Source organism: Vicia villosa, unplaced genomic scaffold (genome assembly GCF_029867415.1).
Source record: "Vicia villosa cultivar HV-30 ecotype Madison, WI unplaced genomic scaffold, Vvil1.0 ctg.001041F_1_1, whole genome shotgun sequence".
Classification (NCBI taxonomy): Eukaryota; Viridiplantae; Streptophyta; class Magnoliopsida; order Fabales; family Fabaceae; genus Vicia; species Vicia villosa.
In genome coordinates, this window is record NW_026705454.1 from 12,500 (window position 1) to 84,588 (window position 72,089).

The following is a 72,089-nucleotide window of genomic DNA, read 5'->3' on the forward strand; positions in this document are numbered from 1 at the left end:
TAAATTGAAATGGCGGATTTGGAGTGGATTACTGAGACATAGGTATGTGAAGTCGGAAATCAAGGTGGTGGTTAGCGATAAGAAAGTGTTAACAAAAAGAGACTCTATTTGGTGGCAGGACTTTTGGTACTTTGGGGAAATGATTTTTCACGTATAGCTAGCTGTATTTTCTGCAGATGCAAAAACGGTAGCAGAACAGCGTTTTGGTCAGGATCGTGGCTGGGTCACCATCCTCTAAAGTATCGTGGGAATTGCCGCAGCAAACCCGAATGGTGGCCGGACCATAATAAAGGAAACCGTTTTTTTTATAGCAAAAATAATTCAGCAGGGCTATGTTAATCTTAATTAAATATATTCTGAACCGAGTCAATTCATCTAATTCTTATGAAAAAATATTTAAGGTTTTAATTAAATAAAAAGTGAAATATATTATAAAATTTTGAGTTTGGTGATCTCATAAGCCATAAGAAAGCAAACCTAACTTTCCCATGCTACTCCGTTTCCATTTCCTCGCCGCCGCATATGACGTCTTCACATCAACCCATTCCGAAGGACGATAAAGTCTGCGGCTTGCCGGATTCAACTCCGCCCGATAGAATCAGCGGCTTGCCGGATTCAATTCTCTGTCATGTACTCTCTTTTCTGTCAACCAAACAAGCTGCAACCACAAGTGTGCTCTCAAAGAGATGGAAACCTCTATGGCTCTCAATCTTCACCCTCGATTTCGACGACACAGCCTTCAAATTTTCACCCTCGAGAGTTCTCTCTGCTATGCACTCGGCATTGCACCAGCGAGACATCGCACTACCAATCCATTCGTTTCGCTTCATATATCATCAATATTCTTTTTGCTACCAAAATGATATCAATCTATTTATTGAGTTCGTCCGAGATAGAGGAGTACAAAATTTCACTCTCAACCTAATCGTTCCAGTTTGCGGTCCACCATCAATTGAATTACCTCGTAGCATTCTCAATTGCGAGACACTAGAAGTTCTTAAGCTGAAGGGCATTAAGATTGGAGATATTTCTCATATGCAGGATTTACCTCTACCCAAGCTTAAAACTCTCCATTTGAAAGACGTACTTTTTGAATGTAATCAACAACTCTACAATCTTTTATTACGATGCCCGCTTCTACACGATTTTGAATCAAAACACAGTATCAATATCGAAGACAATAAAAACCTTCATCTCCTAGAAACTTACGAGGCCTTACCGAATTTGATCAAAGCTAAGTTAAATGATGATCTTATAAGATGTCCGTTGAGTATGCTTCGTAACACAATCATTTTGTGTGTAGATATGGTAAGAATATCTCGATCTGTTAAATAAAATTGTGATTTAACACTATAAGTTTTTAATATTCGGTTACGTGAAAATCTTGTAGAGTAAGCGCTTATGTTTCTTCGGCAATCTTGTCTTGTTACGTTCTATTCCCACGTTTCAAAGATTGACTCGCTTGGAGCTTAACTTTAAAGATATCGATTGGTTCGACAGATGCATCTGGTTGTTAGCAATACTCAAACATTCTCCCAAACTACAAAATCTTATCATTAAGGTTTTCTTAATCTTTGTAATTATTTTGGGTTAGTTTTTTCTAGTTAAATCAATTCAATGTACTTTAATTTTTGAAAAAATATGATTGCTTGACAGGATACTGGAGTTCTAGAAGAGAGGAATGGCATATGCTGGAAGGATCCACAAATTGCTCCAGAATGTCTTTCATCAGAACTTAAAACTTTTTGCTTTAGTGGTTACAGAGGCACCGGCTGGGATTTCAAATTTGCAAAATATATAATAGAGAATTCAAAAGTACTCAACACTTTGACAATTCACAGTAAATGTTCCATAGGTAAGAATAAGGAGCAAATGTTAGATGATTTATCTTCATGCACAAGGGCCTCTACAACATGCAAACTTTTATTTGATTGATTTTCAAGGCTACGCCATATCAGCAATAGATCCGACATATGCAACGGATGTGATGGTTTGAAAGACTTAAACTTTGTTTCAAATTTTCCTCTATATCCAGTTTCTCGTTTTCATGTAATTAGGGGATTCTTGATGCTCTTCACTTTATTTTTTAATTTTCTTATTGGTCATTGTTTTAAATTTGGGATTATATCAGTTTTTGTTTATTTGTTATTGTTTCTCAAGTTTGCCAATGGTGTATTTTCTCTCTCACAAGCAAGGTTCTCATCTTATCCATTCATGTGAATCAAATTTGACAAGACATCATCTTACATAAGCCTTAAATTTGAATCATAGCAGCTTATTAATGTTGGTCAACAATCACAATAGTGCTCCAAGATTCTGTTGCAAGAATTTGATTTCCATGACAGTAGGAATTATCTGTTGCCTGAGATTTATGTAGTGTAGGCACAAAGTTTAGTGTCATGTGATTATACATAGTTTATATTTAAATTTAAGCCTTGAAAAGAGAAATGGAGTAGAAACGGTGATGCATCAAAGTGAATAGCCTAGACAACTTATAACTAAAGTGTAAACTTTTATATAACAATTGATATGATAAAGATAGGATAAAATAGCATTTGAATGCCCTCTCCATCATGCATTGGAACCTCATTGATAACTTTTTATAATCTATGATGGAAATTCATTACATTTTTGCAGTTTGTGAAATGTTTGTGAAATGCTTTTTATTGGAAAATAATATTTTAGTAACACATTCGTTTTTTATCCTTTTGTGCAAGTATTCATAAAATAGAATATTGGGAACCAAATTTAAATGAAGTTGGTTTGATAAAGCAAGCCAAGTTATTTTCTTGACCATCAATGAACATGGTGACTTGAAGTTGGTTTGAACTTGTTCTGTTTTGAGTTTTAAGCATGTTAAACACGCTGTCATGGAAGTGGCTGAAGCTGAAGGTGAAGTATACTGGTTTTTTTCTTACTCAAGTTCTCAATGGTGGTCTAATACGTCAGCGTGTATTGGATTTTTTTGGTTATCTAAGAATGCCTTGCCTTAGCTGGTAGTTGAGGTCTAGTTGGAGTTGGTAGAAGGTGTTAAATTTGGAGTTTAGTTTGCTTTGTTGGTTGATATTACAGGATTGTTTAATTGGGAATTGTCGCCTTTGCTTTTGTGCTTCTATAATTGCTTTTGCGGCATATTTCGTGTGTCTTGTGGCATGGTGATTGGTGAGTGGGTGCTATGTTGGTGTCGTTTTTGTTTTTTCAGCTTGTTGCTGCAGTTATGATTTCTTAGTATTTTGTCAGCTTGTTTTTATTAGTCCATGCCAAGGAGGGGGAGCTTCCTACCATGGTTTTAAATCGCGGATTTGGTTGTGATTGCGGTCACTGTTGCAGTTATTGCGGTTGTTTCGATGCGGATCGCGGTCATTGTAACGTGAGCTTATATTTATGAACATAAAATATTATATTTTATTATCTATTTTCGGTTTCACATGTCTTCTATTTCGTCTCTAAATTTTCATATATATCTCATTAACAATTCGTCATCATTTTGAATATCATTAATCTTTTAAAAATAAATCTTAAATCTACTATATATGAAGACCAAATAATTTTTGCGAGCATTGCATAATCTCCTGCAGCCTAATGCAGCCGATGCGGTGTTATATATGATGCTGCCATTGTGGTGTTATGATGCCGTTTTTATTGTGTTTTACAATAACACCGCAATTGCAGCCTGATACAGATGCAGACACTATCGCAACCATAATATTGCAGCTGCATCACGTGATGCGGTCTGCAATTTAAAACCATGCTTCCAGCGATGGTATTCGGTATTAGGTGTGATTGTGTATCGAAAATTTCTTTAGCCACCTCCCTATGGGGGTCACCCCCAGCGAAAAACCCAAATTACCCCTGCTTCGGAAATGAACTTCCGAAGCTTTGATTTTTTTAAAAAAATTTCCACAATTCGGAAGTGCATCTCCGTGTCATACCCCAATTTTTGACCCATAAATTTTGTTCCACTAGATCATTTGCATATCATTCATTCATTCACTAAGGCATGATTTCAAATGAACGACATTTGTGCAATTCAAGGTTTCACTGTGGTGTTGAGGCTTTTTCACCAAATAAGACAGATTCATCTGGTTTTTTCTCTTGAGCAGTGGCCCACGTGAATTAGGGTTTTGAATTATGGTTATTAGGTGTTTCTTCTTCATCAAGCTACCAGGCTATCCTTCTCTTCTCAGCATCAGGGTGCAAGATTTCTGAATTAGAGTGTTTAGGGTTACACCAAGACAACTGAGGATCATTGAATTGAGGCGTTGACCATTGTACTTACGCTTGACTACGGTTTTCAACTGAGAAATGTTAAAGGGCCTATCTATCTATCAAGATTAGGTTATCTATGTGGTTTAAGCTGGGTATATCAATGGAGCGTGATTCAAGTGTTGGTTCTAGTGAAAAGAAATTAGGGTTTTCTATTTCACCAATACGTTGATCCCAATTTATCAATTCAAGAATCATTTTTGGTCATGATTATTGGTTTAGGGTGAAGTCATGTTTCTTTGAGCTTGAGAATTCAAGATTAAATACCAATCTCGCATAAGAGCGGCAAATGTTTGATTCAATGATTCGGGAAATAAAGATTGTATGCTTTTGACAATATTATAAATTAACTTATAAGATAATTTCTTTGAGTTATATAGGATACTTGTCATCTAAATACAAAGTCCATGAATCAAAACATGAAGCCATATTCCTTCAAAATCATGAGGTTTCATTCCATCCAATTTCCAATAGCTTTGCATCTTACAAAGAAAAAGAAAAATCTCATATTTGATCAAGAATGAATTGTATTCAATTGCAATTATATCTTACAAAAAGGAAGAAGTTTCATTCAAAATTTCATTTGAAAAATCACAAGAATTGCAAGACTTTTTGCTAAGATTCTTAATCATTTGAAATAGTCTTTTTTTATTATTGAGAGATTACACTTGAATTGCAAAAGCTGTTACATAAAAGATAAAACCAGTCCATAAACTTAAACTCTAAAGACCCTAAGTTATTTGCTTGCAAAGCCCAATTTGTTGCTGCTGAAACTATGCCCAAAGCCTTCTGTCCAAAACCAGCCAAAGACTTGCAAGAAACCTGCTGCCTGCTGTGTGCACCCAGCCAAGAGTTACCCGAATTGACCAAAAAAAAGGCTGTAACAGAAAGAGTAAAGTCAGAATGCCATATCAAAGAAAAGGTTTGCAGCAAGACAACAAAATTTGCATTAAATTGGGGAGAAAAAAGAAAGCAGTGGAGAATCAGAGAAAGCATTGCATAGAATTACCAAAGCCAGAAGTTTATTCAAATCTCTATTCCCCCAATTCTTGAAAGCTGACCTAATATAAATACTGATAAACCCTAGAGGAAAAGGGGATCGGCAGCCACCACAGAAGAAGAACTCAGAAAAAAAAACATTCAACTCACTAAAAGCTCTCCATTCTCACTAAAAATCAGTAGATTTTTCACACTGAAACTCTATTTGATTGAGCTTAAACCCCAGCACTCAGCCAACTATACAGGGCTAGAAGAAGAATCATTCAGAAACAATACACACCAGAAGAAGGTAAAAAAAATTTATCTGAAATACCTCATTATTGTTGTTCTGATGTAAGCATATAAACTAAGCATGATGGTAGATTCAGAGTTGACTATAGGATAAAGTTTCTCGTTGTTGTTGTTTGCTTATGCATTTCTTGCTGTCATTTCTTCCCAATACCATGGTTGAGGTCTTTTTGTGTTCACTGATGAAAAGCCTTAAGGAGATGCTAGCTAGCTAGAACTCCATGGTGCTGAGGTGATGTTGCATAATCTTTAGTTATGATACTTCCGTTTTGTACTGCTATTTGCCTTAAACTACCTCATCTTGTTTTTCCTACATAAGCCATATTCGGTTTGTACAAATGTTAATATTCAGAAACTTAAACCAGACAATATGATTTGGATTTTTTTTTTCAGTTTACCAGTAGTATTTGATTGATAGAGAAAGGTCGATGTTGTTTGTGCGCTGCTTTGTTTAAATGTTGACAGTCTGCAGCTTAACCATCGACCATTAAATCCCTGCATAAATAAAACTGAACATAAGTTGTTTTTTTTTATTTAAAAAAAACATTAGAAAAACTCGATATTACTTCTTGCAGAACGATAATCGGAATGATCCAAACATGATGGTGAATATTGGAGTTCACATAGTCTGTAAAGGAGACCGAATGAGAATCACTAACCTTGTACATAATCTCTGCGTCTTGTGTTCGCGCTCCGTTTGTTTGAATATATCGGTTGGGAACGATTTAGACTCTCTATCCGGTTGCTCATATGTCCGATTTTTCATCTGATGTTGATAAGATTGCTTGTTCACACGAGAAGAACTGATTTAACTTCTTAAACTCGTAACAAAATCGTTGGAATGTAGGACATATGAGAGAAACATGAGAAATTGCAAGAGCTAAACTTTAGAGAGGCCGCGAGCTTGAGAGAACAGAGACGAGTGTGAGGATCGCGTTTTTTTTTTTTGTTTTTTTTTGTTCTGAAACGTGAGGTTTTGAGAGAAGATGTTGTCGTTTGTTTTGATCTCACGCGTGAACAGAACGTGAGAAAGGGGTAGCCGTTCTTCCTTTTTTTTCTTTTTAGGGTTTCTCAACCCAATTGCAAATTCTGCAAGGTGGGTGGATCCGGATCATACCCGGTTCGATCCAGTTCCTTTAAGGTTTCCTTCCCTTCTCTTCATTACTAGTTCTTGGGCCTTGCACCACTAAATCAATGGATAAACCCCCTGGGCCATATTTTCTTTTTAGTTTTAATTATAATAGGTAATTTATTGAATATTGATAAAACAAAAGCACAGTTTTTTTTTATCAAAATAAAAAAGACCAAAAATATTATGTCTTTAGATGTATATTTAGAATTTTTTTTCAAAAAAAAAAAATACTTTAAATGATCATTTTTTTTTTAAGTTTCTTATCTCTCATAATTAATCTTGCTATAATGGTTGCATAAATTGTTTGCTATATTCTTGTAGATTTGATCTTGTGTTTGGCTATTATTTCTCTTGCCGATTGCTTTAAACTTTATTCCCTTCTAATTAAGATGAAGTGCACATGCGATAAAACCCATCCGTTTTAATATAACTTCAAACACTTGATCAACATCAAGTTTCTTTTCCGTTACGCTTTATACTTAATCCTTATACTTTAAAAATGTCATAATAAAAATCTTGGTCAACACCAAGCGTATTTTCTTAAATAAAAATCTTTTCTTAAACAAAATGCTCCTTCCCCATTTTCAAAATTCCAAAGTTTTCTTTAAAAAAAAAAAGTAATCAAATCGAATTCGATCTATAATGGATGAATCAAGAGGGGTTTGTACGTACTTGTACAAGTTGCTCTAAAGCATTTAGGCGATGGCCGTTAAGCTTTTGTTTGAATGCTTTGATTCCATTAAAGATCCTAAAAATTCGATTTGTTTCACCTTTCTCTACAAAACGTTCTTTAATCAAATCGAATTCGGTTTATAATGGATGAATCAAGAGGGGTTTGTACGTACTTGTACAAGTTGCTCTAAAGCATTTAGGCGATGGCCGTTAAGCTTTTGTTTGAATGCTTTGATTCCATTAAAAAACCCTAAAAATTCGATTTGTCTCATCTTTCAACAAAACATTAAAAGTAAACGTTTTAACTCATTAAAATTCTTTTTTTTCATAAACAGATATTGGTCAATATCAGACTCTTTTCTTCCTACTCATTTTTACATCTAAAAGAAAACTCTAATAAATCAAATTGAGTTTGGTCTATAATGGATGAATCAAGAGGGGTTTGTACGTACTTGTACAAGTTGCTCTAAAGCATTTAGGCGATGGCCGTTAAGCTTTTGTTTGAATGCTTTGATTCCATTAAAGACCCTTTAACTTAGTTCGCACCACCTTTTCATAAAGAGCGATTCACACGTCGTTCATTAAAATCAAACAACAAAAATTTGTAGTTTTACCCCGAACTACGATTGCTCTGACTTTCCCATTGCACTAGGGAATACGTAGGCACAGGATACAAATGTCTTGGCGAGCACGATAATAAAAAACTCTAATTTTGTTTCTTTCTCATAATAATAAAACACAAGTAAATATCACGCTAACAATTAATCACGAGATTAACTAAATGGGTCCCATCGAGTACGATGGAGGTGAGGGGTGCTAATACCTTCCCCTTGCTTAACCGACTCCCGAACCCTAATTTGGTTGCGATGACCATCTTATCCGTCTTTCTTTCTATTTGTGGGGTTTTATCATTATTTTCCCTTTCCTTTTGGAATAAATAAAATCTGGTGGCGACTCTGTATTTCGAATGTTCAAACGCTCGAATATTTTTGGCCGGCCGCTACAGCTGGCGACTCTGCTGGGGAGAGTTCCCTAAAGAGAGTCAACCCTAGTTTAGTTTTCCTTGTATTATTGTTAGCTTTATTTACTTGCTCCATTATTGCCTTTATTATTTTATTTGATTTCTTATCATGATGGTTGGAATCTTTCTATCATTGGCACTTTATGGACAAAGCTCTACACGAGCTTGAGAAACACATAAGATAAGATGGTGGTTTAGTATTAAACTTGCTTGACGTAGTGTCAAGTGGGAGGTACTAATACCCCGCCTAGAGTAGGTCCTTTGAGAAGATGTCTTTGGTTGAGTAAGTTATTTACTTGAGCGATGATGTTTTCAATTTGGATCGCTAACTCTAGGGACCTTTAGAAAAACCCCAAAACCATGACTTTTTAGGAAATGGTGGTTTTGTACCCAACTTGCGTAACGTAACTATTACTGCGGGTAAGTGCGAAAACCACACTCAGAATAGACTTCATTTGAAAACACAGTTGGATGGTAAGTTATTTGCTAGATGACTGAGTTTTCAAAAGGAGTTCGTAACTCTGTGAACCGTGTCTAGAACCTTATCACAAAAAAAAACCTTAGAATTATCCTGTGGTGAGCCACTCTGTGCCAAGTAATTTGAATCTTTCTGTATCTAGTTGATTGGAAATCCATTACTTGTGAATCACACTTGATAAGACATGGCATTCATTTTTGCATTAAAAAACAAACAAAAAAATCATCATACATTTGCATTCATTAACATGCATTCTCATTTCCAAAATCCAATACTCATACTTTTCTTCCTCAAACGGTTGGCAAAGCAAGTCAATTACCCGACACTCTATTGGACTCGAAGCATGTCTCAGAATACGTTGAGTAAGCTCCAAAGAGACAAGAAATGAATCTAGAAGATCTGTGGTCAATATCATGGAAATGCTCCAAAGCATTAAACACCAAGAAGGGTCAACCTCGACACACGACGTGGTTAGACAACCTCATGCCCTGAAGAGTGCCAAGACACTGGGAACATGCCTAAAGTTAGCTATCAGACGAGAAAGTTCATCCTTGTTGGTATTGTGCTATATTGCATTTAAATTTTTTCATTTTTAATCGTAATTTTAATGAAATGAGCATTGTGTTTGTTTTGAATCAATTATAACATGTTCCCTTGTTTTATTTCCGTATCACTTACACAAATTCAAAAATACAAAAAAAAATTGCTTTTCCACTTCATTTTCTTTATCAGCTTTTTGTCTAAGCAAATATTAGAACGAGAATGATGAAAAACGAATATCCAATTTGCATCAGTGTGCTTTCAAATAAAACTTTGTTGATGATGTACAGGCATTCTTTTAAATCCCCAAACACTGGAGATATAAGGAAGATAATCCCTCGTTAACCCCTTTGAGCCTTAGAAGTAGGTGTTTTCTTTCTGCACGAAATCAAAACCCTTAATCAAAACCTGGGGCAGGGTAGTTGTTCAGTTACAAAGACTAATTTCCAAGAGAATCATTTCATGGGAACCATTCCCGACCAAAGGTTCAACCGCATCCTCTCTTCGTACACAATGTCAAAGTAGTAGTGAACATTTAAAGCTTACAACAGTTGTTTCCCTTGGAACATCAATATGGCAGTCATACTCGTCTCTAATCATTGAACAATTGTCACACAAGTGTCCCAAAAAAATCAAGGAAAATCCTGCTAAGTCAAAACCTAAAAAGGAGACTTAGGCAAAAAAAATTAGGGATACAAAAGTCAAAATAAAAAAGAGATCAAAAGATCATAGTCAAAAGAAAAACACGAACAAACTTGTGTGACTTCCAAAAAAGAATAGGTGACTGCCACTTTAGAATCCAATGGTTCTCAATTATCATATGCAAATTCTCTTGGAAACCGAATACTTGTGAGAATTAACTGAACTTAGGACTGGAGTATATCACGGAGAATGGGTGGGTTAAAATCAAAATTTGAGCCTATATCCTTTGTTTCTTTAACCGTGAACCTGGCCACGTTACAACCTTTGAGTCCTAATTGAAGCAAGGTTTCTTTTGAAAGCATACTAAAGCAAGGTTGTGTTAGCCTGACTCCTGAATATTTGCTAATCATTTGTTTGGATACCACGCTATCACATCATCTTTCACACCTTGAATTTCAAACTTTCATTGCATCCTCATTGAGATTTATTCATCGTATACCACAATTTCAATTCAATAAATTATTTGATTTCAAAACTCGCATGCACGTCGCATTAAAATTACCATTTTTGAATTGAATAGTTTCATCTGCAAGTCAGCACTTTCCATCAAGGAAGTTCCAACAATAGAAATCAATTGAAGAGCCTAAAGTGGAACCATCAAGGTCACATCACTTCAGAAGTCCATCATTCAGGGGCATTTCATTTCAAAGTTCCCAAATACTGGGGCATGTCATCTCAGGATCATCGGTTTGAATCCAAACTTTGTTGAAGCAAATTTCTCCATAGACTCAGCATTCTGGGGCAAATCAAGGCCAAAACCTTTCCTTCAAGCAATCCAAGTATACTTTGTCATATCAAGCAGTCCTCAAATTCAGAATTGGTGTCGGGAATTATTCTTGCACAAACCTTTACCAAGGGACCTTTTCAACTTCACAAAAAAAAATCATGACCCTCCACTGGGGCACATGTCAAAACATTCCAAACCATAAATTTCATTCATAGCATGCATTCATAAATCATGCATATCATTCATGGGGCATCATCCCACAACATTTACAAATAAAAAATTCAATCCTGCTCGGCCTTTTCCATTGAAAACCAAGCCTAGTCCATCATGGATACCCAAAAAATTCATTGCCCATTGGCACATATCCAGAAAATCCGTTACTTGCATTGGTTAACCATCATGCATCATTACACGTGCATCAATTTGCACACACAAAAAAACAAAGATGTCTCATACATAAGCAAAAAGCATGCATGGATTCATAATCCCCAACGATGTCACTGCAATCATTATTTTCTTGCTAATCCATTGACTGAGCATGCTTGTTAAGCTTTTCCAACCCACTGGTTGAATATAATCATGGATCGCATTTTTCAATTATTGTCAGTCCGCAGATTGAAAGTCATTTGTTTTGTCAACCCTCTGGTTGGGACCAAACATCTTCTCATCATTTGAATGAACTCATTGGTAGAAGATTAATCTTTCACTTCCTATCGACCCCCTGGTTGAGGAAAGTTTTCCCACTTCTTGTAAGCCCGCCGGTTGAAAGTTATTATCTTGTTTTGTCAGCCCACTGGTTGAAGTTTATCTTTTTCCTTTTCAATCCACTGATTGAATATCACTTGTTTTGTCGACCCACAGGTTGAAGTTAATCATTTTCGTGTCAATCCACTGATTGACTATCACTCGTTTTGTTAACCCACTGGTTGAAGTTTCTATTTTTAGTGTCAATCCACTGATTGAATATCACTCATTTTGTCAACCCACTGGTTGAAGTTTATCTTTTTTGTGTCAATCCACTAATTGACGATCACTTGTTTTATCAACCCACAGGTTGAAGTTTATCTTTTTTGTGTCAATCCACTGATTGAAGATCACTTGTTTTGTCAACCCACTGGTTGAACTTAATCTCTTTCCGTGTCAATCCACTGATTGAATATCACTTGTTTTGTCGACCCACAGGTTTAAATTAATCATTTTTCCGATCAATCCACTGATTGAACATCATTTGCCTTGCCAACGCACTGGTTGAAATTTATCGTTCATCTTGTTAACCCGCTGGTTGATGGAGTCAACTCACTAGTTGATGACAAATTTGTTCCACATTCATTAATCCACTGGTTAATGTCAGTTGTGTAGTTGTTTTAGAATCGACTCACAAGTTGATAACATTTTGTTTTAACTCCATCAATCCTTTCATTTTTCTACCATCAGTAAAAGTTGGTAGCTCACCTTCAGTAAACGTCGGTGATTCTTTTGTTTCTCTACCATCAGTAAAAGTTGGTAGCTCACCTTCAGTAAACGTCGGTGATTCTTTTGTTTCTCTACCATCAGTAAAAGTTGGTAGTTCACCTTCAGTAAACGTCGGTGATTCGTTTGTTTCTCTATCATTAGTAAAAGTTGGTAGCTCACCTTCAGTAAACGTCGGTGATTCTTTTGTTTCTCTACCATCAGTAAAAGTTGGTAGTTCACCTTCAGTAAACGTCGGTGATTCGTTTGTTTCTCTACCATCAGTAAAAGTTGGTAGCTCACCCTCAGTAAACGTCGGTGATTCTTTTGTTTCTCTACCATCAGTAAAAGTTGGTAGTTCACCTTCAGTAAACGTCGGTGATTCTTTTGTTTCTCTACCATCAGTAAAAGTTGGTAGTTCACCTTCAGTAAACGTCGGTGATTCTTTTGTTTCCCTACCTTTAGTAAAAGTTGGTAGTTCACCTTCAGTAAACGTCGGTGATTCTTTTCATTTCTCTACCTTCAGTAAAAGTCGGTAACGCACCTTCAGTAAACATCGGTGTATTTCTTGTTTGTCTACCATCAGTAAAAGTTGGTAGTTCACCTTCAGTAAACGTTGGTGATTCTTTTGTTTCTCTGCCCATAAAGTTTTTCCCCAGTAGATTTGTAATCTTTTCCCCAGTGGAGTTAGGGTCCATCCCCTAGTGGACTTGGAAATCCCTTTGTTGTAATTCTGTCCCTAATTGGGTTGTTCTGTCATTATTCCTCTATGGAGTTCCTTTGTTCTTTGTTTGGTTTCTCCAGTAATGACTTGTCTGTTGTGACACCTTGTACCATTAATTTCCCTCATATGCATTCATACATATCATATCACTGGCATATTTGCAGTTCTTAGGGCCAAAAATTGTGTATTTTTATATTTAAGTCCCTTCAATCACGTCGAGACGAAGATTTCAATCTTCATATCTCTAGATTGAAGACACTTAAATAGGGGCATCTGTCATACCCCAATTTTTGCCCCATACATTTCATTCGCTTAGACGTGTTGCATTTTAATTCATCATTTCATATTCCATTCAAAAAAATCATAAGAGATGTAAAGTTAACATCTTGATACTTTAGTCGCATTTCTTATCACTTTAATACAAGAATCTCAAAAAAAATATTACTCTAGTCTTTTTTAGTCTTTTACATTTTTATGGTTATTTTGTTTAAATTCAAAAAAAAAAGTGTAAAAAAAAATTGGTTTTATTGTCTATTTTGTACTTTTAATATTTCTTATTTTTTATTGTAATTATTATTATTTAGTTTTTATTATTATTATTATAGTCTATTTATTTTTATATTTTATTCTATAGTTATTATTATTTTCATTGTTAATATTAATCTTATTGTTATTATTATTGTTATTACTTTTATTTATGTGGACCATCAATGACTTTCCAGCATATGGCATGTTGTCTGGTTGGGGTATGCATGGCAAAATGGGTTGTCCGCATTGCATGGGAAACAACAAAGGGTTCACGTTGGATAAATGTGGGAAAAGCTCGTGGTTTGACTGTCACCGCAGATTCCTACCACGAAATCACTACCATAGAAGAAACATGACAAACTTTAGAAAAGATGTACGAGTGAAAGATTTGCCTCCGCCTCGATTGTCACCATGGGCTATATGGGAACAAGTTAGTGAGCTACCAAACTTTACAGATACTGGCAAAGAATGCCGAATTAGAGGATACGGAGTCACGCACAATTGGACAAAAAGAAGTATATTTTGGGACCTCCCGTATTGGAAAGATAAATTGTTGCGCCATAATCTAGATGTTATGCATATTGAGAAGAATTTTTTTGATAATGTATTTAACACAATGATGGATGTGCCCTCGTCCTTCCAACAGGCAGGAGGACCTAGATTTCCATTCACACATACTGGTGTGCCCTCGCCCAACTTTCCATTCGCCCATACTAGCATGCCTTCATCCTTCCAGCAGACTGGAGGATCTGGTTTTTCATATCCCTTCCAGATGACTTCATCCTTCCATCAGACGGGAGGATCCAGCAGTACATGTCCGACACAGGTTGGACGATCTCCTAGTCCATGCCCCACACAGGCTGGACGATCTCCCCGTCCACGTCTGACACAGGCTGGACGATCTCCTAGTCCACGCCTCACACAGGTTGGAGGCTCACGCACCCCACATCCCACACATGTACCAGCACGTGAGGTTGATGAGGCAGTTGATGAGATAGATGGAGCTGATCTTCGTGGGAGGGATGATCCCGATGAGATTCATGTCGTTGACGGTAGATTTTGGATTCAGCCCGAAGGAAGCAAGTACGTTTCCTATTTAAAAACTTTTATAGTATGTATACATTTTCATTTTTTGTATAAATTTATATCTCATTTTCATTTTTTGTTTCAGTTTTACGCCGAGTCGGACTGCTGCTAGGATTGTTAACTATATAATTCAGCAAATGTATAAATCAGCTTTTAAGAGCTATGGGGACGTCAAAAATAAAGATGAATGGTTTAGAATGTTTAAGGTATTGTTATTTATTTAAGTTGTGCATTTAATTTATTTTTTTAGTTATGGTTATTTAAATGAAATTCTCATTATAATTACTTAACATTTTATTTTAATGTCATACAACATTATTGCAGGAGAAATGTGTGTGGGATCCGTTGAGTGAAAAAATGGTTCAGAAAGTTTTCAATACCAGATGCTCTAAAAGAATATCTAGGCGAGGAGGTTTTTCAGGAGCTTGTTATATATTGGAGGACTCCAGAATTCCGGGCTAAATCAGAAACTTTTAAGAAGATGAGGGCATTTGAAAAGGGCGGTTGTGTCAACACAGTTGGAAGTATTAGCCCCGCCGAGCATGCCCGACGATTGGTAAAAATTTTAAAATTTTTAAGTTACATCTTTAGTCATAATATATTTTACTAATTATTTTTAATTATATTATTTAGGCTAAGGAGTTGGGGAGAAGACCATTGATGCCTGAGCTGATTTCGAGGACCCGGACAAGGAGATCGGGAGGTTTTGTCGACGAGCGCACGAGGATGTATCTTGTAAGTGAAATTTACATTGTTTATTTTTTTAAAATTAATAAAAAATTTGTGACGTGAATTTCATGTGGCAATTGATAAATTTCCACGTGAAAATTACGTGGCAAATCATAAGTTGTGGCGTGAAAATCACGTGGCAACTTTTTAATATATTTTAATTTATAGTATGTACATATTTATTTAGTATAATTAAATATGCATGTAAATAATTAACTTAAATTTTTTTTATTGAATATGTGTGCAGGAAGAATATGATAGACTGCTTGCCATTTTTCTGGAAAATAATCCTCAATTCATGCCAGCAGAGGGGGAGCCGCTTAACGCGGATGTTGATCACTATATTTGGTGTGAGGTTATTAAAGAAAAAGGGCCTAATGGTTGCTTTTTTGGGGCTAGAAAATTGGCGTCCAGCTATAGATGTGGTGACCGTAATCTGTTTCAAAGAGTTCAGGATGGAGAGGGTGGATCGCGTCAACCAAATCTGACACAGGAACAAACTAAATTAATAAGGCAATTGGCGAGACGCGGAAATGAGGCCAAGATGGAGATGATGCGGAAGAAGCAATCTGATATGGAGGAGCAGCATGCACGGCAAATAGAGGACATTCTGAAGAAGCAAGCTGAGATGGAGGAGCAGATGAGACGATTTATGCAAGGAGGTGGAAATTACAGTAATGTTCCTCCTCAAGAGCCGGAGGATGACGGAGTGGGTGATGATTTTAATCCGGATAATTATTTATCGGATGATGATGCCTCTTAAAAACATTTTGTATTTTATTTGTTTTTAATTTATACTTATGTAAATTATTCTACATTTTAATTCATTAAAATATTAGTTTTAAATTTTTAGTTTTATTTAATTAAATTTATTATATAAAGTTTATTATATGAATTTATTTTATAAAATTTTATTATATAAATTTTATTATATAAATTATATTTTATAGATTTTATTATATAAATTTTATTTTATAGATTTTATTATATAAATTTTATTATATATAAATTTTATTATATAAATTTTATTAAATAAACTTTATTATATAAATTTTATTATATATAAATTAATTATATAAAACCAAATACATCCTGCGTGATAAAAATTTTAAAAAAAAAAAGCATTTAATGTAGCGAAGTGGAAACCACGTCGCTACTTTGGTCAACATCACACTTTTCCACACCTGCCACACCTACTCTGTGTGCAGGGAGCTGTTTCCCATGTATAATTATTGCGACGTTAGAGTCACGCATAGACGGACCTACATTGAGGCTAAGTGTGGCTTTAGCCACACCAAATTTGTTCATTTTTTCTTATATATATATATATATATATATATATATATATATATATATATATATATATATATATATATATATATATATATATATATATATATATATATATATATATATATATATACATACATACATTAATGTCTTAATTCTTTCTTCTACTAGTATTTTAAATATGAGACCGGTCATCAAATCAACGAGAGATAGTAATTTATTGGTCAAATTACTAGATCATTGGTCAAACTATATGACTAACTCATATTAAATTGAATAATTCTGCTGAATAAATCAGATAACTTAATTGAATAAATCGGTCTCCCTAATAAAACTATATAGTTATTAAAACAGTCGAGCCAACTGGCTCGATCTCTAAAAAATTATTACATCTACCAAATTGTAAAGTTTCAAAATTTTACAAGTTTATTCCTTTAAATTCAAACCTTAAACATAATCATCACATACAACAAAATAGTATAAAATACAAATCAAAATAAATTTTGAACATAGCTTAGTTGTATTATAAATCAAATAACAAAATAACGGTGTGTCTAATAAATTTAATTTCAAAGAGGGAAAATTGTTCCATATTAGTTTTGAAGAAAGTCTACTTATATTTTGATTTTAATTTTTTAATAAAAATTATCAAAACGATGTCGTTTTGCCTGAGAAAAAACATTTAATGTGTTGGTTTTCTAAAATCGTTGGTTCGTCGGTATTTACCAGTTATGTTTGATTTTGATCAACTCTCACTAATTTGATAGCTTATTCAATCCAACAATCAAATCAAATCATACTGACAACTCTTCTAATTCTCAGTTCGTCTGGCTGGTCTTGTCTATTTTTAAAACACAGTCACCACCTCTCAAATTTATCTCTCACTTCTATATTTGCTAATCCTTCATATTTGGTAGACAATTTTCATTATAAATTTATTACTTTAAATAATATTATTTCTTAATTTTAATATAATTTAATTCATAATTTCTTTTATCGTTTAACCACACCAGTATCTAAAATCTGGATCCGCCCGTGGAGTCATGTCGCTACATTGTTGCCACTCGTGCTCCTGCGACGTATTTGCCCACGTCGCTATTTTTTTGTTGTGACGTGAATTTGCATGTTGCGACGTGGTATCCACGTCGCTGCAGAGCATCTTTTTTGTAGTGTTCGTCTCTAAATTGTCATATATATCTCATTAACAATTCGTCATCATTTTGAATATCATTAATCTTTTAAAAACATATCTGAAATCTACGATATAAATAGAAAAGGACGTAGACCAAATAATTTTTGCAAGCATTGCATAATCTCTTGCAGCCTGATGTGGCTTGATGCGGTTGATGCGACCGTTCCGGTGTTATGATGCGGTTTTTATTGTGATTTGCAAAATGAAGTAAAATAGAGATAAATGTATGTAAAATTTAGAATAAAAGTAATGTCATACACCTTGTGATGTTAGAATTAAATAAATAATTATAATATACCACCAATACTTATTTTATATTTTTAAATACTTCTTTATAAATGATATTTTAAGAAGTGTTTGTATCTTGACATTTATTCGTTGTTGTCAATAATTTTAAATGATTTTTTATGTAAAATTTGAAATTACATCATATAATTGTGCATGTGAGAAAATAAATTGTGCATGATATACTCCAACGTACTTCAAAAAGTATCCTTGAATTTTATTAGTCATTACAAATAAAATGAGTAAAATAAATGGCCTCGGTTGAAATTTAAAAAAATTTATTGGATCATAAGTTAAAATTAAAAAATTATCCTTGAACAAACCAAATAATGCTTTTAAGTATCATCTAATTGGGTCAATTGGTAACCGAAATTTTAATATAGCAAAATATTAATATTTTAAGAAAATTAATCAAGCATATATTGGAGAAAGAGAAGTATTTTAATATTGATCACTACATTTAAAATATTTGCAATTTTTTTAATAATAATAATAATAATAACAATAATAATTAACTGACATAAATATACTTTAAAGTAGCAATTCATTTGTATTTAGGTTATGATAGCATATATGATATTGCTAACTTAAATTTTTAATATAACAAAATATCAATATATTGTAAGGGAAAAATTAAACATAAATTATAGAAGAAAAAATGTTTTAGCCTTGATAACTATCATTAAAAGTAGTTACTCTTTTCTCCACAAAATAAACTAAAAGAAGTATTCAAGAAATTCAAAATAAATACATAATATTGTATTAATAATTTAAAATTTTCTCTTTAAGGTGGTTGTTCATTCCACCACAAACTATTATAATGACCACCTTTAAAAAAAGATGGATAAAATATAAGAAACTCTAAACTTTTTATGCACAAATACAAAGTCATTAAAGATTGATTTTAGAAAATACATTCAACAATTTCTTTATTAAAAGGCCGTTTGTGATAACTTAAAAGTTTTACCTATAAAAAATGATAAAAATTAGCAAATAACAATAAAATTGATAATTGCAGAAATAAGAAATCAACTTTCTTTACCCAAAAGTATAGTTTACGATAATTTAAAATTTTAACTAAAAAACCTTGATAAAAAATTAACAAACAAAAGTAAAAATTAAGAATTGGAAAAAATAAGAAATTAAAAAATGAAGACAAATCACAATAATAAAAAAAAAATAATGAAGAATAAACTTGAACAAAGAAAATCACAAAAATATTATAAATAACACATTATAACGATAGTACAAATATGTTAGTTTAGTTGTGTTGAAAATATTACTGTAATTGAATAATCAAAGAAAGGAAATAAAAGAAGAATACATATGCAAAAAGGAAATTGTGTGGACAACACTCGAAGGAGGAAATAATGAATAATGAATTTGCACAAAGAAAATGGTGTGGACAATTCCCATTGAGATAAATTTATACCGAAAGCAAATTGGTGGTTATTTTTTATTAGTGGTGAGTGTTATGGTTTAGTGGATTAGTTTTTTAATTAATTCTTAATTAAAAAAATGAGAGATCATAAATGGAGTTAGTGGGATGAAATTTGTGAAAATTATTATTAATTTTAATTGAATATTATTATTTATTAAAAAATTTGGAGGGAAATTTTGGTGGGAAGAACTTCTAGGATTATAATTTAGTATGATGATATGATATGTCAATTAAACATATACAACCATTAAAATTTATGTAGAAGATTATAATCTAAAAATATTAAATTACTCTTGAAAAACAAACCACTGTTTTTTCGAATTGCATGCATCTCTCGCTCTTTAACACGTAGAATTTGGTTCAATGCCACAAATTCTTCAAAGCAACGATTCATTCTCTTCTAGTTTACTTCGCAAAGTATCAATATGTTGACTAATTTGGAGTCATTATCATCACTATCATCATCATTATTTTAATCGATGATGATTATTATGATGACAGTGATAATGATAAATCGGAATTTCTTAACAAATTTAATATTTTTCAATATAAACTAAAAGAGATTGAATCGTTGCTTTGAAGAATTTGGGGCAATGAACCAAGTTCTATGTGGTAAAGAGCGATAGATGAATTACGAGATGCATGCAATTTGAAAAACATTGATTGATCTTAGTTGGTTTTCAAATATGACTTAATTTTCAGATTATAATTTTTTAAATCAATTTAAATAAATGCATTTTCACTGAAGAGTTAGTGAAACAAGTAATCTATATACGATATAATAAACTCAACTAAATTTTCTAAGAAACATTTATCAGCAACAACAACATACAACATTATTCATAACTTTTATCAACAAAACAACAAGATACGACAACATAACAACTCATACAATTTTCACTAACGTACCTTTTATTGAAAAGATTCGTGGAATGATCTGAACACTACAAGAAAATTGACCTTTCATGACCCTTATAGTTTGTCACTAAAAGTCAAATATTTGTAGGTACAAGTCTGCAACACTTTTAGCGACACCTTCCTTTGGCGTCAATTACAAGGGAGCGTGGTGTGATGCTAAATTTAATGTCACTGTATCTTCTAGCTACAAACAAAATTTTATCTACAGTTACTATAAGAACAAGATTTGGTTCTGCATATGGCCTTAGATTTTGATGATAACATTATATGATATCTTAGAGAATAATTTAGTACTCTAACGGTTTCTGTATTGTGTGTAGTTTTTGCTAACATGTTCTAACTCTGAAGAAAAGGCGTGTAATGTAATTAGGTTCTGTACACAACACACTTCGACTCTGGAAGAAACCAGCGTGTTTATAGACTCAGTTAAGTTCGGGAATGCTTCTATAACAACGCTTCTGATGAACGTTAGTAATAGAGCTTCTGATCGAGACTATCATGAAAGATCTTTTGGGACCTTCTGTAGCTCTAAGACAGACATGATTCTAGAAGAACAAGTTTTGAAAACAAAGCTTTTGAAGACCAAGTGTTGAAGTTCTAAAGATAAGGTTCTGAGTGAACAAGTTCTGAAGACTTAGGCTCTAAAGTTTTAAAAGACCAAGTACTGAAGACTCAGAAGACAAGGTTCTAAGTGAAAAAGTTTCGAAGACTCTGAAGACTTAGGTTTTGGTGACTCAATGTTTTAATCCTTCTAATCATGCTTCAACATCTATTATTAGAAGCCTCTGAAGATTAGAAGATAAAAGATCAAATTTGGATTCACGTGAGGAAATAATAAGTGGTATCTAATCTTTGTAAGGTGGCGCTAGGTCAGTACTACTGTACAGTATTAACTTGAAATATTCCCACTAGGTTGACGAGCACCAACGTCTTCTCAACGATCTAAGATCACTGTTCAATCTCAAATTATCTGAGTTATCCTCTAAGCTCTTAATTTCTCGAACCTCGTATTCGTTTCTTTTGTGGTTCAAATAATATTTAATGATTATTATTATTATTATTATTATTATTATTATGGTTAAATAAGTTTTTGATCCCTATAAATATTGCAGTTTTCATTTTTAGTCTCTCCCTGCCTTTAGGCAACGGTTTTTTAAAGCCGTTGCCAAAACCAACTAAAATCGTTGCCAAAACTGAGGGAGGGACTAAAAATAAAACTGCAATAACTTATTTAAACATTATTATTATTATTATTTTATTTTTTTTGAATCAATAAAATATGTAGATTAATTCAAAAAGCATTAAGTACAAAGTGACCAGTTGGTCCAACCTAACTACACTATCACATCATCAATTGTGCAGTATAGTCCATATATTTTTTCCTTTGCCAAGTTCTATGTATTATGGCTTCTATGATATTATTTACAATATTGTTGCTATCAAAATTGTTCTCAAAACACATAGCATTTCTCCAATTCCAACACTGATATATTGTCTCAGCAATAGCAATTCTCATGATCCAAACACGCTTCCCTTTCCCTTTCACTTTCTATCAATTATTGTGCCCCAGTTGGCCAATCGATCTTTGGTGGCAAGCTTCCTATGGCAGGCAAGCCAAAGACATGTCACTGCCCTAGGTCTTGCATTATTACCAGTTATGATCTCATACCAATTAACACTATCCTGTTCAGTATGCAGCAGTTTGTACACTTTCCCCATGGTGAATTTGTTGGCTGCAAGGCTATTCTCCCAATAATTCTGCACAGCATGAACTGAGCTTCTCGCTTTCATAATCCCCTTGATGATCCAAGAGGTATTCTGATTCACCTCCATAAACCACATGTTCTGGTTCTTTATGAAATATGCATGAAGCCATTTCACCCATAAACAATCTTGTTTCTTGCAAATATTCCAAAGGAGTTTCATCATGGTGATTTGGTTCCACACATTCAGGTTCAAAATGTTTAAACCACCCTGCTTGACCGGTTTACTCATGCTGCTCCAAGCTACAGGGCTCTTTCTACTAGGAGAGGAGCCCCCAGTCCAAATGAAAGTCCTCATAGTTGTGTTAATATTCTGTATAACTGCCTTTGGTATAGTGAAACACTACAGCCAGTAATTGGCAATAGAAGTGGTAACAGCTTTAACCAATTGGACTCTGCCAACTATGCTCAGAAGTTTAGCACTCCAATGATTAATCCTGCTCAGAATTTTCTCAATCAGAGGGAGATAGTGATTCACAGTGAGCCTCTTGCTAGTAACAGGAACTCCCAGGTATCTAAAGGGGAGAGCATCTTCATTGAACCCAGTACTGGCCAGAATTTCCTGCTTTGTGTCTATATCCACATCACCAAAATAAATGTAACATTTCATAGGATTCACTACCAGCCTTGTAGAGGAATAGAAAGTGTCCATGGCTTGCATCATCACATCAATAGATTGCTTATCACCTCTGGAGAAGAGAAGGATGTCATCTGCAAAAGTGAGATGTGTTATGCCTAGCTTACCACACTTTGAATGATGTCTGAAATTAGGATTCATTTGCATCTTCTTCAACAGTCTACTCATGTACTCCATCACAAGTACAAAGAGGAAGGGAGATATGGGGTCTCCCTACCTGACACCTCGTTTGGCCTGCATCAGATTTGAGTGATCACCATTTATGCTAAATCTGTATGTAACAGAGGAGACACCTTGCATGATCCAATGGACAAAAGTTTCAGGTATACCAAGCTCAAACAGGATGGTTTCAAGGGCTTTCCAATTAAGCATATCATATGCTTTCTGAAGGTCTAATTGAATAAGGCATCTAGGGGTGCCATGCTTCCTTGTGTAACCCATGATCAACTCAGTAGCCAGGAGGATATGAGAGTGGATTTGCTTCCCAGGAATGAAAGCATCCTGGTTATGGCTAGTGATAGACCCTATGATACTAGCCATTCTAGCAGTCAAGACCTTAGAATAAATTTTTTACACCACAGTGCAACAAGCTATGGGTCTATAGTCTTTCAGATTCTTGGCATTATCTTTCTTGGGGATGAGAGTCACTAATGTGCTTTTAAAAGCCTTAGACATAATCTTGTGCCTAAACCAATAACTGAAAGTATTTACCACATCTTCCTTCACAATGCTCCAACAACTCTTGTAAAATTTAGTACTGTAGCCATCCAGACCAGGAGCCTTAGCATCACCTATATCATGGAGAGCTTCATATATTTCTTGTTCACTAATAGGTTGCATCAAAAACTGTCTCTGAGTGGCAGAAAGTTGAGGACCATCTCTCATGACTCTAAGGTCAATGTGGTTCAGGGTCCTATCCTCATTTCCCATGAGTTCTCCAAAGTGCTTCAGAACTTCCTTCACAATGACATCATTAGCAGTGAGCTCAGTACCATCATTCCTGCAGATAAACATTCTTTTATGATGAGTTTTAGCCTTCAATGTTGCATGGAAATACTGGTTATTGCCATCACCAAGCTTGATCCAATCAACTTTTGACTTTTGCCTTAAAACTTTTCCCTCTACCTCATTCCAAAGAAGAAACTCTGCAGTTTTCTCTATTATTATTATTATTATTATTATTACTACTACTACTAGACAAAACCTTAGCACAAGTCGATGGGTGACTCCATATCCAATGGTGAGTCCTTCTCCTGCAATTCTTTATCTGATTCGGATATTTTACGATGTAATCATAGATTGTATAAAAACCCGTATTCTGAGGTGGGGAAGAAGCTTTGGAATTCTATTTCTAAGCTAGGAGTTTCAGGGGTTGTTGAGGATAGTATGAGCATCAAATTGTTAGATGCTTTAGAGAACAAAGATAAGGCGTGTTCAGAGGGGAGGAAGAAGGCTATAGATTTGTTACCATGAATTTACTATCTTATAATATCAGAGGTGGTGGTTCTCTCTCGAAAAGGAAGAGAGTTAGTTTTCTGATTCAATCTTTCAACATAGATGTTTGTCTTTTACAAGAGACCAAATTACCGTGTTTTAGTGATATTTTTGCTAAGAATTTTTGGGGCGGCAGTGGAGTTGAGTGGACTGCTTCAAATTCTTTAGGCGCGGCAGGAGGTATGGTTATTCTTTGGAGGAAGGATTCTTTGTCCCTTAACTATAGCTTTATTGGTAAAGGGTATGTGGGTATTAATTTCATGTGGAAAGGTGTCTGTTGTAATCTTGTGAATGTGTATGCTCCGTGTAGTGCGATGGAGAGAAGGTTAGTTTGGAGGTCCTTATTGGAGAGAAAAACCAAGTATGGTAACGAGGAGTGGTGCATTGTGGGATATTTTAATGAAATTGTGAGAAAGGAAGAAATAATTGGGGAAAGTTCTCCTTCTAATTCTAGAGGGATGATGGAGTTTCGTGAATTTATAGAGAATATGGAGTTGGTGGACATTCCTTGTGTTAAAGGAAAGTATACGTAGTTCAAAGATAATGGGAAGGCTATGAGTAGACTTGATAGGTTTCTAGTATCGAGAAAGATGTTAGATATGTGGGGGGTGTTGGATCAAAGGATTGAGAAGAGAGATATTACGGACCATGCTCCGATTCGGTTGAATTTAGGGATGGTGGATTGGGAGCCTAAACCATTTGAATTTAATAATGTGTGGTTCAAGCATATGGATTTCAAGTCTTTTGTTAGGGAAGAATGGGGGAAGATGTGTGTTAACGGAAGGGGAGATTTTATTTTGTTTGAGAAACTTAAACGTTTGAAAGCTCGCCTTCGTGAGTGGAATAGGGAAGTGTTCGGTTGGATAGACTTGAAAGTCAAAGAGGAGGTGGATAACATTAATGAAATGGATCATTTATTGGTGGAGTATATTGGTGACAATATGGAGGATTTGGTTTATAGGAGGAGGGAGGCGACACAGGAGGTTTGGAATAACTTGCAAGTGAAAGAGAGCATGCTTAGATTAAAGTCTAGGCAATTGTGGATGCATGAGGGGGATAGAAACACAAGCTTTTTTCACAATTCCATCAAAGATAGACAAAGAAGAAACTCGATTTCTTTGTTGAAAGGGAAGAATGGTTCGGTTGAGGGTGTTGTGAACATCAAGAATGATATTTTTGGCTATTTTGAAGATTTTACAAAGAAGAAAATTTCAAGAGACCTATTCTGGAGGATTTGAATCTTAAGTTTTTGAGTGAGGGGGATGCCTTGTGGCTTGAGAGACCTTTTTCAGAGGAAGAGATTAAGGAAGCCGTTTGGGTTTGTGATGGTAACAAGAGCCCGGGACCGGATGGGTTCTCGTTAGAATTCTTTAAAGGCAATAAGGGGATGTTGGTAGATTTGTATCGGATTTTTATGATAAGGCAAGGCTTACGAAAGGGTGTACTTCTTCTTTCATAACCTTAATTCCTAAAGTGAAAAACCCTCAATCTCTTGCCGAGTTTAGACCCATTTGTCTTGTTGGAAGTTTGTATAAGATTATTTCAACACTTTTGGCGGCTAGATTAAAATGTGTTATCGGAAATCTTGTTTCTAGTAACCAAACGGCTTTTGTCCCCGGTAGAAGTATTTTGGACGGTGTTCTTGTTGTGAATGAGGTGTTGGATTATGCTAAGAGGGAGAAAAGAAGTTGTGTGGTTCTTAAGGTTGATTTTGAAAAGGCCTATGATCGTGTGAGTTTGAATTTCGTGAGATTTGTGTTAGCGAGGATGGGGTTTGGTGTAAGATGGATGAGATGGATGGAATGTTGCATTTTCACTAGTAGTATGTCCGTCCTTGTCAATGGGAGTACCACAAAGGATTTCAAGGTTGAGAAGGGTTTTCGCCAAGGGGACCCGTTGTCTCCTTTTTTATTTGTTTTGGTTATGGAGGTGCTTACGGCGCTCATGAGAAAGGCAAAAGAAATAGGAGATTTCCGGAGCTTTAAGGTAGGTGCTAACGAGGAAGTTGATTTACTCCAATTCGCGGATGACACAATCTTTATTTCGGAGGGCGATACGGCAAAATTATGGAGCATGAAAGCAATTCTTAGAGGTTTTGAGTTAATGTCGGGTTTGCGTATTAATTTCCTAAAGAGCAACATATTCGGAATCAATGTTGGTGATTGGTTTCTTGAAGCGGCTTCTAGTTTTCTCTCGTGTAAGGTGGATAGTCTTCCGTTCAAGTATTTAGGCGTAAAAGTGGGTGGTAATCCTAGAAGTACTACAATGTGGAAGGATCTTATTGTGTTCATTAGGAAAAAATTATCCGTTTGGAGAGGTAAAAGTCTTTCTTTAGCGGGTCGTGTGGTTTTGATCAATGCGGTGATTAATGCTATTCCTATTTACTCTTTATCCTTTTACAAAGCTCCGACGAAGGTGTTAAATGAGATTCGGGCGATTCAAAGTAACTTCCTTTGGAGTGGTGGTGATGTGAGAAAATCTATTCATTGGGTGTGTTGGGATACGGTTTGTAAAACTAAAGAGGAAGGTGGTCTAGGAATAAAAAACGTGGAAATTATGAATGTGGCTCTTATAAGTAAGTGGAAATGGAGGATTTTAAATGAGAATGAAGCGGTTTGGAGTGGCATTCTTAGAGCTCGATACGGCAAGGTGAAGCTTTAGGTTCTAGTAGGTGATGTGGCGGTAGTGGGTCCGAAGGATTCTATATGGTGGAGAGATGTTTTGGTGTCGGATAATTATGAGAGACTTCTAGTCAATCACTTCTCGAGGGCGATTAAGTGTAATGTGGGAAACGGAGAAGATATTCCATCTTGGTACGCTTGTTGGCTTGATCAACAACCTATTATGGAAGCGTTTCTGGAATTATTTCAGGTAGCTTCAGATCATTTAATTTCAGTGGCTGAAGTGGGGAAGTATGGCGAAGACGGTTGGGATTGGGACGTCAAGTTGTTGCTGCCAGCGGCGTATTCAGGCTTGCTGCCAGCGGACAACAATTTTTTTCTTCTCTGCTGCAGGATTTGGCAGCGCTGCTACAGCGGCGTCTTCTTCAAGAGAACGAGCGCGGTTCTTACTCGTGGACGGAGGATTCGTCGGGTGTTTTTACCGTGAAGTCTTGCTATGATCGGTTCAAGCCTTTTTTATCGGGACCTCCTTTGCAAGCAAGCTTGGTAAAGGACTTGAACTATTTGTGAAAGGTTAGAATTCCCTCAAAAATTCTTTTCTTCGGATGGAAATTTTTGCACAATAGAATAGCAACAAAAGACCAATTGTTCAAGAGAGGGATTTTGGTGGAGGCTATTGATCTAGTGTGTGCCATGTGTTTGAAGGAGGAGGAATCGTTAGATCATTTATTCGGTGAATGTGAGATAGTTCAAAATATATGGAGGAGAGTGCATTGTTGGTTAGGTTCTACTCTTGGCTTGTCTTTTGAGAACTTTGTCTCTTTTTTCCTCTATTGCGATATGGTTAAGTGCCCGACTAAGAGAGCCATTAATGGTGTGATTTGGTAAACCACTATTTGGTGCATATGGTTGAAGCGGAATGCTATTATTTTTAAGAAGGAGGTTTTTAGCTTTATGGAATGTATATCGAATATTACCCTTTTCTCTTGGAAATTCATGTTAGCTTTCTTCAAACTAGGAGAGCTTTGTAATTTTCATTATTGGAATATCTTACCGCTCGTTTGTTTCGAGTAGTTTGAGCTTTCCGTTTGTTTTTCTCGATTGGAGTATCCATTATACTCCATTGATTAATATCATTGCTTATTTAAAAAAACTACTACTACTATTACTACGACGACTTGTTTCTTGATTTTACCGAATTTAAAATTCAAGTGTACCAAAGCTAAAGCGTGTAGATCTTGAAGCGGCATGTGAAGGTTTTAGTAATGTAATTGGCAACTCACCACTTGATACATTGTGCAAAGGAACTTTATCTAGTGGAGTTGAAATTGCAATAGCTTTTGTTTCTATGACATTATCCAAGGCTTGGAAAAAGAATTTATAAGCTCAATTTAGGAATAAGGTAATCAATATTAATCACCAAAACTGACCAACTTTAATTACTTTATTAAGCTAAAATGTTAGCATACTTCAATTGTGACTTAACTTTAGAAGTAGTTATTTATGGTTTTCAATTGTGACTTAACTTTAGAAGCAATTATTTATGGTTTTCAATTGTGACTTAACTTTCGAAGCAATTATTTAAGGTTTTCAATTGTGACTTAACTTTAGTAGTTGTGAGTCAAAACCCTAATCCAGAAGCTCTCTAGTCACACGGGGTTACAACATAGGTTTCTCCATGACAGTATTATAGGTAATATATTGGTTTACTTATAAAACTTGACTTTTTCTTCGGTAAGGCCCGGCTAGCATGATTTGATGACTTTTGAAATTTGACTTAAATGTCAGTCAGTCTCACGCTAGCCATGATTTGTTGACTTTCAAATTTTGACGACACTAATGTATTTTGTTAATTTTTGAAATTTTACTTTAGTGTCAGTTAGATCCTGTTGTATCCCAATTTTCGACCCTAAGATCCTACCTCATTTTCATTGAATCTCAAAGAGTGTGATCATCGTTATCATCATTCATAATCATTCATGCATCATTTGCTAACCAAAATATACAAAACGATTGTGTTTGCTTGTTGCTTGTTTCACATGATAGGTGATTAATCAAGGATCTTAGGAAAATTAGGGTTTTGTGGCTCGCAAGGTGGCTCAAGATTTCTGATATGCTCAAGTGATTTCCCTTCATCAATATCCAAGCCCAGACGGGGTTTAAATTAAGATCAACAACTTCCAAACACTTAGAAAAATTCATGAAGACAGATTTGTTCTCTTAAAGTAAGCAACTTTGAGGCCAATTTCCATCAAGACCCTTTGAGAATTTGAGAAAACACCAAACATGAAATTTGTAGAGGATGTTTAGGGCTTTCTAAAAAGTACGAGAACATCTTCATAGCATGTGTGAGCTAAGAGTTTCGAATTAAAGAAAAAGGCACCATGGAAGTTGTTTTCAAGGTCATTCCCATGTTCAAGTTATCTCCAAAACCAAACCATACCTCTATAAACCTCTTTTGCATCCTACATTATCTCTAAATCTCCCCGTAATCTGAGAATTACATAAACACGTCATGCATTACACAAAGTTATGAGACATTGTTGTTGTAACCCAAAATTTGCCCTCATATGATTACAAATGTCATTTTATTTCGATTAAGTGACATATCACAGTTGGTAAGGATTTGAGGGTAAAAGGTACAAGAACGAGAGGTTCCGGGCTCGAATCCCACTTCTAAATCTTTTTCTTTTTATGTGTTTCTAACTATAGTTTTAATATTATTTTCACTTATATTCAAAAAAATCACAAAAATAAGTTTTTTTATTATTTAAATATTATTTTTCGTTTTTTATTTTAAGAGTATTTTAAAAATGATATTTTTTATTTTGAATCATCATTGTATGCACATTTTAACAAAAAATCACAAAAAAAATTATATAAGGTAAGTTTCTATTTAGCTTTCCCAACAAGTTAATTTCATTGCATTTTTTTATTTGATTATTGATCGCGACAAAGTGGGTATGTCTAATGATTCTGACTGCAAGTGCACAGTCTTATCGCGTAGCTTTAAAGATTATCGAATCCCAAGGGACTAAGAGTCAAACTACGGTATTTAATCGTTACTACGTAAATCTAAGGCTAGTGATCTGATTAATTAGGATCAGACGGAAAAAATAAGGGAATTAAACTTAATTTGAATTATAAGGAAGTACACCAGTATGTAATAGTCGGATGTCGGGAATCTAGTAAACTATCAACACAAATCATAATTTTAAAATACCATTCCATAGAAATCATTAATTCAAAAACCTTCCTCTCACACTCTCGTGTTTATTGATTCCGATCTTATTTTTAAACCTAAATGAGTGCTCTCGTTGTATCAATTAAAGTCTAAAATAATTTTTGAAAACAAATTAAGACTAATTAACCTTAAAGCGCTCTCGCTGTATTTAAGGTTAATGCTCAATTCCTACAGTTCAGTTAAGATCTCAAACTCTCGTTTTTATTGATGTTAACTTCTACCGCTTTTTTCTCTCGTAACAAAACAGTTTGATTTAGTATTAGAAATTGTAACTAGATAAATAATTTTTTCATTAATAAATCAAGTTGACAGCACTACTAGACTCCCTCAGTTATGTGACCTTGCATACCGGTATAAGATATTTAGCCGGACATAACTTTAAATAGCAAACCAGAATAAGAATTGCAGGCAAATAGTATATTCCAGGCATATTCAATAAATCAGAGTAAATAATAATTGCAACTAAAAATAAAACCTGAATTAAATACTGAATTGAAACTGGAAATCTGGTAGTACCAATAGCTTGATCCGGAACAGAAATTGAATTGCAGAAATTAAATTGAATCCTAAAACGAAAACTAATTCTGAAGCTGGAAAGAAAAATCAATTGCAATAGGTTCCCAATGTGGAAAATTAGTGCTAACAGGGTAAGGGAATAAATCTTGAACTGGAATGAAAACGACGTAAATTATAGTGCTTGCCTTCAGCTAGGTTTAGTGGATCTGTTACTCTTGCTCGTTCCAGAGATGGTTTTACGGAGGAGAAATAGGAGACTGGAATGTAAGGATCTTTGAAGCGCTTTGTGTGTGCGTGTAAGTGTGACTAACGTCACACTTTAGAAAAAAAGCATTGGCGGACGGCAGCAAGGGGGGTGACGGTCGTCACTTCCTCCTTCAGGGCGTGGCTTCATGGGCCTTGGTCTTTCATGGGCCTCGTTCCTTGCTGTTTGCGCCCCTTTTCCATTTCTTCACCCTTTTAGCTATTTTTCTCTTCATTTTGATCCTTTTTTCCGATTATTTCTTTTTGCAAGCCTAAAATTATGAAATACGTGAAATAAAATAAAATACCAACGTAATACCGAAATAAAGCAACATAATTGAATTAAAATAAGGAAATAATTCATGTAAATTAAGCCAAATATACGATACATTTTTGTGTTATCAAACTCCCCTACACTTGAACCTTTTCTTGTCCTCAAGCAAATAATCAAAAGGAAAAATAATTTACGCACGGGTCAAATACACATACATGACAACAATCTTGATTTGTACGTGGTTGCAGTGAAACTCCGCTAGAAATATGAAAGTTCAATATGAACACCAAAGATACAGTAATGACACTAAACAATCTAAACTTATGCAAACCAATTTTAATCATGCTATTTTAGCTCAATCACATTAAACCCTTTATCTTCACACGCACATAGTAGGGTAGCCGGTTAGTGATTCCGATCCTTATGAACGCGGGGTTCTGGCACATATTTGTGGTACCCACTCTTTAACCAAATGTAAGTTGCGGGGGATTGGACCGTAGTTCTCCCTACCAAGTTCAGTACCAGATACTTTTGAATCAACCGACAATGGGCTTCTTTATTCTAATTTGTATGATATACATCCTTTGGGTTAAATGACTGGGTGAGGGTTACCTAGCTTAGTCGGTGCATTCTTTTAATTGTACCACATTTTTAAATATTCAGGATCATTCACTTATATTCATCGGCTCTCTACGTAGTTTAAGTTTAAGACGGTGCCGACTGCTAAATAAACTACTCAAGGTTACTTTAAAACTAAAGGTTAAAGGTTCAGTATATTAGGTACTCAAATCGGTCTTGCGTACTCTGGGGTTCTAGAGTGTCAGGACTGTAGCAATTTTGTTTAATTTTACTCAAATTTCTAACATATCTTAACATGGACAACCTTTGTACTTTTCGAGTGTGTCAGGTTATGCATATAAAAGAAAAATTTATGGTTCAAGTAAGTAAAGAAATCGAATAACGGACGAAAGTACTTGCATAAGCGAACTTAAAGTACATGAATACATAGAATTGTAAAAAAAATTTTTTAAGGGAAATGACTAGAAATTTAAATCTACCTATAGAATTGATAAAATATAAGAAAAGCAGGAAACTTCCTCCCCTACACTTAAACTTTGTGTTGTCCTCAATGTGACTTCGTGTGGTAAGAAAGGTGAAAGCTTATTCCTCATGTCCTCTTCCTCGTGCTCCGCCTCGGGTTCGCACTCTGCCTCTTCTACGTCCACCCTCCACGTCTCTAGGCGGAACTATCCCAGCCTGATACACATAATCATGCAGCTCAACACGGTACGTCAAACGACACATTTCTTCCGTCAAGTCCGAAATGCTTCGATTATTCCAATAAGCATAGTCGTGTTGATCTCTTTGCATCTGTTGCATGAGCATCATCATCTCGTTCTGCCTTGCCTATATCCTTTGGTGAAACTGAGCTTCCTCCTCATGGTTACGCAACATCTCCCCATATATGTCATCCAGAGTGGCAGGTTGATTTCTTTTGCGGAGTTGATGCCCGGATGATGATCTTGCAATATCTTCAGGAGGTGCTTGATGTTGGTCTTGAGCTTGAGGCTCTTGTTGATCCATTTCATGTTCAACTTCATCGACAATATTTGCTTCCCCTTGATTGTCTTGGATATTGACACCAGAAGGTGTATTAAGGTCATAGAGCCAGTTGTTTCGGATGTATAATCTAGTGATGGAGTAATCAGGCAAGATGACGCTTTCGACTTTTCTATTTCGCACCATAAGGTTGAATCTTCCATCTTCTCTTACCTTGATGAGACGGCCAGCTCTACAGTTGTTGATATCCAAAGAAGCGAGTGGTAGTGAAGGCAAGATTTGTAACCTAGCCCCTAAACCAAGGTGTTGAGCAATCGCACTGACAAGCCATCAAACGCAAAATGGTGTGTTTCCTTCTCTCGACACGAGGGATTGAATGTGGGCCATGAGAAACGTGCTGGCATTGACTCGGCCATCTGCTTGAATAGCACAGTGGAAGAAGGAGTTCGCATAATAGGTGTGTGGAATTTAGAGACTTAGGATTTTGAATTGCAATTGGGAGAAGGAAGAAGCAGAATAAGGTGTTTGAAGAATGAAGTTAGGATTTTGAAACGTAATGTTGAACTCTGAAGTTGGGAGAATGAAGAAGAAGAAAGAGTGATTTGTGTTTAAAAGCATTAAAATCAAATAAAATTTGGTTTTAATTTATAAATTATTAATAAGTGAATAGAGACTGATATACAATACTTGATACTTACTTTTAAAAATATCCACTTTAGATTTATTACACTGTGCCTTTGAGTTTTATTCTATTAGCTAATTAAAGTGACTTCATTAAAGAAGTCAATTGTGTGATTGCACCCCAGAAGCTCTCTTTTATAAGACTCTCTTGACCTTTTAAAATTCATTAATTATTTTTTTTTTTCAAACATACCTCTGATTATATTACATATTTTTCGACAATATGTAATAAATACAATTACATACACATTAACTATTTCTCTATTCTAATTCTCTGTTCTAAGAAAAAACTTGTAAAACTATATAAAATAGTTAATAAATTTATTATTCCAATAAATTTTTTTAATTTTCATAATTTACTCTATAGAGTCTTATATTTAGCGGAAGTAGTAATAAAATACTAATGATTTAGGGGAAAGATAAAATGCCAATGCAATCCAAAGGCTACTATTAGTGCTATTCATAGGACAGTTAAGAATAAATGGGAGAGGATCAAAAGGTGATTGGATCTTCCATAACAAAAATAAAAAATAAAAAATGGGGTTGTTAGATATGGAAGAGCACTTTGCGTTCTATGCTCTTATCAAGCAAACCATTTAACATCATAAATCACATAATCTTTGTTTGGCCTATTCTCCTTTATTTTACTCCTCCTATTTTTTCTCCTTCCCAAACACTCCTTAATCTTCCAGTTTGGTCGCTAATTCCATCGGATTCCAACTCGATTGGAAGGTACTTTATTCATTCATTCATTTACTTATCAAATTTTCATTGTTGTTCATGAAATTAGTTTCTTGATCAGTGATTTGCAGTTAATTATTTTGACAATTACATGATTCATTTTCTATGAATCTATGATGTTTCAGGTTGTGTTGGCTGCTCACTTGTTTTGTTGGACAGGACAATTTATTGGCCATGGTGTATTTCAGGTTTCACCACTCAAAAACATCAATCATTAAAAAAATAACTAATCTGTTATAAAATGGAGACTAGGACTAAAAATCATCTATTAAACCCTAATTGTTAACTACAATTGAGGACATTTAATCAATTAGCAACATAGTCGTTCGTGAATGTCGATAGGGAAAATATATATTCAATTATTATTGCAATTGATCGAATCAAAGACTAAGAACCAAATTTGAAAGTGAGGTGATTTTCACTTTTTCATCTAATAATTGTTTGTATTTGTTATGTGTTACAGTTTTGATTCTTGTGTGTGAATATCTTGCGAAGAAAGCGAAAATGCATATTCATGATGAAGACAGAATCAGTAACTTACCGGATTGCCTTTTACTTCACATACTCTCTTTTTTGAAGGTCGAACCAGTCGTCCAAACTTGTGTACTCTCCAAAAGATGGAACAATATTTGGAAGCATCTTCCAACCCTTAGATTCAATTCACGGGACTTCAAGAGTTTGAAAGCTTTCACCAAATTTGTGTCTATAATTTTCTCTTTACGCTGTTCCTCAACTGCGTTATCTGCTCTCCATTTTGTCCGCAGTGGTATCGTGGAGCCTCACATACTCCAGTGGATTGTGAATTACGCGATTTCACACAATGTCCGGTTATTAGATATTGATGTCAGATGTGATATTAAACAATTTCCGTCTTGTTTATTTTCATGTCAAAGTTTAACATCTCTCCATCTTTCCGTTTGCAATAGAGTTTGTCGTGGGGAGAGAATATTATTTCCAAATTCAGTAAAAATGCCGGCATTAACCACTTTGTCTCTAAGGCGGTTTATCTTTTCTAGCGGCGATGATGGTCGTTGTGAACCCTTCTCCACATTTAGCAAGTTGAATAGTTTGACCATTCGATATTGTAAAGTCGTTGATGCACAAAACCTTTGCATATCAAGTCTCACACTTGTCAATTTAACCATACAAAATTTCCCTTATGTCAATGACGATTTTCGTAAAGTCGAGCTATCTTCTCCAAGTCTCTCTGTGTTTGCTTTTAGTGGTAGTCCTTGCATGGAACTATGCGGGAGCAATATTTCTTCTATTAAACACATAAACATTGACGCAAGACTGTCCGAGAACTCTGTTGATCCTCCTTCAATTTTACTAAGCACGTTGCTAAAGCTTGCTGATATCAAATCAATGACCGTCACAGCAGATACTCTTCAGGTATACCTTAAATAGAATATTTTGGTTAGTAAAAAATATATGACTTGCAGTAAACTGACCACGATTCACCATCATCTTTCATTTGTTAGACGCTCTCCTTATTAAAGATGGAGTTCCCTTTTCTGTGTAATTTGAAGTCGCTTACAATTAAGATGACGCCATTTTCATATGCAACATCCCGCATACCGGCTACCAACTTTAAAGAAGGATCTTCATGCATACCTGAAGGAGTAGTTGATTATTTGCTTCAAAACTCACCTTTGGCACGGGTTTATTTTATTGAGTAGATTGCAAAAGGTAAAATGTGCACTCTACTTTTTAAAATGAGTTTCTTTAGTTTGGTTATTTCCTTTCCTTCCCTTTGTCTACCTTGTTTTGTCGACCTCGAGTGAAAGAGTTTGTTTTGGAAAAAATATATATATCTTCACAGTCCAATGCTAATTTTTTTATATGCATTTCATGTTTTACAGTCTGGTGCACCCTTGGTGACAAATAAAGCAGATGCTGCAGCTAAATTATGAAGAAGTTTTGAAGGGTGGGTTCTAATGGATTTGCTTAACCTTGATGATCTCTTTGACGTTCGCCTATGAAACTGCCTTTTTTTCATTGAGAATTATATAATGCATGTGGTCTTTTTCTGTGACTATTGTGAAAGGCTTGGTTTGGTTTGGCTTGGCTTATCTCTGATGGATTGCGTAGTTCAAATAATTGTAGCATGTAATGGAATGCATGAAAGAGTTATAAAAATTGGAAACTTTATAGGAATAAATAGTAGTTACTTTCAATTAGTTCAAGTGTGTCGCAAATGCATCTGTCAACTTTGGTATATAAATTTAAAAAAAAAGCAGGTTTGGTTTTATGAATACTTTCTCAATAGAGATGCATATACTTATTGATGCAGATGGATAAACAAATTCATAAACTGCAAATTTAAAGTAATGAACCGAACTAGTCCCAACTTCAATATGTATTATTCATTTACAGGTTGTTTCTGCTGTCATTCACAAGACTATTGCATATGTAGGAACTTCAGGTGACATAGCGTAGTCGTGAAAATCAATCAAATAAGAGTTTGCATGTTGTATAGGCTCTTGAGCATGAAGATAATTCATGTAACATTTGTCACCCTACAATCCCAGAACTATGGTATCCTGTCAACATTTGTCACCCTACAATCCCAGAACTATGGTATCCTGTCAACCAATAAAGTATTTTATCAAAAGTTAAAGTACTTAAGACATTAAAATTGCGGAAAGAGACAATTGATACCTTGAAAGTTAATCTCCAAGTGAGTCAATCTTTGAAACATGGGAGCATTGCGGAACAAGACAAGATTGATGAAACACGACCTCGTAGTCTATAAAAAAATACACAATACATAACATTAAATTTGTATAGTGTTAAATCATAATTTCATTTAACATTTACTTAGGACAATGATATTCTTACCACCGTTCACTAGTACAAAAATGTTAATTTACACCCGTTTTTTATTAAATTTACACCCATTATTTTTAATAAAAATCGGGTGTATATCCACAGGGTGAGAAATGTCTAACGCATTTACACCCGTTAAAAATCGGGTGTAATTGAGCGTAATTACGTTTTTAATTACACCCTGTTTTAATAAAAATCGGGTGTAATTGAACGTAATTACGTTTTTAATTACACCCTGTTTTAATAAAAATCGGGTGTAATTAGGCGTAATTACGTTTTAATTACACCCTATTTTAATAAAAATCGGGTGTAATTGGGCATAATTACGTTTTAATTACACCCTGTTTTAATTAAAATCGGGTGTAAATACGTTCTTAATTACACCCTATTTTAATAAAAATCGGGTGTAAATACGCCATTTATGAATGAACAATTATATTATATTTAAATCTATTTACACCCTATTTCATATACACCATTTAGTTATATTTCATTTTCAATCATAATATTGCAAATACTATAAAATCATACACATAAAAATCATATTTTAACTAAGTCAAAATATTTTTAATATTAACCAAAAAGTATACAAAATCACGTGCATTCATAATATTTCAAGTACTATAAAATCATACACATAAAAATTATATTTTAACTAAGTCATAACACTTTCTTCATATATAAGTTTTCTTCTTCTTTGGCTTTTGTTTTGGCAACATTTTTATGTCCTTATCCACTTCAACCATTTGCATTTGATCTTGTAGATTTTGCTCCTCAACCTTTTGATTTTCAACCATTTTTCATTTTTGTGCTTCTGCTTCTTCGTCCTCGGAGATTTCTTTTGATTTCTCTTTGTTACATGGTGCTGGCAATGTTTTTTCTACTAGCTCTATTATTTCAGCTATATGTCCATCTGGAAAACGGATTGTACAATCCTCTATGATCTGCATAATAATTAAAAGTTAACAAACTGATAACAATTATGCAAAGTTACAAACATGACATTCAAATGCATATTGTTAGTCATATTGATCAAGACTTTACCTAGAACTAGAGCAAAAGAAATCAGTGTCTAGAAAAAGATATAAGATTCTTATAATACAATTATCATCAAACACAACACAACACACTAATATCTAGGCTTAACTCATGCATATCTAGTAACCAGTTACTACAAAGCTTCAAAACCTGACAATCCACACTTCTAAGGTAAACATAAATATCATAAAATACATATTGCAGAGAATATGGACACATAAAGAAAATGCAGAAATTGCTAACGTAGCATCTAACAGATTTCTCGGGCATAAAATAAATGAGAAGAACATAGTTATGATACTTACATGAAATAGTTCAACTTCATGCTATTTAATACTTGTCAAATATTCTTTGACGCTCTCTCTTGTTTGACTACCAATTGCAGTATTAACTAAATAATCCTAAACCTGTAATCACAAAAAGCATCAATATCAGAAATATAGACCTTGTTTATCACACTAAAGTTCAGACTTTAAAACGACCACACTGTTCAGTGGAATCAAATTAACATAAAAAGTATCATTACACCGTTGTCTAGAGCAAAGAGGCAAATTACAAGCCATACACATTCATTAGATCATATACAACACACAAACTTCAAGCATATAATTTCCAAGCTCTCTCAATCAAACAAATCCAAACTGTTGCACGATACCTATCACATGAATCACAATTTAGAACAGATTTCAAGCATCCAACTCATATATTGGTCACCTACAGATACAACTCTTTCATGCAAATTGAAGGCTTCCAAAATATACACATACATTCTTGGCATATCTGACTAACTTTTTTTCAGAAACTGTCCAACAAATTCATCCACATTGCACTTGTTTCGTACCTGTACACAACAGTCACCAGAAAACCAACCGTTTAATCTTCAATCGCAACTACATAATGTGTGTATATGCAACAGGTCAGATCCGAAAACAGAAAAAAAACAGTTCCATTATCATCCAGCCATGATTCACCATACAACTCAACATCTGATTATTTCAAATCACATTCAAAACACATACAGAATAATCTAACATATTCATACCTGTTCAAACCTCTTTAGCCCCTAAAGGGCATCTCAAAAGCCTATAAAATCGTGTGTACGGTTCCAATTAGACTGCCTACATCGCAACACAATCAGAATAGGTCATTCATTCATTCAACACCAAGCTTCGATATAAATGTCCATTGTCAAATATCCAATCATACCATACATACATCAAGCACTATACACAAATAAACAAGTGAGAAACTTTCAGTTTGGAAACAGGACAATATGAAAAGTAAAAGCTTGTGGCTGACAGTTCAAAAGAGAAGAAAAACCAGATTTTCATCAATTTCCAACTAACAATTCAGCCTTATTTTTTTAACTAACAGACCCTCTAATAATTCCTAACCTAGTTCAGTAATTAGAACCCAAAGAAAACTCACATCAGAAAATTACTGGCTATTCAAACCAAATTGTACCTGAACCAAATGAAAACCAAGTACCCACCAAAACCAACCTGAAACTGTCTCTTCCACAACTGCATCAGATTCGAGCTACCGAGGTCCAAATGGAAACTTTCAGATTACAACCTACAAGTCATACAAGCAGTTGCCATTCCAAGCACCGACATTTGAGTCCATACACCCTGCATCAAGTCAAAACAAAAAAGAGACATAAGCACATCAAGCAAGCAGTCAGTTTTAGCTAATTTCCTAACCAATCTTTAACAGAAAACCTATAACTACCAATATCACCCAAACCTAAAAGTTCCATATAATGCTATTCACAATCTAAAAGTTGTTATAAAGTCCATAAATCACTAAAATATAGATAGATAGACGGGCAATAGAATTTAAATTTTCACACAGCAGACCATACAAACAGAATATCACATGTGACTTAATAATTTTGTCACAATTTAGTAACCAGCAAATCCAAAACAAAAGAGGTAACCAAATAATTTTATGCTGATTGATTAACACAATGTTTAACAAACCTTTTTCCCATTTTTCCATGTTTTGCTTGACTCTATGCCACCCAACGCCACACATGGTTCTACCTCATCAATCTGAGAACAAAAGAAAATTACAACATATTCTGCACCCAAAAAAAACTCCATTTAAGCTTAGGAGGTTTTGGATAGTGCAGCAACGTTTATACACTTACAACATCAAGATCCCAAATTTCTATGGAGGGTCCCATTGAACCAACAGCCAAGAAGTTTCCTGTTATCATAACGAAACAATTTTAAGATAGTAAGATGATGCAAAGGTTGAATCTTAAACATAAATTGCAATAACCTAAAAGATAAAGCATTAATCTCCTTATTTTCTAACTAATCGTAATTCATAACTGAAGTTTGTTAATCTCCTTGTGCTATTCATATTTCCATTAACCCATACATTTACTAGCAAATAAACAGAAAATAGAAAGACCGTATAGCCAAAAACATTACAAACCATCTATCTACACATATGAAGCAAAAAAACTCATAGGGTTTGCACCTTTTTCTCCTCCTTTAAGGGGACAATCCAGCCAAGCCGTGCAGAGTGGAAATTCCGGAATAATGATATCATGGTGAATATACAAGTTCATATCACGGGTATTGGCATCTTCAAGTATCCAAACCTGCCAGAGCCAACAAGCGTGTGATAAATCTAAAAAGTAAAAGTAAAAATAACACCTAAAAGCGTGTGAAAACAAATTAGTCCTACAAGTGTTTTTTAACAAGTTAATTCTCTTAGTACGTATGTTTACATTGTTAACCTTTTAAACAGATTCGTTACAAAAAATAAACGAAATGTTCATTATTTACTCTACGTGATGGGAATTAACTTGTTAGTTCATCACAATGTACAAACAAGATGTCCATTGATTAAGTCCCGTAATCTTTCTACATGTTCTAAAACTATGTCTACATTCATCAAGACACTTATATCCTTTGAAAGTGTTGGTAACAAATTAAGGCATCAACACATATTCTTCTTCATGTAGACCAATCGTAAAGGTTGAGAATGTACATGTAGGATGGACTAAACATATAGCTCTAGTCACATAATGTATATAATGTACAACTAACTTACTTCAAGGAAATTGACATCATCTTCAGTACGTGCGCAAACAACAACAGAATCAGTTGGATTAATAATGTACAACTAACTTACTTCAAGGAAATTGACACCATTATGTTGGGAAAGATCCAAAGGTACCATCTACTGGTATTGTTCCACAGAGGTTATTATAAGAAAATCACTGCAAAATCACAATCGAGTTTTTAAATTAGCTGATAAATGAAATTGAACTTGGATTTTTCCATTCTAGAACATGAAAAAGAGAAGAAAAAAGACATTGAAATATACTCACAGATTTTTGAGATTTTTAAGATGAGTAAGTTCTCTTGGGATAGGTCCTGTGAGCTTATTGTGGTTTAAGCGTCTACAAAACACGATCAATTCAAAAAGTTGAACAATACACACCCAGATTCACACATAATTAAACTCATGTATAAATTTTTGTTGAATCAATCACCATACATGAACATAAAGAGACATAGCTAAGATGAAGACCTAAATTTGTACCCTTCAGTGAAAGAGAAAAACACCATAGTCGAACACTAAATCATTTTGTAGATGAAGTTTCGCCGCCGGAATCATTATCGTGCTGCCAGCAGAAAAACAATTGTCGGTTGCAAGATCTGACTTCGACATCATCCTCCTCCGATAACAGTGAAATCGACATCAATAGTGAGAGAATCCTCTTCCGATAGCCGTCGGAAATGGAGACGGTGATGAAAAATTTGAGAATTTCGCAGATGAATTGTTAGACGAGAGAGGTGAGAAATCGTAGTTTAGGGTTTAATTGGGTGAAAGTGTTTTTTGTGAGAGAACACTGAGTGAATTTTTTTTTAAGAAATGAGTTGGAGATTTGGGTTTCCACTTTCTGAATCTGGGAATAATCAATTTCAATTATGGTAATATTTTAATATGTTTAGATTATTTTATTCAGCTAATAAACAATTTACACCCGTTTTTAATTTAACGGGAGTAATTGAGATTTAATTATAATAATATTTTTAATTTAAACCTGTTTTTTAAAAATTGGGTGTATATTGTCACCTAATAATACTTAAAATAATACTATATTTACAAAATTGCCATTATTTTTTTTATTTACACCCGTTTTTAGTATATCGGGTGTAAATTTTAAAATTATATTGTTGTTTTTACACTAGTGGTTCTACACACAAAATCTTTACGTTATGAAGCATACTCAATAGGCATTCTACATGATCATCACTTATTTTTGCTTTGATCAAATTGTTGGTGATTTTAGTATCATCAATGTATTTTGGTAATAATGTGATTTATTGTAGGCCGATGCAATTATGCGTTAAGTTTGAAACGAGTTAGGGTAGTGCGGAGTGCACGCGCGTAGAGCCAAACGTGCAATTGAATACGAATAATAGAAACGGGGTTCCAAGGGGCGGAGCCCCTGGCAGGGTGCGGGGCAGCGCCCAGCCGGGGTCCAAGGGGCAGCGCCCCTGGCTGGGGTCCAAGGGGCTGCACCCTTTCCCAACCGACATAACTGTTTTACCGAACAGGTGCGTTGTTTTCCAACCAGCATAACTGTTTTTACCGAACAGGTGTGTCATTTCGGTTTCTATTGTTGATCTCCTATATAAGGAGTCACTTGGCCTCGGTTTCGAATACGAAAAACATACTTCCTCTACATTCTGATCTATTCTCCATTGTCAGAAACAGATTGTTCTTCGAGAATTATCCCCGCAAAGATTTCGTGAACCCAGACAAGAATATGGTCGAAATACTTTGTTCGGAAAGTGAACGAACACGATTCTTGAAGATATCCAGGATTATCATACCTATTTCTAACACAAATTAGGTAAGGCCCTAAAATTTTGTGGGATATGAAAGGTTTCAATTTCTTCCAAGTAGACACTTTGTTTTGATTTGAAATCCTGTAGAAGTTTTGATTCGAAATCATGTAGAAGTGGGCATCCTTTTTTTTAATGTAAGCAAGATATTATAAAACGGAGAACTAAGGGTTCTCCAACCTGTTTACACATAGAAGTGGGCATCCTAATAAAAGATTATAGAGTTGTTGATTACATTAAAAAAAGACGTCATTCAAATGTAGAGTTTTGAGTTTGGGTAAATGTAAATCCTGCATACGAGAAATATGTTCAACTTAAGAACTTCTAGCGTGTCACAATTGAGAATGCTACGCGGTAATTCAATTGATGGTAGATCCAAACTGGAACCATTAGGTGGAGGGTGAAGTTTTGTACTCCTCTTTCTTGGAAAAACTTAATAAATTGATTGATATCATTTTGTTTGCAAATAGAAAGTTGGCGACAAATGAAGCTAAACGAATGAATGGGTAGTGTGATGTCTCGCTGCTGCATTATCGAGTATAATGCGGGGACAATGCTTAAGGGTGAAATATAAAGGATGTTTCGTTAAAATCTAGAGCGAAGACTGATAGCCATAGTGGTTTCTATCTCTTTGAGAGTACACTTGTGGCTGCAGCACGTTTGGTTGAGAGAAAAGAGAGTATATGACAAAGAATTGAATCCGGCAAGTCGCTGATTCTATCGGCCACCGTTGGAATGAATTTACGGGAAGACGTCATATGTTGCGGCGAGCAAAGGGAAGATCACCAAACTCAATTATGCAGCCAATTTTGTGTTTAGCTTTTTCTAATTAAATACCAAGATATTAGTTACACCTAAATATATATATTTTTTGGGAAAACTTCTATACCCATCACTAAAAGTTGGATAGTGTACCTTCAATCAGATCTCATTTAATTTTAACATATTTAATTAACTTTAAAATAATACAATTATTTGTTGTTTCCAAGACATTTTATACTGAATGTAATTTTACCAAACTTTTTGAGTTGGGTAGATAAAAATTTACCTATATTTTTTTAGGGAAATGCTAACTAGTGCCCTTAAGGCAATGGTTAAGACATTAAAAATAGTAAATTTATCTCGGTAATCTGCATATTTAATGTTTCGAAAATTGAAATATTACATTTTCTATAAAATATTTTCTTTTTTTAGAATCTTTAACCATTGCCCCGAGGACACTGGATAGCAGGACCCTGTTTTTTATGATTGTCTGAACCAATCAATTATGACATATAATTTGATTTTATAGATATAATATTTTCAATAATTGAATTTAGATATAATTAAGCAATCTCCATACACGGATCACAAACACAATATATTGCATAAATGCTCTAGAGTAGAGTCTATTATAATATAGGATTCTTATAACCCACGTGCTTTCTAGAGAGAGAGGCTCCACCTTCTCTCTAAAAAACTTAGCGTGACTTTTCCCTTCTCAACCTTTCTAGGGTTTTGTAAGGTTTTACCCCAGTCCTGTGCTGGCTTCTTCTCCACTTCCCTGAGTGGTTTTTGTGGTCCTTTTGTAGCCTATCGTAGTGCTTCTTTTTCGCGGGCTGAGGCCATGGAGAAATGGAAGGAAATCTCGTTGTCTAAGGAGGAAGAAGAGGGTGTTACGGCGGATGTGGAAGAGATCGGTGGTGAGGAGATATTCCAGAGAACGCTTGCAGGGAAGTTGTGGTCTGATAATAGTTTCAACTCCCGTGCCTTTATCAGTACGATGATTGGAGCTTGGAAGCTCAAAAATCCAGTCGACACACAGGAGCTTAGCAAGAACCTGTTCTTGTTTAGGTTCAGTACACGAAGGGATCTGGAGAATGTTCTTCGCAATGGGCCGTGGAGTTTTGATAGACATCTCCTAGTGCTATCTCGACTCTCAGGTGAGGAGCAACCATCGGCGCTCAAAATGCACTTTGATAGTTTATGGGTAAGAGTTTATGAACTACCTCTCCTTCTGAGGACGGAAGCAATGGCGAAGAAATTGGGGGGGATCTTGGGCTCCTTTGAAGAAATGGATCAGAGGGATGTGAATCGGAACGGAAGATTTCTTCGTATCAAGGTGTCAGTAGATCTACAAAAACCTCTGAAAAGAGGGACTGTGGTTCGCTTCAAGGAAAAGAATCTCAAAGTCTTTTTCAAATATGAGCGACTCCCTACTTTTTGCTTCGTATGCGGGAAGCTAGGCCATCAGCTAAAAGATTGTGAAACGGTTGGTGAGTTGAGTGAAGAGGGTTTTGAAGAATTGGAGGAACAAGAGTTGGCGTATGGAACGTGGCTCCGTGCCTCCCCTCTCCCCCGCACTCAGGAAACAAGCATCAAAAAGGAATCCAACTCCGGTTCTTGCAGCAAATCTCTGTTCAACATATCATCGGGACATAGTAAGGAGGAGATTAGGAGCAAAGAGAAGAGTGAGGAGGTGGAAGTCAATAAACCCAAGGAAGTTGAGCAGCGGCCCAGCCCTACGAAGGTGTTGAGGATTGAGCAAAACACGTGTGAGCAGAACCCGCTTGAGATTGAAGCAGTTGCTGAGTCCTTCAGTGCTGTAGACATTTCAAATGTTGGCGGCAGCAAAGACAAAAATAATACGAGCCAGAAGGGAAGAGGGAAGAAATGGACACGAAGGAATGTGAAGGGGAAGAAACCGTGGCTGACAAAAAGAAGATTGAGAAGGAGATGGGGAAGAGACAGTTAATTGATGTGATGGTTGTGGAAGGAGAAGTGGAGGCGTGGGGGGGCAGTGAGAAAAAGCTGAAGGGACAGAACATGGTTGAGGAAGACCAAAACCGATTATCAGAGGTGGTGTTGCCAGGTTAACACCGCCTAACAAGATGAAAATGTTAAGTTGGAACTGTCGGGGTTTGGGGAGCCCCCGGCAGTTCGTTCTCTGATGCGTGTAATACGTATCGAAAACCCTGATGTGCTGTTTCTCATGGAGACACGGCTGAAGAGTTCGGAATTTCAAAATATTAAAGACAGGAGCCCCTTTGAAGCTTGTTTTAGTGTTGATTGTGGTGGTGATGGAAGGCATAGGGCTGGAGGTTTGTCTATTCTTTGGAAAGAGTCGGTTCAGTTGAGAATAAAATCCTTTTCGCTCAATCATATTGAAGGTAACATCATGGATGAGTGTGATTCGCAAGACTGGGGTTTTTGTGGCATCTACGGGTTCCCAGAAGAACAGAACAAAAGGAAAACTTGGGCCCTTATTCAACAAATTGCAAATCAAGGAGGTGAGAAGTTTGTGTGCTTTGGGGACTTCAATGACATTATTGCTGATTCTGAAAAAAAGGGAGGGATAAGTAGATCGTCAGGACAGCTTTTTGTGGGCAGGAACACTATGGACATGTGTGGTTTATCTGACCTAGGTTTTGATGGTTATCCTTTTACATGGACTAATGGGCGCAGGGCTGAGGAGAATATCCAGATCAGATTGGACAGATGCATTGCAAAGGAAGAATTTATTAACAGGTTCTCCCCCATTAAAGTCTCTCACTTAGGAAGATATGGTTCGGATCATGCGGTTATTAGGATTCAATTGGAGGCTGATAGTGGTGTAATTGCTAGGAAAAAGAGGCACATCTTTAGGTTCGAGGAGGTTTGGTGTAGGGAACCCTCATGCACTGGTTTAGTACAACAACTTTGGCACCAAGGTAGGCCCTCGTGCATCCAGAAAATTGAGACTATGAAGGAACTGGATGAGCACTTTAAGGAGCTGAGAATTAAGAATGTGAACATGGAGATCAAGAGAATCGAGAAGCTGCTGCACCAGGAAGTGAGATGGGATGCTGATCCTAAGGAGATTGAGTCGTATAAGGCCCTAGAGAGGCAAAGAGACAATCTGCTGCAGGTTGAAGAAGTGGTTTGGAGGCAAAGAAGTAGAGCCTTATGGCTCAACCATGGAGACAAAAACACAAATTTTTTTCATGGGAAAGCTAGTCAAAGGAGGAAGACGAACTACATTAGCAGATTGAAGGATGAGAATGGCTGGTGGTGGAGAGGAGAAGAGCATTGTGAAAGGTTAGTTGTTGATTACTTTGAGGATATCTTTTCTTCTTCAAACCCTTCAAACATTCAGGAGGTGTGCTCTGTGGTTCAAGGGAGATTAAAATCTGAGCATATCAGCCACTGCAGCAGCCCCTTTACTAGTGTGGAGGTTAAAGAGGCTCTTTTTTATATGCATCCTCTAAAGGCCCCTGGGCCTGATGGGCTCCCAGCGCTCTTCTTTCAAAAATTCTGGAATATTGTGGGTGAGGATCTTTGTAAGCTGGCCTTGGATATTCTGAACAATGGGGCGGACCCGAGTCAGATTAACGAAACGCATATTGCGCTCATACCAAAATGCAAGAACCCGTCTCGTGTCAAGGAATTCAGGCCCATTAGTTTGTGTAACGTGGCAATGAAGGTGGTCACCAAATCAATAGCCAACAGAATAAAGAGCTTCCTTCCTGACATTATTGATGTGGAACAAAGTGCTTTCGTGAAAGGTCGGTTGATTACGGATAATGCGCTCGTGGCAATGGAGTGTTTCCATTGGATGAAGAAGAAAACAAAAGGGAAAAGAGGATTTATGGCAGTTAAGTTGGATATGTCAAAGGCCTACGACAGGATGGAGTGGCCTTTCATAATTGAAGTTCTGGCATCCATGGGTTTTCCCAGGAACATGATTAAACTCATAAAGAACTGCATCACCACTGTGTCCTATAAAGCCTTGCTGAATGGGCAGCCTAGCAGAACCATCAAACCTGAGAGGGGTCTCAGACAAGGAGACCCTCTCTCCCCATATTTGTTTATTCTATGTGCTAACGTTTTTTCAGGTCTTCTTAAGGAAGAAGCAAGAACTAGCCAGCTTCATGGTCTTAAGGTTGCAAGAAGAGCCCCGGCAATCACTCGCCTCCTCTTTGCTGATGATAGTTTGGTCTTCTCCAGAGCAAATAAGAAGGAAGCTGATCATGTTCTGAGTATTCTTAAGCGATACGAAACTTCCTCCGGACAAATGGTAAACTTTGATAAAACTGAGGTTTCTTTTAGTCGAAATGTGCAGGAAGCTGATAAGCAAATGATCCAGTCAAGGATGGGAGTTAAGACAGTCCAGAACCACACCAATTACCTTGGTTTACCAGTTGTGTTTGGGAGGTCGAAGAAAGAGGTGTTTGCCATGGTTAGAGAGAGAGTTTGGAAGAAGGTTAAAGGGTGGAAAGAAAGGTTTCTGTCAAGGGCAGGGAAAGAAGTTTTAATCAAGTCAGTGGCACAAGCAATCCCTACCTACATCATGAGCTGCTACCGGCTGCCTACTACTCTTTGCAAGGAAATTGAAGCTTTAGTGGCAAACTTTTGGTGGGGAATCAGAAATGGGGCTAGGAAGGTACATTGGTTAAGCTGGGAGAAACTCGTGCGATCTAAAGGTGATGGTGGACTTGGGTTTCGTGGCCTTGAGGATTGCAATAGAAGCTTGCTTGGGAAGCACTACTGGAGGCTTTTGACTGATGAGGCCTCTCTGGTTAGTCAGGTTTTCAAGAGTAGGTATTACCCTAGGTGTTCTATTGAGGAGTGCAACTCTTGTTTCAGTCCCAGCCATGCTTGGAGAAGTATCCTCAGTGCAAGGGATCTTGTTAGGAGTGGCACACGGTGGAGAGTAGGAAATGGGGAGAGAGTAAAGATCTTTATGGACATATGGATTCCTGATTCTCCTGGATTTAAAATTGGGGCTGTTCCTTTGGGCATGGACCCAAATGACAAGGTGACTATGTTGATTGACAAAGATTTGAGGATGTGGAAGCATGATTTTATCTCCAACCATTTCCCTCCCTATGAGGCTTCAGCAATTACTAGCATCCCGCTCTCGTTGGGCAACATGGAGGATTCCTTAATTTGGCATTTTGAAAGGAGTGGGGATTACTCGGTGCGCTCTGCATATCATCTTAGCTTACAACATAAGTGGACTCTCCAGCCTGGACCTTCCAACATAACTCATCAAGGCCTTTGGAAGAAAATCTGGAAGGCCCCTGTTCATACCAGAGTTCGCAACATGATTTGGAGGCTAGCAAAAGACATCTTGCCAACAAAAGCTAATCTGTGTAAAAAAGGTATTCAGCTTGATCCTTGTTGCCCTTTCTGCAAGTGTGCTAATGAGACTGCCCACCACCTGTTCATTGATTGTTTTTTTGCGAAGCAAGTCCTTTTTTCCTCCACCCTTAGCTATCGCACCCCCCAGAATTTAGATATCCATGACTGGATTTCTAGCATTCTCTTGTGTGGAGACTCTTTCTGTTTGCAAATTATGTGTTGGACAATCTATGGCATATGGAATGCTAGGAATCTGCTTTTGTACCAGCAGAAGGAGACTGACCCCATGGTGGTGGCTAGCAAAGCTTTGGATGCAGTGGTGGAATTTAATAAATGGAATCCAGAGATTGCAGCCTCAAAGAAGATTTCGGCCCCTCCAGTCGAGGTTTCTCATTGTCAAGATACTATGGTGGCTAATGTGGATGCTGGAGTTTTCAGAGGAGGGGTGGTGTCTTATGGTTGTGTTCTGCAAAACCATAATGGTGAGTTTGCCCTGGCTGCGTGTCATAGAGAGTCCATAAATGTGGAACCTATTATGGCTGAAATTGCTGCCATCAGATGGTGTTTGTTGTTGGCTTTGGAGCTTCAGGTCCACAAGATCATCATTCAATCCGACTGTCTCAATGCTGTGGATTGCATTAATGGAGTAACCAAGTTTGCTTCCTTGGAACCTATAGCTATGGACTGTAGGAATTTCTGCAGTAGATTTAAATTTGCTTCTGTTGTGTTTATTAATAGAGATTTTAATCATGTTGCTCATAAGCTTGTAGGATTTGGTAAGATTGTAGGATCTAGAACTTGGATTGATGAGCTCCCATCTTTGGAGGCTTTGGATGTTGTTTCTTCTGCTTTTTCTCATTAATGAAAAGCGTTGTTCCAGTCAAAAAAAAAAGAGTCTATTATAATATGAAATAATGTGTTTTGATTTTTCAGTTTAAGTATTATCTATTTGGTGATAGAGAAAGAATAAACAATAATTGATTTTGGAAATTTAATCTCTTTTTAAAAGTTTAGAATGAAACTCATGTTTATAGGTGGCATAAGATAATGAGGAAAAAAAAACTAAATGATTGAATTCAATAAAGGAAATTACATCTTGAATTGAATCAATTCAAATTAGCATCTTGAATCAATTTATTTTATCATTGAATCAATTTAATTTGAAATCCTTAATTGAGTCACTAAGGGTCTATTTGGTTCCAATGAGGGGAGGGAAGGAGAGAAATTTTAATAAAGGGGAGGGGAAGGGAGGGGTTTTAATTAAAAGTATGTTTGGTTCAAACGAGGGGAGGAAAAGAGAGAGAATTTTTAATTAAAAATATGTTTGGGTCAGGAGGGGAGGTGAGGGATTTTAAAACTAATTTACCTTTTAACCCTTAAAATAGTATACCACTCGTGCTAAATCAAATAAAAACAATGTGATATTCTCAATTTTTTTTTGTCAATTTATAAACAATATAGATAATTAACACAAAATATTTACTATTTCAAATACTTTAAAATATATTAAAGCGTAAATAAAATATTGATAACATTCATACAATAATTATAAGATCCATTCAGATGAATCATTTTATCATCTTGATGATCCATCTAATTTCATAAAATATTTATAAAATTAAATTTTAGATAATATATATAGCTCATATACTATAATTATAAATAAATATGTAATACAACACAATAACTTTTAAAAGAATTAAGTTCTTACAAAATAATAAATCAAAATGAATATAATAAAACACATGAAAAAAATGAAGAAACTTGAGTCACCATATTAATATAAAATAATGGAGTTACCGTAAAAAAAGGAGGAATTCAAATAAGACGATAAAGATTAACATATAATATATATTAAAAACAATTTAGAATTTTAATTAAAAAGTAAGGGTAATTTTGTCAATATAACAAAAATAGATTTTACCATAACTCCTCTCCTTCCCCTCCCTTCCAAATCCCTCCGATTTGGGAGAAACGAAAAGTCACTTCAGGAGGAAATCTGATTATCTCCAATCCCCTCCCCTCCCCTCATAAAAAATTGAACCAAACATACTTAACTTAAAATATTCTCTCCCTTCCCCTCCAAAACCCCCCACCCAAACGGACCCTAAAAGTCATGAATTGATTCGAGCAAACAGATTAAAATGAAAGATTGAGGCACTTTAATGAAGCGATTCACAAGGTGGTTTAATTGATTCAAATAAAAAATATATAATTGAACCAATTCATAACTCCTCAGGAAGAAAGGAAAAAACACTGAATCAATTCAAGCGGTCTCTGAATCAAATTAGTAAGAATTTGAATTTTAGTCAACTTATCAAAAGGCATGAAAAACTTATTTTAACATGTGTTTGATGATTAATACAAAATGAAACTCAAAATAAACTTATCACACATGGCCTAACAATTGACAAGATTGTAGAGGTCAATGAAAGAAAAGGTAATATAATTGATTTCGTTTAAAGTGTGTGTTTGCGCATACACATTCATCTTGAACCACATGTAATACGAGTTTAATTTAAATTATAGTTCATAAAAGTTTTAGTCTTTTATTCAAACTTTAGCTTGTAAAAGGTCATTTCATTAATTAGATTTATAGGTGAATCATGCATTCTACCTTTGAAAAAGAGATTCATTAGTTTGATTAATGGATAACTAAGTCCATTGGCGACCAAAACCACAACCTTTGGAATTATAGTTCATAAAAGTTTTATAGTCTTTTATTCAAACTTTAGCTCGTAAAAGGTCATTTCATTAATTAGATTTATAGGTGAATTATGCATTCTACCTTTGAAAAACCTATTCATTAGCTAGCATATGAATAATTTTGAGAGAGGCTCTCCCCTCTCCCTAAAATTAGGGTTTCATTTTGTGGTACAGCGCCGTCTCCTATTTGATTTCAGACCTCTATCATGGAGGCTCCCTTATCCCAAGTGGAGTTTTCTCTCCCTTTATGGGTTTTTCATCTCCCAGTTCCTTTCCTTTGAACCATCAATCTCTAATGGGTTCTTGTCATATTCATCCTTCAACATCCATTATCTCTTCTTCCCTCATCGCCAACAACCACCAGGTGCTCGCGGCCGCAAAGTCAAATCCAGTTTCACCAACCATTGGGCCAAAGTTTTGGAACAGCAACCATGAGAAACAACCTCCACCACAAGAAGTTTCGATGCTGAGAAATGGTGTTTGGGTACCTGTTATTGTTTTTCTTTTATTGTTATTCTGTTTTTATGTCTGGTTCAGTGTTGTATGTTTTTATGTTGTTCAGTCTATTTTAATTGTGTATTCAAGGTGTTTGATGAAATTCCACAAAAAGGTTTGGATGAAGGTAATGTGATTTTTTGAGTAAAAATCTAAGTGTGGTCTTTGCAAATCAGACTATTTCTTCCATTCAACAAGTGTTTCTTTCAAAGATACTGAGTTTATCTAGAGAACCTGTATAATCGAATTGTGCGCGATAAAGTCAAAGAAATGATCAATAATTGGATATATTTAAAGATTGTGGTTTCTAACTTCTCAAAAAAATTTGTTGTTCGAATCTTGATTTACATAGCTATTAGTGTTGGTTTTAAAATGTGGATGGGAAATGCCCTTACACATTGTCTTTCACTTTGATTGTACTCCCTATTTTTCATCTAATTAATGTTGATGTTTACCGTAAAAAAAACTAAGTCCATTGGCTGGAGAATCAAATTTTTGTTGGACATATACTAATATGGTTGAGTCTGAAGGATAGAAAAACACTTAGAAAGGGGGGGTTTGAATAAGTGTAGCTTTAAAACTTGTAAGATAAGAACAATTTGCACAATGATTTTTATCCTGGTTCGTTGTTAACTAAACTACTCCAGTCCACCCCCTTGGAGTGATTTACCTCACCTGAGGATTTAATCCACTAATCAACAAGATTACAATGGTTTTCCACTTAGATAACTTCTAAGTCTTCTAGAGTATTCTGATCACAACCTGATCACTCTAGGAACAAACTGCTTAGATACCCTCTAAGACTTTCTAGAGTATACTGATTACAACCTGATCACTCTAGTTCTTACAAATTAATGTAAACAAATTCTTTTAAGAGTTACAATGCTTCTTAATAAGCTATTATCACAGCTGTGATTTTTCTCATAAGTTTAAGCTTAATCTCACTAATATATTACAAAAGCAATGTAGTGAGGTTGAAGATGAAGTTTGAGAGCTTTTTGAATTTGACAGTGTTTCTGTATGTTTGCGCAAAGAGTTGTATTCAGCTTCTCTTCAGAACTTCTATTTATAGGCGTTTGAGAAGATGATCGTTGGGAGCATTTAATGCTTTGCGTGATCCGTACAGCATTGCATTTAATGTTTCACTCTTTTGTCAACTACCTCGAGCCTTGCTTTCGCTGTGTCTACTGACGTTGCCATTAATATCTACTAACGTTCCTTTTGTCAGTCCGCGTAGTCTGCCATCTTGTACTTGCTTCTGATCTGATGTTTGTGTAAACAACGTTTGAATTTCATCAGAGTCAAACAACTTGGTGTAGAGCATCTTCTTGTCTTATGACCTGGAAGTGCTTCTTAGCGTTATACCATGAGAACTTCAGTGCTTCTGCTTCTGATCTCAAGTCCTTCTGATGCTTCCATAGACCATGTTCTGATTCTGCTTGACCATCTTCTGATGTCTTGCCAGACCATGTTCTGATGTTGCATGCTGAACCTTCTGAGTCAGTGCTTCTTGCGCTGATTTTGTGCATACTCTTTATGTGATTCCTGAAATGGAAATTGCATAGGATTAGAGTACCACATTATCTCATAAAAACTTCATATACATTGCTATCATCAAAACTAAGAATATTGATCAGAACAAATCTTGTTCTAACAATCTCCCCCTTTTTGATGATGACAAAAACATATATAAATGATATGAATTTTCAATCAGAATATCAGACGGCTAAAGACAATTACACAGTTATAGCATAAGCATATAAACTTAGTGTGTGAATATGTCTCCCCCTGAGATTAACAATCTCCCCCTGAAATAAATACTGGAAGAAATTTATAAATAAAGGACTTCCCTGAGTATTTTCCATTTTAGTTGATGTAGCAACCTGCCCTAAAATTGAAGGTTTAGAGTCGCCACCTATTCTGAAGGGCGAATAGGAAACCCTACGAAGTTAAGAAATCTGGGTAAGTTATTATAATCAGGTCGAGGGAAGGTGTTAGGCACCCTCAACCCTTTCCTATTGGCTTTGAATCTAAGGGTCAAGTTTTATGGCTAGAAGTTAAGGTTAATAGCTAAGGAATTGAATAGGGGAAAAATTGAGATTTTAAGGAGGGGGACTCGCCTTGGTTATCCAAGTGCCTACGTACCTCCTTATGGAGGATCAGAGTCTACGTAGTTCGGGCACAGGGTTGTACGCCTTAGAATTTGATATGAATATGTTGACGGTATTTTGAATTACCGTTTCGCCGTTTTGAAAAGGTATTTTGAATTACCTTCGTAGTTTCGCAGTATTGAACAGATGAAAATCTGTGGTTTGTGGTTTGATGTGTTTTAAGTGTATGGGCGTACAACCCTGATTTGATATGGCACCGTTAGATGCGATGATCAGTAGATTTGATCAGTATAGCTAACGGATTAAGGGGCATTGCTGGTTACTCAGATCGATAGATTGATCGTCGCGGGCAGCAAATTAAATATATTTTAACTTTTATATATTTTTTATCTCTCGTCTAATGCGACTAATAGATTTAGTCGGGTCGAGGAAAGAATTAATTAAGGGTTAGTGTTCTTTGCCAAATGGCAATGGGATTGGACAAACCCTAATGCGTATAACCTTCTAGAGTTTTTATGATTTTAACAATTAAAATGATTAAAATCAATTAACTCGAATAATCGAGATAATCAAAATAATCGGGAAAATATTATAATCTTAAATCCTAATCCCAATTTGATATTCTAATCCTACTTTAAATAAATAATTAAATTTCCTAATTAACTATATAATTAATCTAATTACAAAAATTAAATAAATCAAAAAATAAAATAAGAAACCTGGTTACAATTGTATGTGGCATGCCCTTGAAGTCCCATGGTAAGCCTTGCCAATCTGATGCGTTAGATGGGATTATAGGAGATCCGAGGGTGGCTGCCTTTGAGGGTGCATGCTGAGCGCACGGAGAGGGCATGCAGTGGATCTGAGAATGTGAGCCTACAAAGAAAATTGGAAAAATATTGTTTGGGCTGAGGGTCGAACTCACCACCCTTTGAATCATACACACCATGTTCACCAACTGCGCTAGCTGTTTTTGTTGTTTATGAAACAACCCAGGAAAATAAGAAAGAACAATTAAAGATTATGAGGGAACAAGTCAAAGGCCACGCGCGTGGGCCCCATATGCCTTGCGAACAGCCAATCGCGCGCTGAGAGAGAGGATGGACTCTTTGACCCTCCAATTGATAGCTTGCACGCGTGAAAGCAAGGGAGAGAGAGAGTTTGAAGAATTGACTGGCGAATAGAAATCGCACGCGTGCCATAAGTGGGGACACCTTCACTATTCATCATCCCTACCAGAGTTGCGCTGCAAAAAACCTTCTTGGATTACCTGCGGATTTTGACGTGAATATTTCCGCAGCAAAACTCTTGATCTTAAATCTGCCATGAACAACGTTAAACAGAAGAAAAAAAACGCCCAACTCTACTAAATGGAACCATACAAACTCAATGGCGGGGTCATTTTGGTCTGAAACCTCATGCATCGGTGAAAACGAAAGCTCAAGGATCCCATGCCCTAACAATGGCACTCCAAGATCTGGGCACTGCATCTCACATATAACACGTCAAACCTATTCTAAACAACGCTATGAACATGAATATATGCATATGGATCATTTAATTTATGGGAATTGCAGGTTTGAGATTCCAGAATATTTACCAACTTGGTGCACGTGAGGGAGTGTGTTCTGAGACGTCTTGAGATCGTATGAGACCTGGGATAGCTTGCGGGGAGTCTCAGGAGAGTGATAGCATGCTCAGATTTCCTTGAGGATGGCCAGAAAATCGGACTCGAAGGTGCAAGTTTTGTTCTTTTTTTTTTTGAGAAAATTTGAGAGGTTAGGGTTCCTCCTTGATGCCAGCCTCCCCCCCTAAATCTGATCACGTGTGCTATATATTTGAGGGAAGAATTATGTCAAAAATTCATGGAATCAGATTATGCTTTGATTGAAAATATTTTGTTTGTAAATTGCACCAAAACTTTCTATTATTGGTTCAAATTTTGATTCTCTTCTTCCAATCCCTCTTGCACGAAATTTGCATCTCATATGGAGCATTTGGATGATTGGATTTGATTACAAAATTAAATCTTTGATTTAAAACTAATTTTTCACATTTATAATAATTTATTCATATTTAAATGAAAAAATTCAAATAAAATAAAGTAAATATTATAGAAGTGAAATAATTAATTAAAAGATAGTTATAAGGCCCATGGTCATGTTTAGAATCCATATTTTAGGCCCAATGGTTCAAAATATCAAGCTTCTCCATTATGCTTTAAGTGCACTTTCTCAAAATCGCCCAACTCGTGCGAGCCATAAATATTTCAATTTTTATTGCATGGAAGAGTTCTAGGACTTTTTAGAAAGTTCGAAGAGTCCTCTAAATGACCCTTTTGGTTTCATCTCCATTGAAGCTTCCATTCTCAAGTTATGAGCTTTGACCCAAAAGGTGTTTTTGTTGACTTTTTTTTTGGACCTGTAATGTTTTATACCATAATTCCCAAATGAAGCATTTCTGGCCTTGGTATGTGAGAGGCAAAGTTGTAGAGAATCAAATTTCCTTCAGAATAGGCTTTGGTTGGGAAATTTTTTATACTCCATGCGAGAGGTATGACCGATCAAAGTTGAGTTGACTTTCTCCTTTAAAAACCCTAATTTGAACCTTTTCTTTGTTCATTTCCGAGTTTTTATTAATGGATCATGATCAACCTTTGATAAAATGATGGATATCACTTAAAATACTTGATGTTGACCAAAAGTCAGGAGTTTTAACTGTACTTTTACCATAATTGACTTCTAGGTCAAACTAATTGGCTGTGGATCGCCTGAGAATTTGAATGAGCAAACCTTGGAATAGAAGCTTGTGTTTTGGCATGGATATTCCTTGAGACATATGTGACACCTTGAGATCCATTTGAGGTCTCAGAGATTCAAAATCCTTTGATAAACTGCAACCCTAGTTTTGGAGACTTTGGATTATGAGGAGCTTTGTCACGAGTACTCTTGGGAAATTGGGGAACCTTTGATTGAATAGGAGGGCAAATTTTGGGGTATGACAGCTGCCCCTGTTCAATCTTCTTAAACCTGAAGAGGCAGATAGGCACGTCTGCCCATCGTGATCTAAAGGTAGAAGAAGATTGAATATTGAATGCCCCGAAATTTGCACTTGTTAGGAAGAAGTTCTGGAGGAGATGGGCTTACAGATGCCATCCGAGGTAAATACCATTTTTTTTAGAATGATGAAGCAGATGCTTTCGAAAGGACCCACTTGCTTTGATCGTAGCACAGCCTAAAAAGGCAACCTGAAATTTATGCAATGTTATGATGCATGCGATGTATGATGCAATGAGCTTCTCAAAATAAATGAGAGCCATGTATGTATATGCACTATGTATGAATGAGGTATGTTAGTTGAATGATGCATGACTATTAGCTATGTTAGTTGAAGTATGTTAGTAATTCTGAAAAGAAAGATAAAACCTTTGCGTGTTATTGATGATGTTTTGGAGAATATCACTGCCAAGGGACTCACGTGATAAACCCAATTGAAGAAACCTTTGAAAATCTAGTGCTCGAGCGTGAGAGAAAAGAACCGTCCTGCTAAAGCCTGAGTCTTACATAGCGAGGACTTGTAAGAGGGATCACTCGTTATGATTCTGACGAGCTCACCTGCACCATTAGGATCATTTGCAAGGGTTATCGCAAACTCACCTGCACCATTAGGATCATTTGCGAGGGTTATCGTAAACTCACCTGCACCAATAGGATCTTTTGCGAGGGTTATCACAAACTCACCTGCACCAATAGGATCTTTTGCGAGGGTTATCACAAACTCACCTGCACCAATAGGATCATTTGCGAGGGTTATTGCAAACTCACCTGCACCAATAGGATCATTTGCGAGGGTTATCACAAACTCACCTGCCCCAATAGGATCATTTGCGAGGGTTATCGCAAACTCACCTGCACCAATAGGATCATTTGCGAGGGTTATCGCAAACTCAACTGCACCATTAGGATCATTTGCCCTGGTTCGGACAAATTTCACCTACACCATTTGGATCATTTGCCCTGGTTCGGACAATTTCACCTGCACCATTTGGATCATTTGCCCTGGTTTGGACAAATTTCTCCTGCACCATTTGGATCATTTGCCCTGGTTTGGACAAATTTCTCCTGCACCATTTGAAATTACCTGCCATGGTTCTGACAAGCGTACCTGCATAAGAGTAGATCATTTGCTATAGTTCTAGCAAACTTACCTATATTAAAGGAATTGCCTGCCATGTTCTGACAAGCGTACCTGCATAAGAGGAGATCATTCGCTATAGTTCTAGAAAACTTACCTGTATCAAAGGAATTGCCTGCCATGGTCATGACAAGCGTACCTGCATGAAAAAGATTCAACTGTTTGGAGGCTCACGACTCGAGGGTCGGAGAAAGTAGCATGCCAAATATTCCTGACTCGAGGGTCGGAACGAAAACGATATGTTTATAAACTCACGACTCGAGGGTCGGAAAACACACCTGTCACAACACGAGGGTTGGAAACTCACGACACGTGGGTCGGAAAATACACCTATCACAACATGAGGGTTGGAAATCTCACAACACGTGGGTCGGAAAATACACCAATCACAACACGAGGGTTGGAAACTGGGCTTTTGTAGTATTAAAATGCGCTTGATTATATGCATATGCTAATGTGTGTGTATGTATGCTGATGCAATCCCGAGATTTTATCTCCTTAAACCTATTGAACTTGTTTAATCCATGTTTGCCCCTACACCATGACTATGCTTATGCTGGATTTGTAATTAATGCTTATGCTTATGTATATGAGTGGAACGAAGTAATGTCTTCTATGAGACAACCTAAAAAGGTTTCTGGGTATGAATATTTGTCTTAAAGAAGACTGCCTGAAAAGGTTCTTAGCAAAGCATGAGGAATGTCTTTAAAGACGAATACCTGAAAAGGCTGAAAGATATCTTAAGAAGGACTACCTAAAAAGGTTCTTAGCAAGGATGGAAATTTGTCTTAAAGAAGACCACCTGGAAAGGCTGAACGATTTCTTTAAAAAGGACTACCTACAAAGGCTGAAAGATGTCTTAAAAAGGCTACCTAAAAAGGTTCTTTAGAAAAAAAATGTTTTAAAGAAGACTACCTAAAAAGGTTGTTGGAGAGGACAGTGAATGTCTTATAAAAGACCACCTAGAAAGGTTCGTAGAATGTCTTAAAGAAGACCACCTGAAGAGGTTCCTGAGAAGGATGACAAATTATCTTAAAGAAGACTACCTAAAAAGGTACTTAAAAAAAGAATGTCCGGAAGAAGACTACCTGAAGAGGTATGGTGTAATGTATCGACCCATGTATGTAATGCATGATTTATATGTATTTGCATGATACTCCAATGATAGGTTGTTGATAACCTAAGCGTATATAGTTCGCTGGAGTTGTAGGTTTGTTGGATGCTAGCGCGATTACCCAATACCTGCTTTTGAACTTTGATGATCGTAGTTAGGAGAAAGATTTGTTCGAGGTTGTAAAGTGTGAGAACGCCTTTTCCTTACGTCGTGCCCCTTGCCCCAGTTTGACTTTTTGAGTTACTCCACGCCTTTGTATCTTGAAGTTCTCCACGCCTTTAACCTTTCGAGGTTCTCCACACCTTATGGATTTGATATCCAATGCCCCAATTTTTTTTTTGGAAAAAGGTGCCAAAAATCTCCAAGCCGTGAAGGAAATGCCCCGAGAAATAACCTTGTCATATGCTTCGACGTTTAGATCGACGGGTATGCACTTGATCTTCAGGATATGAAGGGCTATCCACATTGTTCTATCCTTTTGAATTCTTCCCATGTTCGACATGCCCCTGCTTGCTGTTGTTTCGAGATGTGCCCCAAGTCGATTGAACCTTAGGAAGAATGCCCCCAGTTAATAGGATTTTTGCTCGTATGCCCCTGCGATCCTTGAGTTTTTGCCCCTGTTAAGGGGAACCCCCTAGATGTGATTCCCCCCATTCCAGAGTCTTTATTAGAAAGATCGCCTTTGATTAAACCAATTTCGAGGTCTCCTCGATGCTAAGTGTATACTTGTAGATGACGTTGTACCCTTTGAGAAGTAACTCCAATGCGATGCGTATGCATGTTTTGAAATCGAAGTTTATTATGAATTAGGACTGGATGATTAGAAATGAATGCTTGAAGAAGCATAGTGATTAGAAGTAGTTTTAACAAACATAGGAGTCAGTATAACAAATCCTGCTTAATATGCTTTCGTAGTTAACCTTGCCTCAATTAGGACTTTTGAATGTTGTAACTTGGCCTGGTTCACGTTTTAAGAAACAATGGATATAAGGCTCAAAATTTTATTTATCCCACCCCTTTCTCCTTGATATTCTCCAGATCCGAAAAATTCGCCTAATCCAATGGATGTGCTTTGTTTGCAAGAGAATCGCTTCAGTTTTGACGTTGAGCAGAAGCCTTAGTAGAGATCCAGGCACTGATGAAAATGTTGTAGAGATCCAAGCATTGATGAGAAGCTTCGATGATTTGGCAGTAACAAGATTGTACTTTGTATTTTTCTTTTGTTTTTCTTCTATCCCTTATTTTTGCATGAGCCAATTCTTTTGAATTTAATTCATCGGGATGCCCTAATTTTTGCCTAAGTCGTTTTTGTTTTCTTTCATGAAAGTTTTCCATTTTGACTTAGCGGGTGCTTTCCTCCTTTTTTATTTTGAATTCTCCTTTGGAAATATTGATCTTTGGATTTTGAATATTGTGACTGCCATGTTGACTTTGATTTGTAAGCTTCGATTTTGATACTTCCTCGATCTTGAATGATGTATTTGAGGAAGAAGATGTTGTGAATGTTATCTCCATTGCTTCCTCAATCTTGGATAAATGCGAGGAAGGATATATGCTTGAACCTTTGTTTGAATCCTTGCTTGGATTGATTGATTCTCTTGACAACCAAAATACACCATTGAATTAGTCTAAATCTACCCTGCCCCTGGTTGAAATCAAGGTTTATTTGAAAAGTAGAAACAAACTCCAACTCCTGGCTCGAGGGGGTGACAAGGGATTAACATCCTTATATCTCCATTGTTTGGGAATTGAAACAATGCCTGTACATCCTCGGCTCGGTCTTACCTTGAAAGCATATGTTTAGCGAGACTTAGTTATTTGTATTCGTCATTCTCCCTTCAGTTTGTTAATAACCCTAAATTTGAAATTGAAAATAGAAGTGTGCAACTTGAAAGTCGTAGTAGTGAGCGAGTGAATTGACTCCAAAACCTGCATGGTCATCCCATTAGAATTGCTAATCTGAAGATACAACTTTTATCCTGAGAAGCACTTAGCGATCATAGGGGTTGAAATCCTGACATGATAAACACCTATTGATCCTAGGGACAATCTCCTTTGTAGATCCATTGATCTTGTTTTACTCCTTAGCTCTTTAGACTTGTAGAAGTAAGGGCAACCTCGACTTTTCTTCGTGCACGTCAAACCCGTCGGGAATAAATTGTTAGCGGTGGGTTTTCGTCGTATCGGAACTTCATGAGTTTCCTTTGACTGAACCTCTTTTGCTTTTTCTGAGGATAGTATCACACCATTTGAAATCTCCAGGGTTTGTAGATTGATAAAGAAAATCTGTGACCCTTTTGCCCCTTAGTGTGGATTTAGCATACGTTTCCTTCCCTTCATCGTAGTTATGCCTCTTTGTTTAGGATTTTGCCCCAGTTGGACTAATCCTTGCCCCCAGGTTATCGTAGATCGTCCTTGTAAAATTGATGTGTTCTAAGATGGACCCCTTGATGACTAGATACATCTTGAGTGTATCTATGGGGAGCTTCTTTGTTGAACTAATCCTTGCTCAACGATAACCTTTGTTATATTTATAATCCTGTTACGACAAGGCATGGACGTGTAGTCGGCATGGCGAAAGACATCCCTTTTTTCCTCCTTGTAAGACCACGTTCATATTTTATTCTCCTTTCTCCATAGATTGTGATCTTTTCCTTCGGGAGTTTCGGGAAACCGGCTAGCATGGTAAGTATGGGTGCGGGCGAAGATAGAAATGCAAATGTAGATGCAAATGTATGACTGCATGAAAATGCGAATGCATGGGTATGCAGGACTCCTTGTATTGTAACTCCGTGTATGTAATGCAGACGTGTGACATGTAATCCTAGGGATAGCCTTAGAGGCGACATTAGACCCTATTAAAATTCTTGCGAGATAGACGTTATGACATGCCAATGGAAACCTCTTAGATTCGGGAGTATGTCGAAGGTAGCGGCTGGTGACCGTTCAAGACAGTTACCGAGTCTCATGGCCATCGAGAGGCCAATCAACGTGTACCAATGAAGTTGTCCTTGGTGGGGAGGTTCTCTGTGCGGAACACAACCTATATAAGGACGATATCGGATGAAATGAAATCCCTACGGGCTAGGGATGAAGGACGTAGAGATGGGAATCCAAACCCTACAAGTTAGAGGGTGCGCGGAAACAAGCATGGAGTGACCGTTCAGGACAGTCACTAGATCTCATAGCCATCGAGAGGCCAATCGAATGCATGCTAATGAAGTTGTCCTTCAGGGAAGGACGCGTCGTTGTGAAACACATAGATGTAAAAGAAAATCCCTATAGGCTAGGGAGTACGTAGGAGTAAGCACGGGGTGATCGTTCGAGACAGTCACTAAGTCGCATGGCCATCGAGAGGCCAATCGACGTATGCTAACGAAGATGTCCTTTGTGGGAAGGACACATTTTTGGAGTTAGAATCCCTATAGGCTAGGGAATGCGTAGATGTAGGCACGAGCTGACCGTTCAAGACAATCACTAGATCGCATGGCCATCGAGAGGCCAATCGACGTGCGTTAATGAGGATGTCCTTCGTACGAAGGATGCGATTTTAGAAATAGAGTCCCTACAGGCTAGGGACTGCGTAGACGCAAGCACGGGTTGACCGTTCAAGACAGTTACCAACTCTCATGGCCATCGAGAGGCCAATCAACGTGCATAAGTGGAAGTGTCCTTTGTTGGAAGGATATGGTCTTAGAAATGGGGTCCCTGCAGGCCAGGGGATGCGTAGGAATACCTGCAAAAATAAAAATGCAAGGCATTCGCAGTATATAAATTGCAATATATAATAGGCACGTAAGCACATAAGGGTCAAGTTTTATGGCTAGAAGTTAAGGTTAATAGCTAAGGAATTGAATAGGGGAAAATTTGAGATTTTAAGGAGGGGGACTCGCCTTGGTTATCCAAGTGCCTACGTACCTCCTTATGGAGGATCAGAGTCTACGTAGTTCAGGCACAGGGTTTTACGCCTTAGAATTTGATATGAATGTGTTGACGGTATTTTGAATTACTGTTTCGCCGTTTTGAAAAGGTATTTTGAATTACCTTCGTAGTTTCGCAGTATTGAACAGATGAAAATCTGTGGTTTGTGGTTTGATGTGTTTTAAGTGTTTGGGCGTACAACCCTGATTTGATATGGCACCGTTAGATGCGATGATCAATAGATTTGATCAGTATAGCTAATGAATTAAGGGGCATTGCTGGTTACTCAGATCGATAGATTGATCGTCGCGGGCAGCAAATTAAATATATTTTAATTTTTATATATTTTTTATCTCTCGTCTAATGCGACTAATAGATTTAGTCGGGTCGAGAAAAGAATTAATTAAGGGTTAGTGTTCTTTGCCAAATGGCAATGGGATTGGACAAACCCTAATGTGTATAACCTTCTAGAGTTTTTATGATTTTAACAAGTAAAATGATTAAAATCAATTAACTCGAATAATCGAGATAATCAAAATAATCGGGAAAATATTATAATCTTAAATCCTAATCCCAATTTGATATTCTAATCCTACTTTAAATAATTAATTAAATTTCCTAATTAACTATATAATTAATCTAATTACAAAAATTAAATAAATCAAAAAATAAAATAAGAAACCTGGTTACAATTGTATGTGGCATGCCCTTGAAGTCCCATGGTAAGCCTTGCCAATCTGATGCGTTAGATGGGATTATAGGAGATCCGAGGGTGGCTGCCTTTAAGGGTGCATGCTGAGCGCACGGAGAGGGCATGCACTGGATCTGGGAATGTGAGCCTACAAAGAAAATTGGAAAAATATTGTTTGGGCTGAGGCTCGAACCCACCACCCTTTGAATCATACACACCATGTTCACCAACTGCGCTAGCTGTTTTTGTTGTTAAAGAAACAACCCAGGAAACTAAGAAAGAACAATTAAAGATTATGAGGGAACAAGTCAAAGGCCACGCGCGTGGGCCCCATATGCCTTGCGAACAGCCAATCGCGCGCTGAGAGAGAGGATGGATTCTTTGACCCTCCAATTGATAGCTTGCACGCGTGAAAGCAAGGGAGAGAGAGAGTTTGAAGAATTGATTGGCGAATAGAAATCGCACGCGTGCCATAAGTGGGGACACCTCCACTATTCATCATCCCTACCAGAGTTGCGCTGCAAAAAACCTTCTTGGATTACCTGCGGATTTTGACGTGAATATTTCCGCAGCAAAACCCTTGATCTTAAATCTGCCATGAACAACGTTAAACAGAAAAAAAAAACGCCCAACTCTACTAAATGGAACCATACAAACTCAATGGCGGGGTCATTTTGGTCTGAAACCTCATGCATCGGTGAAAACGAAAGCTCAAGGATCCCATGCCCTAACAATGGCACTCCAAGATCTGGGCACTGCATCTCACATATAACACGTCAAACCTATTCTAAACAACGCTATGAACATGAATATATGCATATGGGTCATTTAATTTACGGGAATTGCAGGTTTGAGATTCCAGAATATTTACCAACTTGGTGCACGAAAACTTTCTATTATTGGTTCAAATTTTGATTCTCTTCTTCCAATCCCTCTTGCACGAAATTTGCATCTCATATGGAGCATTTGGATGATTGGATTTGATTACAAAATTAAATCTTTGATTTAAAACTAATTTTTCACATTTATAATAATTTATTCATATTTAAATGAAAAAATTCAAATAAAATAAAGTAAATATTATAGAAGTGAAATAATTAATTAAAAGATATTTATAAGGCCCGTGGTCATGTTTAGAATCCATATTTTAGGCCCAATGGTTCAAAATATCAAGCTTCTCCATTTTGCTTTAAGTGCACTTTCTCAAAATCGCCCAACTCGTGCGATCCATAACTCTTTCAATTTTTATTGTATGGAAGAGTTCTAGGACTTTTTAGAAAGTTCGAAGAGTCCTCTAAATGACCCTTTTGGTTTCATCTCCATTGAAGCTTCCATTCTCAAGCTATGAGCTTTGACCCAAAAGGTGTTTTTGTTGACTTTTTTTTTGGACCTGTAATGTTTTATACCATAATTCCCAAATGAAGCATTTCTGGCCTGGGTATGTGAGAGGCAAAGTTGTAGAGAATCAAATTTCCTTCAGAATAGGCTTTGGTTGGGAAATTTTTTATACTTCATGCGAGAGTTATGACCGATCAAAGTTGAGTTGACTTTCTCCTTTAAAAACCCTAATTTGAACCTTTTCTTTGTTCATTTCCGAGTTTTTATTAATGGATCATGATCAACCTTTGATAAAATGATGGATATCACTTAAAATACTTGATGTTGACCAAAAGTCAGGAGTTTTGACTGTACTTTTACCATAATTGACTTCTATGTCAAACTAATCGACTGTGGATCGCCTGAGCATTTGAATGAGCAAACCTTGGAATAGAAGCTTGTCTTTTGGCATGGATATTCCTTGAGACATATGTGACACCTTGAGATCCATTTGAGGTTTCAGAGATTCAAAATCCTTTGATAAACTGCAACCCTAGTTTTGGAGACTTTGGATTATGAGGAGCTTTGTCATGAGTACTCTTGGGAAATTGGGGAACCTTTGATTGAATAGAAGGGAAAATTTTGGGGTATGACAGTTGAGACGATCACATATGCTTAGATCTTCAGAACATTCATAGCTTTTGCTTCTTGCTTCCATAGGACAGCTTCAGAGCTTTGAATTTATTCTTGAATCATTGCATGCTAGATTATATTAGAACATTGTTGAATGTACCAGAGCATCATCAGAGCATCTCTACATCCTGAAATGTTACAGAACAAACTACACGACAAAAGTCAGAGCATGGATGAATCAGAACATAAAATATGTGTCAGAACATATAATATGTATCAGAGCAAAAACAGTAATGTTTCAGAGCATATTTAGAACAAAAACATGCATCAGAACATATAAGGAAAAAATGTGTTAGAGCATATTCTATCATCGGAATATCATAACATTCTTCCTTCTTGCTTCTGATCTTGAAGCTTCACAACACTCAGCTTGCTTCAATTTCCATGAGCTTGTTTCTATATAGAATTGCTTTTCCTCGTGTCTTCAATCCTGCAAAACACTCAAAGACATAGAACTTGCAAATTCTTGTTAGAAATGTGGAGACTTACTCCTAGCAACTGATAATATAAATCAGATCATTTATCACATTTTCTCCCCCTTTTTGTCATAACATCAAAAAACATAAAAGATTCAGATGAAAAACAAAACAATATGAGAGAAGGATAAAGGATTTTCATTCATTTGAAATAATCAGAAGATACAAGGGATGAAAAGATAGATGCACAAAGCAGATGCAAAAAGGAAGGAAACAACTAAGACAAAAAGACTAAGACGAGCCTAGCTTAGACATATACATACATTGCTCTAATTTATTTTGAGAAACTCACTGTATCATACATCGCATGCTTCATAGCATTGCATAAAATTCAGGTTGCCTTTTTAGGCCGTGCTACAACAAAAATACAGTGGTCCCTTTCAGAAGCGTTTGCTCCACACTCTGAAAAAATGGTATTCACCTCGGGTGGCATCTGTAAGCCCATCTCCTCCAAAACTTCTTCCCAACAAGTGCAAATTTCGGGGCATTCAATATTCAATCCTCTTCTACCTTTAGATCACGATAGGCAGACGTGCCTATCTTCCTCTTCAGGTTAAGAAGATTGAATAGGGGCAGCTGTCATACCCCAAAATTTGCCCGGTCAATTCATGTCTTTTAATCCATTAAGGATCAAAATTAAGAATCATGGGGTTTGACATTCCTATTGTCAAACCTGCGTTCTTATAGAATATCCGGAGTTAAAATGAGGGTTAAGGTTATAAGGTGTTTGAGCTCAGCCATCTATCCCGCTTTTGAGATTTTTAGTCTATTTCACAATTGATCATATGCCTTAGGATTTTTTGTTTGATTATTAATTTTTTTGGTTTGATCATTTTCCACAATTTTTAACTATTATTATCTGATTATTAATTTTAATATTCGATTTAATCATCTATTATTATTATTAATTATGTTTATTAGTTAGTATTAGGATTAGTAGTATTACTAATTTTAATAGCATTATCATTATTATTAGTTTAAATTATTGTTATTTATCATTCTATTTTATAATTATTAGATTTTTTTACTCATTTAAAATATTAAGCTAAATACAATAATCATGAAATAAATAAAAAAAAGGGGAAAGATTGGTTGTCCAAAGGGCCAAACAAAAACGTGAAACAAGAGAAGAAAATAGAAAGACCAAGTTTTAGCCAAGTTTGGAAAGTTTTGATGGTGATTTGCAATCAAGTGCAATTCCTTGATTCAAAAGGATTTTGTACAAATTAAATGACCTAATGCAATCATATAAAAAGGAATAACAATTGCAGAGAGAAGGGGGGCGGAAATCTGCGATGGGGAGGCCTTGAACCGTAAAAATATCAAGAAAAAATGCAATTCGAATTCGGGACGATGGACCAATTCAAGGAGTCTTGGTGATTCAAACACCTCCCTGGGATATCATAGATGGATTTTCGTCCATCCTCCAAGCTTCAGCACTGAGAACCGCTCCCAATTCGGCCACGGTTTGTTCAAGCATAACTTGGATTCGTTTTCTGATATTCACCATATATAAATGCCTTTTGATCTCATATTACTGATGGGTGCAATGTTTATATAGTTTCTGGGTCATTAATTTGCTCTTGGCTTGCATATATGACAATCCACCATTGTTGGATTTTAGGGTTTTATTTTGGGGTTTTCTGGTACAGGGTGAATTAGTCAAAATTATGGGCATGGTTGGAGTCGCAAGGGCGATACGAGTTTAGCCATGGATTTATTTTTTATTTTCATGCTTGTTTGAGGTCTTTGTGTAAATCGCAGGTGTAGTATATTTTAGTTTTTATAGCTAACTTTCTGAAAAGCGCTGCAAAAAGTATTAGCAGGTTGCAAAGAAGAAGATGATGAGGTGTGAGCATTCTGTCGGTCTAATTTGAAAACAATGGGGGACGCGCGTGATTATTTCGTTCCCAGGTCATGTTGTTTCCTTTTTTCTATATATTATTTAGCATTTACGTTATTTACAGCAAAGCAAGTGTGGATGGTTGGCAAGGGGAGCGGCTAGCGAGTGAAGACACGCTGGTTCGAATCCCAGCTCTCGCATCTATTTTTTTAATTAGTACACTCTGTGATCCCATGCGCGCGCCAGCAAAAAAGCATATGGTGCACCTCAAGGTATGAACCGTAAGATTCGCATCAAGGCAGATCCAACGCTCAGAGGATTCGAGGCGCATCATGGAACCTCTCAGACCACACATACAGGATCCGGTCCAGGTTCCTATGTGCTTTTCTATTTTATTTTATTTGTTTTATTTATTTTGTTAGGATAAATAATATTTACTTGTATTTAATTTAATTGATTTATTTTAGGATTAGGTATAAATTAGGGTTTAGGATTTTCTCCCGATTATTTCGATCATGTCGATTTAATTTGGTTAATTAATTTTAATTAATATTAAAAATCACAAAAACCCTAGAACGGTGATATAAGATATTAGGGTTTGCCCGATCCCATGAGTTTTTTAGCCGAAATCTTAGGATTTAATTTATTATTCGTTTCGACCGTATTAATCGGTCGCGATGGGTAATAATCGATCATTTAATTATCAAGTAAATTAATATAATTCAAATAAACTTATTTTGCTAAAAGGTTGTAACCATCTTATTGGTTATGATGATTAGCATTTCTTTATCAAATTCGTTATTATTTGTAATCGAATCTATCGATTATGAGGGGTAACGATAATTAAAACACGCACATTTGCTATTCGCGATAATCGAATCAATCGATTATAGTGGTTAGCAATCCTCCCTTCAATCCGTTAGCCGTGGTAATCAAACCTATTGATTATTGCAACTAATGGTAACATATTAAAATCAGGGTTGTACGCCCAAAACATTCAAAACACTTCAAATCAAACTACGGATTTTCATCCTTATTCAAAACTACGATAGGCCATTCAAAAAGCCTTCCAACCATATCAATTCAAAATTCTAAGGCGTACAACCCTGTGCCCGAACTACGTAGACTCTGATCCTCCATAAGGAGGTACGTAGGCACTTGGCAACAAGGCGAGTCCCCCTCTTCCAAACTCTAATCATGTTCAAATAATTAGCCTTTAACTCTATTTACTGTCTGTCATCTTTCTTTATGTTTTGCCATAACCCTTATCTTTGCAATGTTAACCTTTAGGAAAGGGTTGAGGGTGCCTAACACCTTCCCTCGACCTGAATATAGTATCTTACCCTGATCTCTTAACTGCGCGAGGTTTCCTATTCGCCTTGGTAGAATAGGTGGCGACTCAAAATCTTAATTTTTAGGGCAGGTTGCTACAGCTGGCGACTCTGCTGGGGAAATACACTAATGGTGAATTACTATACTCCTATATGTTTTGGTAGGGTTTAGGTTTGTGGCGAACTATTTAGGTTTTTGGCGAATTCTTTTTAGGGTTTGGCTAATTAGCCATTTTAGGGTTTATTTATTTTTGTAAATATTTAAATTTTTATTTATTTTTTCCAACTATTTACGTTAGTTAAATAAATATATATTTATTTAAATAATTGCTGCTTTAATGCATTCTCTAAACTGTAAGCAGCCGAGTTGTGAGCGGCTGGATTTCAAGGTTAGTTTAAATATTTAAATTTATTTATTTATATATTTACTTATTTTAAGGTTCATTTATTTATAGCAATTTAGTTAAATATTTCTTTTTATGTGAATATTTGCTATTCTTATTGCATCTTCTGGATAATATAAATTGTTGTTAAACCTAAGTGTGGGAGTTAACTTTGAGATCAATAGGGGAGTATGAATCGCCTACTAGTCTCATTGATAACTCCACTCGGAGTGGGTTGAGTATTCGGAAATGTCCAAAACGAGGCTTGACTTTGTTGAGGGCAGGACTGGATACTTGGCTGATCTCTCCGAGAACCTACCCCAAAAATTCGAACCTCATGGATAAAATGAGTTGTTCTAAAATCCGAAGAGACAAAAAGTCTCGGAGGCTACGAACGACCCCATGAGACCTTCTAGAACCCCCTATAAAAAGGTTGGCTCCCAAGAGCCGCTACGTCGAACCTATGAACCTAGGACTTTTGTGCTTCCATGCTTATTATATGTTTGCAATTTATATACTTCGAATATCTATGCTTTCAATTTTGCAGGTATCCCTACGTGTTCCCTAGCCTGTAGGGACTGTGATTTCTAAGACCACGTCTTTCCCCACGAAAGACATCACCATCTATGCCCTCCCTAGCCTGTAGGGATTTTATTCTTATATCCTTGTATTTTTACAATTACGCGTCCTTCCCACGAAGGACATCTTCGTTTACACACGTCGATTGGCCTCTCAATGGCCATGAGACCGAGTGACTGTCTTGAACGGTTACCCCGTGATTACATCTAAGTGCTCCCTAGCCTGTAGGGATGTTCCTTCTTATATCTTACAACTACGTGTCTTTCCCACAAAGGACATTTCCATTTACGCATGTCAATTGGCCTCTCGATGGCCATGAGACCTAATGACTGTCTTAAACGGTCACCCCGTATTTATTCCTGCGCACCCTCTAACTGGTAGGGTTTTGGATTTCCATCTGTGCATATTTTGTCCCTAGCCTATAGGGATTTCACTGCGTCAAATATCGTCCTTAGATAGGTTGTGTTCCGCATAGAGAACCTTCCCACGAGGGACAACTTCATTGGTACACGTCGAACGGCCTCTCGATGGCCATGAGACTTGGTAACTGTCGTGAACGGTCGTCAGCTGTTACTTTCCGCGCACCCTTAGTCTGAGGGATTCCCATTGGTGTATTATAACCTCAAGCTTGCGAGTATCTCATTAGAGTCTAATGTTACCCCTAAATCCGCACAGGTTATCCTTAGGATTATATCTACCGCACGTCTGCATTGCATTACATACAAGGAGTCATAATAGGCAAAAAATAAAGGAGTCCTTTGCATACGCGTGCATTCGCATTTTCATGCGTTCATACATTTACATTCACATTTGCATTTCTACCTCCGCCCGCATCCATACTCACCGTGCTAGCCGGTTTCCCGAAACTCCCAAGGAAATAAGAGGATTATCACCTAAGGAGAAAGGAGGATAAATGATTGAGAACGATCTCGGCCCTACTGCAAAAAGAGGATGTCTTCCGCCATGCCAATTACATGTCCATGCCTTTTCGTAACAGGATCATAAATACATCAAAGGTCACCATCGAGCAAGGATTAGTCCAACAGGGGCAATACCCTGAACAAAGATGCATAACTACGATGGAGGGAATGCGACATAGGTTAACTCCTCACTAAGAGGCAAAAGGGTCATAGGTGTTCCCTATCAAT

At 36.3% G+C, this 72,089-nt stretch overlaps 5 protein-coding genes and 1 long non-coding RNA gene across 7 annotated transcripts; 3 read left to right on the plus strand and 3 right to left on the minus strand.

Moving 5' to 3' along the window:
* The first annotated feature begins 408 nt into the window (after nt 1-408).
* On the plus strand, nt 409-3,744 carry LOC131632850 (FBD-associated F-box protein At4g10400-like). The gene is made up of 6 exons (XM_058903572.1): nt 409-1,308; nt 1,391-1,561; nt 1,657-1,855; nt 3,073-3,162; nt 3,255-3,370; nt 3,673-3,744. Exons 1-6 carry the CDS (start codon nt 523-525, stop codon nt 3,742-3,744), a joined length of 1,434 nt encoding a protein of 477 aa, XP_058759555.1. The 5' UTR covers nt 409-522.
* A 1,171-nt stretch (nt 3,745-4,915) lies between these two features.
* Nucleotides 4,916-6,544, minus strand: LOC131632848 (uncharacterized). Its single transcript, XR_009293161.1, has 4 exons — nt 6,213-6,544; nt 5,952-6,048; nt 5,579-5,863; nt 4,916-5,144 (listed from the first exon to the last, which is right to left on the minus strand). It is a non-coding gene; the product is annotated as an uncharacterized LOC131632848 (long non-coding RNA).
* A 16,029-nt stretch (nt 6,545-22,573) lies between these two features.
* Nucleotides 22,574-23,407, minus strand: LOC131632838 (uncharacterized). Its single transcript, XM_058903563.1, has 2 exons — nt 23,085-23,407; nt 22,574-22,991 (listed from the first exon to the last, which is right to left on the minus strand). The coding sequence occupies exons 1-2, from the start codon at nt 23,405-23,407 to the stop codon at nt 22,574-22,576; spliced, it is 741 nt and encodes a 246-aa protein (XP_058759546.1).
* A 10,578-nt stretch (nt 23,408-33,985) lies between these two features.
* On the plus strand, nt 33,986-36,476 carry LOC131632836 (F-box/LRR-repeat protein At3g26922-like). Of its 2 annotated transcripts, none has more exons than XM_058903561.1 (5): nt 33,986-34,232; nt 34,367-34,429; nt 34,705-35,633; nt 35,723-35,930; nt 36,135-36,476. In XM_058903561.1, exons 3-4 carry the CDS (start codon nt 34,746-34,748, stop codon nt 35,918-35,920), a joined length of 1,086 nt encoding a protein of 361 aa, XP_058759544.1. In that variant the 5' UTR covers nt 33,986-34,232; nt 34,367-34,429; nt 34,705-34,745; the 3' UTR covers nt 35,921-35,930; nt 36,135-36,476. The 2 variants fall into 2 exon arrangements, with proteins under 2 accessions (XP_058759544.1, XP_058759543.1); XM_058903560.1 differs by having other exon boundaries at nt 33,987-34,232; nt 36,104-36,476.
* Nucleotides 36,477-39,922: 3,446 nt separating this feature from the next.
* On the minus strand, nt 39,923-41,237 carry LOC131632847 (uncharacterized WD repeat-containing protein C17D11.16-like). Its single transcript, XM_058903570.1, has 4 exons — nt 41,178-41,237; nt 40,599-40,722; nt 40,261-40,319; nt 39,923-40,162 (listed from the first exon to the last, which is right to left on the minus strand). The coding sequence occupies exons 2-4, from the start codon at nt 40,687-40,689 to the stop codon at nt 40,082-40,084; spliced, it is 231 nt and encodes a 76-aa protein (XP_058759553.1). The 5' UTR covers nt 40,690-40,722; nt 41,178-41,237; the 3' UTR covers nt 39,923-40,081.
* A 3,354-nt stretch (nt 41,238-44,591) lies between these two features.
* On the plus strand, nt 44,592-45,719 carry LOC131632840 (uncharacterized). Its single transcript, XM_058903564.1, has one exon. It carries the CDS (start codon nt 44,592-44,594, stop codon nt 45,717-45,719), a length of 1,128 nt encoding a protein of 375 aa, XP_058759547.1.
* The last annotated feature ends 26,370 nt before the right edge of the window (nt 45,720-72,089 follow it).

Coding starts and splice junctions, on each gene's coding strand:
- LOC131632847 (XM_058903570.1), bottom strand. CDS start 40,689: ATGAACTTGTATATTCACCATGATATCATTATTCCGGAATTTCCACTC. Junction 40,320..40,598: donor CCTTAAAGGAGGAGAAAAAG/GTGCAAACCCTA, acceptor TTATGATAACAG/GAAACTTCTTGGCTGTTGGT. Junction 40,163..40,260: donor AAATTTGGGATCTTGATGTT/GTAAGTGTATAA, acceptor TTTTGTTCTCAG/ATTGATGAGGTAGAACCATG.
- LOC131632840 (XM_058903564.1), top strand. CDS start 44,592: ATGGAGAAATGGAAGGAAATCTCGTTGTCTAAGGAGGAAGAAGAGGGT.
- LOC131632836 (XM_058903561.1), top strand. CDS start 34,746: ATGCATATTCATGATGAAGACAGAATCAGTAACTTACCGGATTGCCTT. Junction 35,634..35,722: donor TCACAGCAGATACTCTTCAG/GTATACCTTAAA, acceptor TTCATTTGTTAG/ACGCTCTCCTTATTAAAGAT.
- LOC131632838 (XM_058903563.1), bottom strand. CDS start 23,407: ATGGCTAGTATCATAGGGTCTATCACTAGCCATAACCAGGATGCTTTC. Junction 22,992..23,084: donor CAGGCCAAACGAGGTGTCAG/GTAGGGAGACCC, acceptor TCCTAATTTCAG/ACATCATTCAAAGTGTGGTA.
- LOC131632850 (XM_058903572.1), top strand. CDS start 523: ATGACGTCTTCACATCAACCCATTCCGAAGGACGATAAAGTCTGCGGC. Junction 3,163..3,254: donor GTCTTGTGGCATGGTGATTG/GTGAGTGGGTGC, acceptor TGTTTTTATTAG/TCCATGCCAAGGAGGGGGAG. Junction 3,371..3,672: donor CGGATCGCGGTCATTGTAAC/GTGAGCTTATAT, acceptor CCGCAATTGCAG/CCTGATACAGATGCAGACAC.